At 42.9% G+C, this 71,203-nt stretch overlaps 4 protein-coding genes, 1 long non-coding RNA gene and 1 other non-coding gene across 9 annotated transcripts in view; 5 read left to right on the top strand and 1 right to left on the bottom strand.

Annotated features, from left to right (window-relative positions):
- Positions 1-589, top strand: part of foxn2a (forkhead box N2a) — a 16,006-nt gene extending 15,417 nt beyond the window's left edge. For both annotated transcript variants that reach the window (XM_028989575.1, XM_028989576.1), the window contains one exon: positions 78-589. In XM_028989575.1, coding sequence (XP_028845408.1) covers positions 78-514 — 437 coding nt within the window. In that variant the 3' untranslated portion in view covers positions 515-589. The remainder of the gene's footprint in view (positions 1-77) is intronic.
- A 16,408-nt stretch (positions 590-16,997) lies between these two features.
- Positions 16,998-39,764, top strand: psme4a (proteasome activator subunit 4a). 2 transcript variants are annotated; one of them, XM_028988799.1, is made up of 48 exons: positions 16,998-17,482; positions 19,190-19,330; positions 19,630-19,746; positions 20,314-20,370; positions 21,641-21,685; positions 22,663-22,812; positions 22,983-23,046; positions 23,136-23,210; positions 23,589-23,711; positions 23,809-23,901; positions 25,089-25,354; positions 25,462-25,648; positions 25,820-25,909; positions 25,995-26,059; positions 26,149-26,299; positions 26,415-26,513; positions 26,595-26,664; positions 26,747-26,814; positions 27,144-27,359; positions 29,560-29,717; positions 29,943-30,038; positions 30,132-30,187; positions 30,329-30,385; positions 30,859-30,914; positions 31,015-31,113; positions 31,192-31,254; positions 31,358-31,453; positions 31,649-31,780; positions 31,865-32,074; positions 32,283-32,419; positions 32,516-32,569; positions 32,964-33,093; positions 33,202-33,283; positions 33,855-34,008; positions 34,122-34,191; positions 34,304-34,429; positions 34,514-34,666; positions 35,249-35,353; positions 35,607-35,698; positions 35,796-35,927; positions 36,087-36,295; positions 36,384-36,469; positions 36,566-36,694; positions 36,976-37,131; positions 38,738-38,900; positions 38,982-39,115; positions 39,207-39,349; positions 39,443-39,764. In XM_028988799.1, exons 1-47 carry the CDS (start codon positions 17,286-17,288, stop codon positions 39,339-39,341), a joined length of 5,544 nt encoding a protein of 1,847 aa, XP_028844632.1. In that variant the 5' UTR covers positions 16,998-17,285; the 3' UTR covers positions 39,342-39,349; positions 39,443-39,764. The 2 variants fall into 2 exon arrangements, with proteins under 2 accessions (XP_028844632.1, XP_028844633.1); XM_028988800.1 differs by lacking the exons at positions 20,314-20,370; positions 39,443-39,764 and having other exon boundaries at positions 39,207-39,341.
- A 704-nt stretch (positions 39,765-40,468) lies between these two features.
- On the top strand, positions 40,469-45,407 carry gpr75 (G protein-coupled receptor 75). Of its 2 annotated transcripts, none has more exons than XM_028988803.1 (4): positions 40,469-41,177; positions 41,277-41,526; positions 42,689-42,803; positions 43,313-45,407. In XM_028988803.1, the coding sequence occupies exon 4, from the start codon at positions 43,420-43,422 to the stop codon at positions 45,055-45,057; it is 1,638 nt and encodes a 545-aa protein (XP_028844636.1). In that variant the 5' UTR covers positions 40,469-41,177; positions 41,277-41,526; positions 42,689-42,803; positions 43,313-43,419; the 3' UTR covers positions 45,058-45,407. The 2 variants fall into 2 exon arrangements, with proteins under 2 accessions (XP_028844636.1, XP_028844635.1); XM_028988802.1 differs by having other exon boundaries at positions 42,689-42,799.
- Positions 45,408-46,467: 1,060 nt separating this feature from the next.
- erlec1 (endoplasmic reticulum lectin 1) lies at positions 46,468-52,548 on the bottom strand. Its single transcript, XM_028989493.1, has 14 exons — positions 52,194-52,548; positions 51,690-51,791; positions 50,183-50,263; positions 49,777-49,854; positions 49,619-49,679; positions 49,485-49,537; positions 49,170-49,393; positions 48,904-49,042; positions 47,707-47,868; positions 47,569-47,628; positions 47,340-47,464; positions 47,068-47,145; positions 46,918-46,993; positions 46,468-46,833 (listed from the first exon to the last, which is right to left on the bottom strand). The coding sequence occupies exons 1-14, from the start codon at positions 52,338-52,340 to the stop codon at positions 46,762-46,764; spliced, it is 1,458 nt and encodes a 485-aa protein (XP_028845326.1). The 5' UTR covers positions 52,341-52,548; the 3' UTR covers positions 46,468-46,761.
- Positions 52,549-67,749: 15,201 nt separating this feature from the next.
- On the top strand, positions 67,750-68,961 carry LOC114796164 (uncharacterized). The gene is made up of 2 exons (XR_003750613.1): positions 67,750-67,813; positions 68,538-68,961. It is a non-coding gene; the product is annotated as an uncharacterized LOC114796164 (long non-coding RNA).
- A 1,641-nt stretch (positions 68,962-70,602) lies between these two features.
- Positions 70,603-70,721, top strand: LOC114796232 (5S ribosomal RNA). The gene has a single exon (XR_003750635.1). It is a non-coding gene; the product is annotated as a 5S ribosomal RNA (ribosomal RNA).
- The last annotated feature ends 482 nt before the right edge of the window (positions 70,722-71,203 follow it).

A 71,203-nucleotide genomic window follows, 5' to 3' on the forward strand; every position in this document is an offset into this window, starting at 1 on the left:
AGTGAAGCATGGAGAAGACTTCCTCCAGGGTTCTCTGGTGTGGATTGTGTACATGGTCTGTCTCTCTCACCTTGCAGGTGACTCAGAGAGTCCGCTGGACCTGTCCCGGCCAGATTCGGTCCTAGTGAGCAGTGACCCAAAGCAGGACCACAACTACAGCAGCGTCCCGTTGCAGCGCTGCTCCTCCCGGTCCTCCTCCTCCTCTTCTTCCTCCCTGTCTTCTCTGGACGAGGGCGGCTGCGCACCTGCCCAACCGCACCGCGCCGGGAGCGAGGGCTTCCACAGCGATGAGGACTCGGACCTCGGTGATGAGAGGAGTCCACGCCCACACCCCACGCGCTGTCCCGCACCTCTCAAGTGCCCTCCAGGCAAACGGGCCCGGTATGAGAACAAACCGGAGCTGGACGAGGAGCTGAAGGAGGCGGCCGGATCCCTCCTCCACCTGGCCGGCATCCGCACCTGCCTGGAGGTGTCCAAGCACACGGCCAAGAGCAAAAAACTCCCCAGGAAGTGAGAGACCCTTCTGATACCCCCTCTGTGCCCATGTGAACCCTGACCCCTGATTGTCTTGGTGTGCCTCCTCCCACTCTAGTCCTTTTTTTTTTTTTTTTTTTTTTTTTTTTTTTTCTTTTCTCCCCCCCCTTTTTTTTTTATATATACAATATACAGCGAGAGAGCAAGAAAGGAAGTAACCCAATTCAACAACGGCAATAGTACCATTCACACAGGAGAACAAAGCCATAATGGAGACAGTTGTGTGAGGACCAAGGGAGACGTTGATACCTTCACGAAAGGAACAGTCTGCTTCCAGCGCTCATGCAGAGTGTTGTCGTTTCAAGGAACTCCCCTCGCCACCCCCAACCCCTGAAGATGGGAGAAAATGGTCGTTGTTTGAACTTGAAATGTTGCATGCTTCCTCCTCAAATCAGTGTCCTCTTCCAATTGTGAACCTATTTATACGGAGAATGAGTGCATGCGTGTAATATAAAGGAAAAAAAAACCTCCTCTCGCCGCGTTCCCTTTCTCCTTTTCAGTAAAAAAAAAAAAAAAAAAGTCAAAATGTCACAAAAAAAATGTTTTTCATTATACCACCTCAGTCTAGGAGTACCATATGAAGAAAGATGCAATAATTATCACCGCCTTTAATCCCCGAGGATTCTCCCGGTTGAGAATGTTGGATTTGACTGGTGACAGGAGATGTTTTCTTTCTTTTCTTTTTTGTGTGTGTGTGTGTTAAACTGGGCCCCAGCTGGTTTTCAGCCGCTGCAGCAGCTTTTATATCGAAGACGTCTCAGGAGGTATGACAGCTGCAGCAGAACTGCCACTGCAAGCACTAGAGATGGGGTGAACCTCTCAGGCTGAGAAGGCCCTTCCCTTTCGGATGGGGGAATCCCGCTGCCCCTGCCCCGCTGTCTCTGACTACTGGTGTCGTCACTCTGCTCAAGATCCTTTCAGTGTTTTTTTTTTTTTTTTTTTTTTGTGCAAACTGAGACTGACATTTGCAGCAGACAACTTTATTTTGGTTTCTGTTCAAAACCTATGCAAAAAGGCAGGAGAGGTAGCTCTTTGTTGAAGTGCGTTAAAATTAGCCTTGTGGATGAGTGAGTGTGTGTGTGATTGCATCACATTTGTGTGAATTTGAGCTCAACCCCCTGCCAAATTGTGGAAAACAGAACTGAAGCTGAGTTGGTGGCGTTGGAAGTGTGTTGGCCACTGGGAAGGTGAAGGTGAGGTGTGTAAAGTTTTCGCAGCGTCACCGAGAGCTGAGGCCGCCCTAGACCGGGTTTGGAGGTCAGGAGACTGGCAAGTTGTTCCCCATGTACACAGTTCACTTTGTTTTGTGTTCCAAGAGACTTTTTTTTTTTTTTGGTTTTGTGTTCCAGACCACTGCCATGTAGACCCCTCAAGTTCTGCTGTTGCTTTGCCCTTTTTTTTCTGTTAAATGACTGGACACAACACAAAGCTGAAAATATTTCTTAATGACATTAGTGTGGATAAGCACTTGGTTTAATGTGCCATGTGAGGGAGAGAAATGTGGACAAAAAGTGAGTATTGAACTGGGAGGGGCCTAAGGTCTCAACCAATAACTATCCATGTAGTCAAGTTCAGGAAATAAATTATTGACTCTCGTGCCATACTGGCAGTTCCTGACCGCTGCCAAAATATTATGTTTCAATGCCTCAGAGGCATCTGTCAAATTAAAGGCCAATTTGTTATTCCCTAAAATAGTAGGATTATGTTTCTCACTGCGGCGCATCCTGCCATTTGTGCTCAATGGTGCATATGCATGTGTGCAAAACCCGATCGCCTCAGGTTGCCTTGTGGTTTTGATTGATTGGATGGAGATAATAATAAGACCAGGTTTGGTGTCCGCCTAGATGAAATTTTTCATAAATTGTGTTAAGTTAACAAATGCTCTAAATTTTGATTCTGCCTTTTCGATCAAGTTAATCAAAACCCACTTCCGTGTGTTTGGACTAGCATACTGGTGTAGTAGAGTACTGATGACCTCAAACTAATCATCATGGGATCGTCTCATATAGCAAATAGTTTCTATTTTTGCAGAATAATTCTATTTGTTGCCAAGGTAGCGTGACCACAAGCCAATTTAACTCGAACCCATGGAGGTGGTGACCCCATTTTTCCAAAGTATTGTTAGCGCTGATCGTAAATTGATCTTGAAAACCGTTGGCAGATTTGCATAGAAATAACAGTGGGATAGATGGATGGATGAATGTGTTCCTTTAAAACAATACTTGTTTTTTGTTAATGCCTTGACTGTGTTGCATTATGGGATGCTGAAGTCTGGAAAATGTTGCCAATGTTACATGCGACCAGTATACAAGTATACTATTTTAAACACGACTTCAAAATTTTTTAGGAATTCCAGGAATGTTCACATATGGAGCATGTTGACCTGCCAAATTTTGGTTCTAGGGAGTGTTCATATCCCTCAGTATTTCAGATAAAGCTGTTATTTGCCAACAAATTTATTGTGGAGAAAGAGCCTCATCGCAAAGAATATACTGCCAGAGATCAATACCTGTGCTTGTAAGGCTAGCTTTACTTTTTGTTTTTACTGCCAAGTCTCCTGGTTCGTGTTTTAATATGCAGATTAAATACTGTTAATTAATTACCAGAGGAGGAGAAATGAATGAATCGATTAAAAAAAAAAAAAAAACATAATAAAGATTATAGTAGTCTACACAAAGAATGTTCCAAAATCCAATGACCCCAGAATGGTTCTGAATGGTTTGTTTATAAGTAATTTATAACCTTTATAATGTTATTTAAATTGGGGGTATTCTGACACTCTGCAACGTGTTTGCTGCCTGATGCGAACATGTTTACTTTTTAACACTTTACTTTTCTCTATTAAATATAGTTTTTGTTTTTTGCTCTAAAAATCCTGTATGTGTGTACAGTACGTTAAGATGGCATCTCTCATTCAGCTGGGTCTCGAGGGGACTAGTCTGATCGGCGAGAGCCGGAGAACTTCATCCATGTTGGGATAAGGTTTCCTTGTATTGATTTAAATTATTTTGTACATTTTTGCTGGTCCGAGTGTCGGGTTTTCATTAAAGTTTTTGGGGTTAAGACCTGTTTTATTGTTTTCGGTCACATTTTACTAACTTAAGCTGCCAATCCAGTATCAGTTTGCGTCTGTCGTCTGAGATGTCTGTCAGACAGGCACAGCCCTTGAGTTTTGTATGCTAACCTCTGTTAATAAAAATGTTTATAAAGTTTATTTTCGCCAAAGATATGCAATTGCATTATATATGGTATTACTGAAATAAAAAAATGTTCTTGTTTAACCAGAGTCGTTTCCTTCTGTGCTGCGGGCATGTAGGTACCAAGAGTCAATGCAACATTAATTCCTTGTGCAGAACAACCCCACCTCAGGCTGGAAGCCCAATTCAGACGCACCATTGCAGTAACCAGTGAGGATACCCAACCAGTGCACCACTGTGTATATATGCATGGTGTGGCCCATGTGGTTTTTTTCTGGAAAGCAGACGGATTTATTTCTAATGAGAACCCTGGAGAAAGACCCTGCGCCGTATATATAACCCCTCCTATATCCTAACACCGTTGTGCTTTGTGGATGAAAATAACAAGGAGGGGTGTGGAATCTGCGAGAGCAGCGGCACCTGCTCGGAGTGTCCAAGTCACATGGGCCCACAATGCGCCCCTTTCAGTTCATTAGTTATTCAGGGGCCCGGCGTGAGCGTGAGCCGGTCTTGCACTGGCCCGAGGCTCTCTGAAGCTGCCTATTGTTCGTTAGCGGTGTGTGTCTGGCCTCCCCTCTCCCTCCTGTCTGCTTTAGCACATCTCGAAATCAGAGCAAAAACCCCACCCCCCACCCCGTCTCACTCCACCCTGGCAACCACACCACGCCAACAGTTACCAAGCAACCAGACTGGGCTGGACCCCGTGGCTGCGTTGCTGCTCTGAGGATGGGTGTGTACGTGTCTATAAGTTGATGCTGTGTGGGGCTCTCACAAAGGAAATGCCTTCTGTTTTTATCACACCAAATCCAGACACCCTAGATGTAGGCATTAATATTTTTTGACTTGTATGTATTTTGATGTATTAACGTTACCATTTGATGTATTGCCATTCATTAGAAATACTTGCAGCCCACCGTAAAATATCTGTCATGGCACCAGTTATCGCACTCGCAGACATCCCGAATAACCTTATTTAAAAAATAAATTAATGTGCAAAATGAGAGTTGAACGACTGCCCCCTGGCGTCAGGAAAAGAGCTTTGCTCCATTTGCGGTCCCATTTAAACAATGTCGATCTGCCGCTTTGTTGGCAGAACACGCTGAGCTCCGTTACAGCAAGGCGCCATCTAGTGTCAGAAGGCAACCATTACACCTTCTTAACACGAAACCGCACAGGAATTTTAAGACAGCAATACTAGTCGTTCTGCTGGTCCATATAACAGAATACAGCACAGGGAACAAAGCTAAAAAATATAAAGGTCCAATATAATAATACGGTTCAATATAATTACAGAAATCCACTCAGCAGACATTTTTGTTCTATGCTTCTCTTTTCGCACCATTCACTTTCCAGTTTCCATTGTCTTCCACCCCCTACTTGAGCAGCCTGGCTTTCGGGCATGTGGAGCTTCTCCTCTATTGGCAAATTCCAGGTGTGTGTGAGTGTGTGAGAGAGAGAGAGAGAAACCTGGATGGTCAGTGGCACCTGGCAGTGGGTGGGATACATTTTGTCCTTGAAGTTTAGGGCTTGGATGACACTTGTCCCTTTGTTCCTCATGTAAGATTTTCCACTCCCAAGTGGAAAATCACTTTTATTGTCATTGTACTAATTGTACCAATGCACATGTACAGTACATATGAAGAAAATTCTTGTGTGCAAAAGCTCTCCCACAGCAGAGATATAACAAAAAAAAAACGTAACAAAAAGGAAATATATGAATATAATATGCAGATAAACACCATCAGTAGCAATTTAATTAAAGGCTGGATTTGTCTGTGCTAACTGGAGGAGTTCAGCCTTTCATCAGCATGAGTTACAGCAACACTACTTATCATTTCTATAATTTCAGCTTCAGCATAATTTTGATGGTAATAGGGAGCACTGCATTATATATACATAACATGTACTTTCAGCCTGCATAATAATTTACTTGACTTTTACCAAAAAGATAACAGTCTCTCATTTCCTATGAACATCGGAGTACTTAGTTGCACTTAATGGAAAACCTACCTGTGCAAAAATGTGAGAACCCTTTTAAAAATGTGCTGATAAGAAAGCATATAATTGCTTAATATTGCTCAAAATGTGTTGGATTTCACGTTGTGCTTCTTTTTGACTCCTCTGAAGAGTGACAGCATGGGATCCTCAATGCAGCTCAAACAAATATCTGAAAACAAATATAGTTCAGTATCACGGTTTAGGGTTAGGCCCAGAGGTTTTAACTGTTAGTTTCAAAATTTGCAACAATCTGGTTTTGACTGATTAGACAAAAATTCCGTTGTTTGGTGATAACAAAAAGCGCTTTGCATAGCGTTCCAAGAATAACACCAGGGTCCGGGGCCCTTGTTAAACTCGAGGGTTGGATTAAATACATGCATTCATGCAGAGGGATGTTCTGTTCTAGAATGGCCGTCACAGTGCCCTGACTAGAATATCATATGTAATCTATGGGATGATTTGTAACAGCTCATTTGTCCCTGCTCAGCAGACATCAAATTGAACTGAACTGGAGAGAATTTTGCATGGAAAAATGGTCAAAAAGGCTCCATCCAGAATCCAGACACACGTCTAATGCTTTACGAGCCATTTAGACTCTAGAGGCTGTAATATTGGCAAAGGTAAGCTCAATAAAGTATTAATGTAATGCTTTTCCCATGATACCTTGCACATCTCACTGAACCAAGGACAGGCTCTTACACTCACCATATGACATGCCAGTCTTAACTTCCTTTGGCTAGTCAACAAATGTTCAGACATTATGAGTGGTGCTCAAACTGTGATTTTTATTTAAGAGCAAAACAAAATTCTTGAATATTCCTACTATCATCTGGCAACCCCACATCCTGTTCTTGGGTGCATTGCATTACCACATAATTACACAAAATATACAGCCTCGTAGCTGTCCTAGCAAGAGCATCATACATTTTACACTTTGGGATCTCTTCCACCCTTCTGAAAACCTACAAAGTGCATTTTGGGAGATGATCCAGAACAAATTTTGATGTTCCACATTTATCTTGAATGGCCAACCTCCTCTTATCTATTGCAGAATGATAACTAATTATGCGAATCAAACAGAGTTGAACTTTGAGTACTTTTGATTACTGTCAGACTGAAAAAGGGCAGCTATTTGATGTCTGATGTCATATCTGAGTAAGAACATCAGTCACGACATTAAAGAAATCTACTTTAGAAAAAGGAGCGAGGAAATGTGGAACTCACACGTCACTCACGCCACGTGAACTCGCACCCACACACTCTGCCTACCTCCAGAGTCCCACCGACTCTGACATGACATGCCACTCTGACGTAGACACATTCTCCTACAACTCAGTTAAATACCACGTGCACACACACACATTTGACGGACAGATGGCTAGACCGGACCCGGAACACTGTCGCAGACCTTTAAGGTGTTATCGGGAAGGGGCGCGGCCTCGATACAACATCCTTCCAGGGGTGCAGAAGAGGGTGGGTGTTGAAGAGGAGGGGAAGGAGCTGGCAATAAAACTTGTTGTCAGTTGTTGTCACACTGCTGTATAGTGGTTCTAGATCATCATCAAGGGTTCTATCTCATCATTCGGATCTGCAATCTCTGTTTTTTATTATATAATTATGCAGTATGGAACCACAGCATCGTGGCAACACATGCATGCATATGAAACTTCAGTTGGAATTATCTGTTTTATACACACACACACACACACACACACACACACACACATATACAATGTGGGGAAAAGTAGTCTAGACATTGAACATGTGCTGTTTGTTTAGGATTAAAGGTTTTAGATGTTATGTAGCGATCAATGTAGACCCCTACCAGACCCCTGTTTAACTACCAGAGCCCTGTCATCAACAGTAGCCCAGGAGAGAGAGTGGACACCGATACCACGGTGTTTACATCACGCAGGACCTGTCATGGTCCTGTCACATCAACACCCGACAGCATCTCTACCACCTCAGACACCTGAGAGACTTCAGACTGCCCTCCAAGGTGCTCAGGAACTCCTGCACCATAGAGAACACATCTCAACCTGGTTCGGGAACAGCACCATACAGGACAGGCGAGCCCTACAGAGGGTGGTTCGATCAGCTTAACACATCATCCGTACCAAGCTCCCTGACCTTCAATCTATCTACAGCAAACGGTGCTGGACCAGGGTCGAGAAGATAGTGAAGGACCTCACCCACCCCAACAATGGACCCTTCTCTCTGCTGCGATCAGGGAAACGCTTTTGCTCCCTGAAGTCCAACACAGAGAGAATGAGGAGGAGTTTCCTCCCGCAGGCTATCTGAGCTCTTAACCACGACACTACATAGGACAGAACTCTAATACACTCCAGCACTTTCAAACACTTCTGAACTCAATCCCCCCAGAATTTTGCACAGAATTTTCACTTTACTTTCACTTTACTTTACACATTTGCACACCTTCACCCCACCTGTTACACATATTTTATGTTTAAAAACATAAAATTGTAATATTTGGTTATGTTTGCAATATTTGCATATTGGTTCTACTTGAATACTTGCAATATTTGCATTATTGAGGTCAGTAGCAGTCGCAAAAGCATTTCACTGCATATCATACCGTGTATGACTGTGTACATGACAAATAAAACTTGAATTTGAATCAACCTATCGACCGAAGAAGGGATTTGAAGACACAAACCTTTCACATAAAATGCAGACTAACCAACTGCGCCGTCAGAATGTTGGAGTAGAAGCTCAAGTTATCCGGACGGGGGCCGAGACCACCACAGATCAAGCGCGCTGCACTATCTATATAATCTTTATTATTGACTTATTGGATATGTGTCAAACCAAATCTGTGGCCTTTTGTCATCAGTAAAATGAGGAACCATGGGCACACAGACAAAAAAAAACACAAACTGCCAGTAATCGCAAGCATAAAACTTGTTAATATGTGTGTGGTTCTCTGTTGTGGTAGTATTTCACGCTTGAAAGCACTGGGATGTTTTGCATCAGAAGAGCACCAGCCTGTCTTATGACAAATGTTTACATTTTTTCATCTGTGCTGGATAAATGCTTCCCTACAAACCACTTTGGTCCACTGTGGTCTCACCTGGAGTTCTGCCTCCTCACAGTTTCCGCAAGTAAAGATATATTTTCAATTTTCTTTGGTCATAATTCAGAAACTGATAACTGGGCTGCGAATCAGCTGCGGCATTGCCATCAAATCTTTTCTTCATGCTAGACACAAATCCCCACCCACACCACAGCCTTCAGGCCTGTCCCAAAACCTGGTGGTTTATTGATCATTGCTTTGTTCAGAAGGAGTAGGAGAGAGTAGGTTTGAAAATGCCTTTTTAAATAAGTGGTGTTATCAGCCTGTTCTTAGAAGTTTGGCCTGCAGTGGGCTGGGCACGTTGCTGCAGGTGGTGGTGGGCGTGTGCAGGAGGTGGGTGGCGGCCACCGATGACTCCGCTGTCCCGCCAGGTGCTGTTGGTGGGCGGAGCTGGTATTGGGTATGGTGGTGGACACTCCGGCTGGAGGATTGGTGAATCTGCGACCGGAGCCAGAGAGGTGGGTTCCTCGCAAGGCAGGACTGGCAGCGCAGCTGCTGGGGACAACCTGTCACCCTCTTCCACCAGCTGACCCCCACACAGCCATCTTCCTCCCCCTCGCACCTGTCTGGTCAGGATGTGGGTGGTGGGAGGCAGTAGCCGAGGCACGACCCCATCACACGGATGGCACCTCTCTCTCCGATCATGGATCATTTACTTCTGTGTTTGGGCAGCCACATTCTGAGGGATGAAGAGGAAAGGTTTTTTTTTATAACAACAAAAGAAGGGGAGAACAAAACCAAGCCCTAAGGCATGTGTCTGAGCAACAGGAACTAACAGTACCCAAACTCGAGTTTAAGAACTAGTGTCCACTTCAATGTTGCAGCAACGTATGGGTGACGACGCTGAAGTTAGCTCCTAATACCAATTGTCTGTTCCACCTTAAATGCAGAAATACCCATGAAATTACAGTGTAATTACATTGTTGGGCCAGGCAGGTAATAATTGATACGATTTCTACACATCCTGTTTGACCCTAAACAAGTGAGTTTTCAGTGGCTCAACTCTTTTAAACCCTATTTATCTTACCTGGAATTGTCCATTTTCATCATAAACCTATCTGCATAGTAATAAAGTTCCCTGGTGAATTTTACAGTAAAAACGATGATGGGCCAGGCAGATAACGAGTGGTAATATTTCTAATAATTTCTAATAGAATTTTGAGTGGATGCACAGATCATTAACATATACAGTTTTATATTCATTTCTGAAACAGATTTCCTGAATATTTGTTTCGCTGAAGTATGAGTATTGCAGCTGTCACGTGGGGGCTGGACATGGCGAGGAAGGAGGACACATACGCACGACGTCACAGGACAGGGGTTTAATACAGAATGCACACGACAAGGGAACATCACCAAACACAATGACCTGACGACGAAAGGACACGAACAGGATAGCTTTATTCAATGACATAAATATACAACAGGTGAACACAATCAGGGAACATTACACAAGACTAACATGAGACTTCGGTCCGAACTCCGGATCCGGAGTAACCCTGCCGGACTGGATCATGACAGCAGCATATCCTGATTGGTGCCAGCTGGGATGGATCAGGACTCCATATTCAGTCCCCAGGGCCATTTCCCAAACGAAATGGGAAAATTATTGTTTTTTTTTTTTTTTTTTAGTCACGTAATAGTTATGCACATTAATAGTTGCACACTAAGATTTGTGCACACACATGTGTTTCCTTTGCAAAAAATTCAGTTTCAGGTTTATTAACATTTTGAATTGACTGATAGCACTGCATTTGCTTGATTTTTACATTAATCCTTAAAATACTCACTTGCTTAACAATTGTGCACAGCGTACGAGACACCAAGCTCTGCAATAGCATCCTAGCACCATTTCTGAATTTGATATTTTAAATCTGGTTGATTAACTAGATTATTTTAATTTCATAAAATGGTTTATAACTATTTTGGATAATAACTATTCTCTATGAGATTTGGGCTCACCGAATAAATGTTGAGAGGGTCAGGAACAAGTCTTAAAAAAATGTATGTCTGTATTTGGACAAAGCAAAAATTCAAGCATTGTCATTTAATCCAAAAAGACGTAAATATACATATTTACAGAAAATTATGTATATAAATATACATCTGAATCTAAATATAGATATAAACAGAAGGGTGGGAGATGTCTTCCACAAATGCTGGTGGTCAAGCCCTCCAGACACAGCCCTCGTGGAAAAGGTCCTGGATTCTGAGACACATAGAGAGGGGGTGTTAGTACAGTTCATGGTAAAAATCATATTCATTCATAAAGGTATTAACTTCAAAAGATCAGTTACAGTTATTCCCATCACATGCTGCAGGAACAGAATAAATGAAGCTCCGCCTCCTTTTGTTTCCATCTCAGGGTCAGGTCCATCTCTGGATTCAACTCAGACTACAGCTTCTGCACAGACTCCAGTCTCCACCTGAGAAGAAAAAGTCTGGTTTTAGTTCTTGTGTAATATAAACATGTAATGAAGGAACTGGTGGGATCACTGGTGGGATCAGGTGGTTTCCTCCCGCCACAGTACCTGAAGGTGACCTCAGGAAAGATGAGGAGCTCTGAGGGAGAAGCATCTTGCTGGTGGGGTAGCTGATTGTCCTAGAGTGGAGTATACCCATGCCGAAGAGGTCTTTAGTGTCGTGTCTTAATAGCTACAGTCCTGTTGCACTTACACCCAAGATGTTTCATGAAGTGCTGGTCATGAAACATATGAAGAACATGCTGCCCTCCCACTGCAAATTGCAAAAAATTTATCCAAACTGCCAAATTGTCCTAATCGTCCGATTCCATCGCCACCACCCTGCATCTGACCTGGACAATAAAGACACATACGTACAAATGGTGTTCATAAACTTGAGTTCAGTATTCAACACCATCATTCCTCAGCACCTGGTCGAGAAGCTAAGCCTGCTGGGCCTGATCACCTCCCTCTGCAACTGGATCTTGGACTTCCTGACTGAGAGACCTCAGTCTGTTCGGATCGGGAACAGCATCTCCAGCACCACCACACTGACCACTGGAGCTCCTCAGGTCTACAACCACATCATCGAGTTCGCCGATGACATGACCGTGGAGGGTGTCATCAGCAAGAATGATGAGTCAGCCAACAGAAAGGAGGGGCAATGACTGACGAACTGGTGTAAGGTCATCAATCTATTTCTGAACATGGACAAAATGAAATAGATGATTGTTGACTTCAGAAGTGAACGGAGGGTCTAAACAGAACGGACTGGGACAACAGGCTGCTCAGTACCTCTCCATTTTGACTCATCACACTCATCCTACAGACTCATCTTCGAAAAATGGCAGGAGACGTAGAAGACATAAGGATTGACATGGCCGAGAGACATATTAACACGAATTACAAATGAAAAAAACTGAATTACGGTCAAATTATGAAAACAACAAGTGTATATTCTTACTCTAATTGTCTGACAATTCCCACCGACCCCCTTCCCACCCCCATCTGTAAACAAATGCAGAGCTTCGTAGTGTTAGTTGCCTGGTACATGAAAGATGTGTAAATGTTATGAACTAATCGGCCCGTTTTTTTCCACGTCTCCACATCTAATTGTGAGGTATGGAGAGGTACTGTTGTCCTTGTCCCCTCTCCCAAGCAGGATGATCTTGAGCACATCTCTGGGTTGGACTCGTGTTTTGGATGAAGTTTGGTTGTAGAACCAGGTACTGGCTTCAGCTCCAGCTCAGGTTCTGGCTTCACCTTCATCATGAATTCCGCCTCAAGCTGCATCAACACCTCCAGCTCAGGCTCTGGTTTTGTCACATTATTTTGGTTGTGTCACTCTCAAGCTCCAGCTTCAGCTCTGGCTCCGCCTCTGACTTTAGCTTCAGCTCCTTCTCCAGCTTCTGTGTTGGCTCATGCTCTGCATGACAACCTTCTGATGCGCTTAGCCAAGTTTCTGGGATCCTTCGTGAGAACTTACGGACACGCTGATTGTGGTGGAGAGGTACCACAGGCTCATACTCCTCCTCGAGGTCAAGCTCTGGCTCTGGTACTGGTCAGAGCTGCACAGCTCCTGCTCAGGCTTCAGCTCTGACTCCAGCTCAGAGTCCAACTCCAGCACTGGCAACGGCTCCAGCCAAGATCTATCTGGTAACTTCAGGTTAGAATTAATATTCTTCCAGATGAAGGAGGAAGTTCTATTCATCACAGTAGAAATATTGAAACTATTTAGAAACACTAGAAGGATTTTGAAGTTCAAGTTCAGGGTTGATGTAGGATGTAAAATGGATTTTATGGAGTAAGGTAGTGGAGGAGAAAGATATTTACCTTTGCATCCAGTCTTCTAGAAAACACAGATCCAGTCAGATCAGGCCGGTCCACAAATGGATGCTATATGGACAAACACAGACACAGAATGTTAGTCCAGTACATGGTAGCAGGAGTACAAATACCAGGTTATGTTCATTCTAAATATGAATATAATACATGGTCAGAGGTGCTTGTGGTGTGTGTTTGAATTTGTGCACGACACGACTTCTTACCAAAAGCAACCTCTCAGCCGAGGGTCGTTCGCTAGGATGGATGTTAACAGCCTCCGAGATGAAATATTGGAAGTCACTGGACCTGAGAAAAGAAGAATCTAGATTAGATACCAGCAGTGTGTGTGTGTGTTTGTGTAATTTAAGTGAAACTTTAAGTGAAACTAAAGACATTCAATTCAATTTCTCACTAGAAAAAAAGTATACATGTTTTTCTAAACTCCCAGTAAGACGATAATGTCGTGCTTTAGATCCCTGTTACACTTAGAGAAAGATCAGCCTCAGTGTTTCAAAGTGCCAGAAAGAAAACTCGCCCGCTTTGATTCTATTGGTTGCGCAACATCACGGCACGCAGTGGTCATAAAGCCCATGAAGTTATCATTAGTCCCTCCCACTTACTCTCATGGGCCAGACTGACAGATAGATTAAATTCATTAAAATTAAATAAAAACATCTAAGTAAAACATTTACTTCTATCTTGCAAGTTTTTTTTAATTCCTGTGATACTGATTACTGATTATTTTATTTCCCATTTTAAATAATTATGGAGACATTCTACAGGATGGGCCATTTAAATGGATACACCTTGACAATCCAACAGCACATTGAACACATTTTATAACTGGTCAAAAACTTGTAAATAACTCATGAAAGAATAAAGTTACGTTAAAACCAAGCACACCATTGTTTTTCTTGTGAAATTACCAATAAATTTGGTATGACCCTCTTCCTACTGAAAAAACAAAAGTTGGATCCAAGATGACCGACTTCAAAATGGCCACTATGGTCACCACCCATCTTGAAAAGTTTGCCCCCTCACATATACTATTTTATTAAGGCCCACCCTGTATTATTTATTTATTCATCTATTTAATTTTGCCACTGTTATTGCACTCCATATTACTACAGACACTTCATTATTTTATTGTCATTTTGCAACGCTCTCCGAAGGTGGCACCAGTTCTTTTTCTGATCCAGAGGGGACAGATGTGGTGAGCAACAGGAAGGGATGGGAATTACATGATGTGGATATGAGAGAAATACAGAGCATCTGAGTTGAATTTTTTATTTTTTTTTGAGTTGCATCCACCGCTCCAGAACTGACCAACCAGACCCACCTCTAGACAACCCAGCATTGATCTTTATAAAGCTGCTTTCTGCCTCTTTAAGGGTCTGCGCACCTGACGCAGGGCTGATCAACCGGCACTCGACTGCGTTCTTTTTTTCTTTTTTTTTGTGGTTACATGCAGATTACGTGATTAGTTATATTGCACAGGGTCATGAATGAATTTTGGGACTTTGTCCTGAGGAGGAGAAAAGTGGTCAGGGTTTGTCCTAAGTGAAGTGATGTGAAGTGATTGTCATTGTGAAACACTGTGATGCAACAAAATGTGTGCTCTGCTTTTAACCATCACCCTTGGTGAGCAGTGAGCGCCTGGGGAGCAGCGTGTGGGGACGGCACTTTGCTCAATGGCACCTTGGCGGTTTGGGATTCTCCTGCTCTCCCCAAGAGAACCAGCGAGTTCTGCAGGGTGGTGAGATAGTCAGACTATTGAAATGTTTTTCTTAGCCAGAGTGTACATTTGTGTGTGTGTGTTTTAACCAGTCATGTTAATACAGATGCGAGATGAAAAGATGTGTTTTAAACTAAAATACTGGCAGAAGTATTAATACTGGCACAGTCATTAATGAAAAGAGTTGTTTTATTGTAATGAAGCACCATTTCTTCACTTCTAACACATCTGTGGCATGGTTCTGTTGAAGTCGAGGGTTCTCTCTATGTTGAGTCAGAAAAGAAAAGTAGATTAAATTAAGTAGTAAAGTAAATCTCCGATTATTATATCCGATTATTCATAATGTCTCCTATCTGATTCAGAAGCAATATCCACAAAGAATTGTGTCATGCAGAAAGGAACCTTGTTCTTTCCAGGTGACATCTGAATTATGTCAGTGATGAGCAGTTTGGTAAAATCTATGGTGTTAGGGCTCTATAATGTGTAGGAAATGGAATCCAACTCCGCAGCGAATGGGTGGACATCTCAGGTCGCGTTGACACATCTGATGTTGCCTGGACATAAAGAGGCATGGCACAGCAGAAGTTACAGTAATCAATAGTAAATTTCCATGTAACAAACAAAATAAATAAAAGGAAACGAGAAAGAGGTGGGGGGAAGCAGAGAGAGAAAACAGAGAGCCAAGCTCTAAAAAGGGAGCAAACCCGTAGTCGTGTGGTTGGGTTCAAATTCTGAACTGCCACAGTGCCACTGAGCACAATTTGTCCCCACGCGCTGCACCGAAGGGCTCCCCCCTACTCTCCATGGTGATGCGTTAAATGCAGAGTTGTGTGCATTGTGTGCTGTGCTGCACAATGACAATCACTTTCACTTTCAAACAGAACATTGTGGGAAACCTGCTTGATTTCTCTGTCTTGATCATTTCATCACGGGGGCAGTGGTGGCCTATAGCGGTTAAGGAAGCGGCCCCGTAATCAGAAGGTTCAAATCCCGATCCACTGAGGTGCCACTGAGCAAAGCACTGAGCAAAGCACACACTGCTCCCAGGGCGCCTGTCATGGCTGCCCACTGCTCACTCAGGGTGATGGGTTAAATGCAGAGGACAAATGTCACTGTGTGCACAATGTGCTGTGCTGCTGTGTATCACAAGTGACAATCACTTCACTTTCTTCTTCTTTCTTTTCTTATTTTTCTGCCTTGTCGCAAAGAGGTACTGAAAAGGTACTGAATGGACCATTCTTTTTAAAGTGTCATACACACATGTATAACGTGTACAAAATGCATATTTAAAATTATAATATAAATCAATATATAATAATAATATTTAATTATACATAATAATATTATTTGAATATCTATTCCATATTAATGTAATTAAAGTAAATAGCAATAACCCTAACCCAAAATTAATCTACATTTGTAACATTATATTTTTTGTATAAAAACATTCCAAAAAGAAAAAAAAATACAGTCTTATGTTCAAAAGCAAAGCTCAATCATAACATTCCAAAACAAGTTCACTTCCAACTTTCATATTCCCTGTTTATGAAGCAGTGGCTGTATGGCACCTGAACAGAGTATATATATATATATGAGAGACATGTATGAAAAAACGAACAGATCCTTATGGCATCCTTATTTCTGCCAGACTGTTATATCAACCACCAACGAACGGAAAACTTGTTTTAAAAACTTTTAATTTGACTACTTGCACCAGAACAAGAGAACGTCAAACAAAAAGACTTTTAATATGAAGGATGACGAAAAAGTATTCGTGGTGACGTAGCCAATGTAGTGTTAAAGACTTTATAGCAAAAAGATCGGCGAGTTTGTACAACGTAGTATCAGACGTAACAGCAATCGGATTTCATCAGGGAGTGTCCCCAACGCAGAGGTGCATGACCTTACCTGTGGACGGGCAAAATGTAAAATTGAAATTAAAGAAGCTTATATTAATCAACTAAATAATTACCCAATCTAATCCACGGGGGCAAATATCAATAAATGTGCCATTTGCGCTTAATTGATCAAAATAATTTGCTCTGTTAGCCTTTGTTTTTTTGTCTTTAGTAGAGTCGTTGATCTCGTTGGAGATTGAGTCTTTGTGTGAACCCGTCAGCACGCAGAACGAGCGTCAGCTAAATAGGGGAGGCGCCCGGCCAGAGGCGTCAGAGAAGCAGCTCGTCAGAGGTCAGGAGCCCATTCACCGAACAACCAACTAGTATTTTATTTAGCAGAGCTTTACAACTTATTATTATTATATATACTTTTTTTTTGTACAGTGGAGGGTTTTATAACAACTACCATTCGTAGCTTCCCCCCCTTTTCGTTGTGTGCCGGATTATTTGCGCCCAGGACATTTTTAAAAGTGGATTCTTCACCGGCGCTGGCTCATCCTCTCTTACCGACAAAGACGCAGGCTCGCCGGGGGTGGCTGTAATATGAAAAAAGACGCATCCGAGACACGAGGATTTGTCCCCCAGAAAGACATCGTTTACAACAAACTCCTGCCTTATGCGGACAATTTAGACGCGGAGTCCAATGAGATTTTGTCCAAAATTAAAGGGAACCTGGGACGGGCTGTCGAGCTCAGGGAACTATGGCCGGGAGTTTTGTTCTGGACGAGGAAACTTTCCACGTAAGTTTTAAAAAAATAAAAATAACATAATAACAACCATGTTTCATTCATACATGTAGGAATTTGCCGTGTGTTTATCCGCCCTAAGGCCACACACACATGCGCGTCCCTGCCCTGCGCCTTCAGCTCAGTTTTCCAGTATTACTATTTATCAGCATTGAACACTGGGCAACATCTGTATACTGTTCTGTATACTAGCCTAGTGGGTAACACACTCGCCCATGAACCAGAAGACCCAGGTTACTACCCCCACTTACTACCATTGTGTCCCTGAGCAAGACTATTAACCCTGAGTGTCTCCAGAAGGGGACTGTCCCTGTAACTACTGATTGTAAGTCGCTCTGGATAAGGGTGTCTGATAAATGCAGTAAATGTAAATTCTCATTATTCTGTCCAGCAATTACTGCCCCTTATTGTATTGTGTTTATTTGTATATTTGTACTATTTTTCTACATATCTGTCTGCACTGAAGGAGCTGCTTTTAGTCTCATTGTATGTGCGTACAGGGACAACAAAAGGCATCCTATTCTAATCATGGTTTTGTAAAAAAGCCGGCCTTGCGTTAACGACCGCAATATTACACTGGAACTGGAGGCTAGTTGTTGCAGATGACGTTCCTCTCTACATGCATGCAGATGTTCTACCATTAACAGACATTTCCAGCCAGCAGAGGCATTTTCAACTCTTGACATCCAGTAAAAAAGGGTTTATTTTATTATTAAACAATTGGTCACCTCCAAATGACCCTAAACCTTTGAACACCGGTGTATACAGACGAAAGTGAAGTGACGGTCATTGTGAAACACTACAGCACAGCACACGGTGACTCAATGAAATGTGTCCTCTGCTTTTAACCATCAGCCTTGGTGAGCAGTGGGCAGCCATGACAGGTGCCCGGGGAGCAGCGTGTGGGGACGGTGCCTTGATCAAGGGGACCTCACCGGTTCGACAGTTTTATGTGTTTACAGAGTCGGTCGGACTTCACCGGCCGTAAACTAACCAGCCATGCCATGACACTAGTGATGAGCAGTAGGTGTTCTGTTAATCCTGTTATCTAGAGATGACCCTCAAGGGAACGTGATGTGACTGCGGTTTGCACACATGGTGCTGGTCTTCGTAACCCCATCCCCTGCTGCTCCGATTCACATGGTCCTACGCTTATTTCCCAACTGCTGTCACCTTGCTGGGCGTACTGTAAACATCACAAGGTCACATGACACAACTTGAATGCGGCCATGGCTGTGACTGATGGCATTTGAGGCTTGGATGTCACGTGACTGGAACCGAATGTCCGCTGTTGTCTTGTGATTGTTTATCGTGTTCTTCCAGGTCTTCTGTATGGAAAATGTCTCTGTGACAGTTTAGTCTTCGCACATGTCTATCCAGGCGTTATTAGGCTCCATTAATGTTTATGATCTGTCTGGGTCTGCTTATGTGAGCTTCCTAATCCTCATTGGCACAGTTGACTCACCGCCGGCTCAGAGATGGAAACTGTGCACTTGAAGCTACTGACCTAGTTTCTATCTGGTAGAGGTGCCTGATGAAGACTTGTGATTTCACGAAATACCAGTAAATAACCGTCTTTGACTGCTTTGGCGTGGTGATTCTGATAGTCCTACGTCACTGTTTCCCCTACTGATAATGGCCGATCTGTGGTTGGTTTAAAGACCTAAGTGAAGATGATTTAAATGTTACTCTGCCATGCAGGTACCTCCGGTTATATGGCAGGAAGTTCAGCAAGGAGGACCATGTGCTGTTTGTCAGGCTGCTGTACGAGCTGGTCACCATCCCCAAGCTGGAGATCAGCATGATGCAGGGCTTCGCCCGGCTTCTCGTCAATCTTCTCAAGTAAGTGTGCGCTGCTGCTGGTATGAAGCACTCAAATGCAGAATCATTTTTTGGTATAAAAATACAGAAAAGCTGAGTGTGTGTGTGTGTGTTTTATATTTTTTTATTACACACTTGTATACAGTGTCCGTTCGCCACTGTTTAATCAATCTGAGAAGAGGATTTAAAATTTTGGCAAAATTGACATTACTAAATGTATATTCAGTAATATTAATTTTGTTTGCTCAGAGCCAGCTTATATTGCTGAGTGTTCTGTGCAGCTGGCATTTGAGTCCATCTTCTGCTTGTGATTCATACAGGAAGAAAGATCTGCTCTCCAGGGATGATTTGGAGTTGCCTTGGCGACCCCTGTACGAGCTTTACGATCGGATCCTCTATTCTAAGACTGAGCATCTAGGCCTCAACTGGTTCCCCAGGTATGTCTATGACCCTACCCACACATCTACAAAAAGGCTTTAATATGTAGGCCAAGCCGTCATTGAGAAGATGAGTATGCAGTACGCAGAGATAAAACACATTTTCAGTCACTATGCTACTATTCTTCTCTTACTGTGTTACTGGTTTCGTTTTATTAATTTTGTGCTGTGATAAACTTTTATCACTTTAAATACTTTTGTAGAATTTTATGTGTTATCTTTAGTTCAGTAATTGCAGGGTCTGTTGCCCTCGGAGCATCATGAACATTAGTGGGTTATTACAATAGACCCATTGCGATTTATTAGGAAACATTTAGTTGAATCAAGAGCTATTATATTAATCAATTTATATGCATATGGTAAGCAGTACCAGCCTGATCCTATCAGAGCTAGAGAAAACCTGTGTGCACTGGCGTGGAGGACATTTATACGCTTTAAAAAAAAAAAAAAAGTGCCGCTCCAGTCTAGTAGTAAAGCAGGTTGAGGGGCAGGCAGGGCAGACGTATGAAGTACTTTTTTTCTTCTGACCTGAGTGTGTTTATCCCCCTTTTCTCCTCTGACCTTCAGTTCACTCCGGCCTCACTCTACCTCTAAACATATAATGGTTAAACTTGCTCAGAGGTGGTAAGGATGAGCCTTCTCTATGTTTTGGTCTGATTTCCCCACCCTCATCCCCTCGTGTTTTCCAATGCATGCAAGAATGGGAAGAGCACTCCAACCAACACCCTCCTACACCCACTTTTTTGAGACAGAATATCAAGCCACTTGTACAGACTCACATGGTTGAATATTGCACTGCTGCTAACAGCTTTCCTGCCCTCACCTGCCCCGTTTTTAATGCATCCGGTCTGTTGCCAGGTGGTGGTAGTAGACGTGCTGCTTTGGAGGGCCATGATGCTTGTGGGTGTCGCCCGTTTGCCGTATAGCCATTATAAAAGAAAGGCCTTTTGGGTTCAGTAACCTTTTGATGTTTTCCTATTTTAAAAAACATCTCTCTGTTAAAATGGTTCAGTGACAACCCATCCTCAAATATTACAGACTGTGTGGCCATTTCTGCTGTACAGTTCATTTTTAATGCTTTTCGTTTGGGGGGGGGGGGGGGGGGGGGGGGCATTGCATTTTTCCTGATGGACAATTCTCTGTTTACACCCACTCTACAGCGTTTCAGTTTTGAGGTTAAAGAAGTACAAACTGAGGGGATTGAAATAATTACAAATGTGCAACATATTTCAAAACAATAATATTTAAAGGAATATAAGGGCATTTTCAAACTCGTACTTCTGATCCACTGATAATAGCATAAATCTAATATTTTATGTCTCACTGTCTCATTGATTTTTCTAGTCAGTTTTTTTTACACATTTTTCTTGTGTAAGCAGAACAATTAAAAACACTAACATGCAACATATCATTAAAACATGTATAATAACAATAACAAATACAATACAACAAGTAACATGATTATTACTTATTATTATAGCCTTACCATGTAGCACACAAGTTAAAATCACACAAAATCCTAGGATAGTAATAGATAGATAATTATTAATTATTTGAAGTCCTCTTCCATTTTAACACATCTAAAAAAAATAAGAATTAGTTCATTTCAAACTGTTTTGAGCTATAAAACGTTTAATTAAGGTTACACAGTAAAGCTAGTGTGAAACCTTTCAGCTTCCATTATGTAACTGTCTACCATCATTTTAAAGCTTTTTAAAGTTTTATGTTTTCTGAGATTCAGTTTTTGTCACGTGTGCCATTAATTGTACAGGAATATTGTTTTGCATGTGTTTCACCAGATTCAGTGTGGGTGTCCTCCTGTTTTATTCTGCCCAAGAGGCGTTTTTCAGACTTTTTCACTCCATCCTCTCTCTCTTTCTCCCCGCTTTTCCAGCTCTGTGGAGGGAGTGCTGAAAGCGCTGGTGAAAACCTGCAGACCGTAAGTATAGACCAACCAGCAGCTTTCAGGTTAATTTGAAACTGCCAGTGACTCATTTTGACCTCCACAGGGTGGTTGCTAGATCCCATTTTAAAACGTTTCATTGAACTCTCGCACTCAATAAGGTCACTAGCTGTGAGTTCTAGAAAGGTTCTGAGAAGCTCACCCCTTAGGGACCCTCTCTGTGGCGATGGCTTTGTGCTGGTAAAGAATGGGATGTGTGCACCAGGCTGGATGTCAATAGATGAGCTGGTGCTGTTGTCCGACTCTGTGTTGTTTAGCAGAAACGTCTCCGCATGAAGCAGGTATTTTATAGTTCAAGTGACACTGAGTACTATGGTTGGCGATCTGAGATTACAGACAGTAGACAGTGGCTGAGTTATAAATAAACTCAACATTTGGGGATGAAAAAAAAAAAATTGTAGTGGCTGGATACGAATGACGTGCCACTTTGAGCAAACCAAGAGGATTATAGATAATCTTTGTATGATGCAACACTGTAGCACAGCCTACTTGTCTGGACCGCAGGCCTGATGTGGTCAGTTTATTATATTTTCATTGGAATCGTGAACTCCGCGTAAATGCTGAGGTCGCTCCTCGGCTGGTAACTGGTATTTTAAAGCAAGACACTGATGTTTCGCAGTCTGTTACTCCTAAGGCTTTTAATCCCATTAAATGCTCATCTAATTTTGGCCGGGGTTCAGGTTTCTTTTTACTCCTGAAGGAGGCGCGAGGTGGGGTCAGAAACTGCACGGGACTCATGGATTCTTGATTTGATTTCTCCTTTGGTGTCATGAGAATTTGATGGACAGTAAATTATGAGATCGGAACGGGTAACTCAATTTCTATGTATGTGTTAAGTGTAAATATGACTGTTGTCGGAGTAAATATGGAGCTTGTAAGGGTTCTTGTGTTTTAGACCTTGTTTGAAACACACGTACTGTATGTTATTTGTTTGACTTTCCCCTGTTACTCAGCTATTTCCCCGAGTCGGCCACCCAGGAGATGCTGGACGAGTGGCGGCCATTGCTGTGCCCGTTTGACGTCACCATGCAGAGAGCCATCAGCTACTTCGAGCTCTTCCTGCCCACCACCCTTCCTCCAGAACTTCAACACAAGGGTTTCAAGTGAGCACTGTCACCAACACCCGACTCAGCCAACCGCTCCATCGACACCTCACCTCTCTTGACCGTGGCCGTGCTATTATTACACCATGAATTGATGGCGGAAGCCTGTGTGTGTGTCTGTGTCTGCATTTAACTCTATGTTGTACTGAATTCAATTTTTTTTATATTAGGCTCTGGTTTGATGAACTGATCAGTCTGTGGGTTTCAGTGCAGAACCTTCCGGTCTGGGAAGTGGTGAGTCTTCTGAACAGTCCTACGGTTATTAAACATTACCATCAATGTCTGCTTTCACTGGTTACTTTTTTTTTTTTTTTTTTTTAAAGCATCTCGTCAACCTCTTTGCCCGCCTGGCTAATGACAATATTGGCTACATAGACTGGGATCCGTATATACCCAAGGTGAGAAGGGGTGTAATAATTCTCTCCCCCGCTTTGTGCAGCAACATGTGTTGCAATTCGCGGTGGTATTTGATCCAGGCCGCCTGCTTTCTCAGAGGCCGTGTGAGGGGTGTTTGTCAACAGCGCTCTCATGTTCCCTGATGACCCACTGCTCACCGAACTGTCCTCGCATCACAGCAGTTGTGCATCAACAGAATTAGTGTAACGTTAGGGTCAAATGAAATTATTTGTATGATTGAGAATGCCCTGTAATGTAGGCACGCTTTCATGGACACTAATATTTGTAATGCTGGGCAAGTAATATATTTGTCCTTATGCAGATATTATTATATAGATGAAGAGAATATTTGCATGTGACCTTTTTTTTTTTTATTTTAGATATTTACCAGAATCCTTCGAAGTCTGAACCTTCCTGTAGGAACCAGTCAGATGCTGGTATCCAGATACCTGACAAATGCGTATGACATCAACCACATAGTCATCTGGGTTGCTGCTCTACTGGTCAGTACTGTTAATGGGAAACCTAATCGTCATGTAACGTTGAAAATTCCTGCATTTTCAGTGTGAAACATGTTGTTTTTGTGGGTTGCTGTGTCAGGGAGGGCCCAGCAAGCAGGCCCAAGCCCAGCTGAGTGGCCTTTTTAACAGCATCACCTCCTTCTTCCACCCCTCCAATCATGGCCGCTGGCTGGTGAGTCACCCACTGCCTGATCTCTGTGTTAGCAGAGCCTGCTGACACCTCCTTTTGCAACCAGGGGAGAAGAAAAGGCCAGAAATCAAATCTAAACCTGTAGGACTCTCTTATGAATCATGCTAAGTGCTGTTGTTTGCTTGTTGTCTGTTTGTTTGATTAGACTGATCTGGAGCAAGATACACTTTATGGTCAGGCTCCAGTCCCCTCGAGTCTCACGTGGACCCTGAGAGCAATGTGGTGTGGGGATGCAGTGCTTCCGAAATACCCCAGTGACACATGTCAGAGGCAGCGTTACATATAACAGAGGCACATGACCCCCACCCCCCAAAAACATTCCTGCGCTTGTTTTGCTCCTCAGCTGTGTCTGTCGACTTGGTTCTGTTGGGGAAGTACAGAGGGGTCGTGTATCTTGTGCTGACCTCAAGGCTGGATTGCAAACACACATATTTATTCGAAAGTGTTTTATATGGACACTGGTTGCAGCAATTAGTGTAATGAAGATCAGTGGGAGTAGAACACAAACATGCAAGGTAGCACAGCCATCCTTATGACAAATCATTGCCTGGCCAAAGCAACCATTTTACATAGTGACTTGTTGCAGGCAAGCTTAATTTCTTCACTGAAATGTTCAATAACTTTGTCTAATTTGGCATTATGCATTTTTATACATTACCCTCTAGAAAAAATATATACTGTGTATAGACACACATGCAAGTTATAATTTAATTATAATTTAATTTTGCAATGATAAAATTCCAGCACAAATTCACCTTTTTAAGACACATTGTGGAATGTGCAAAATAGCATTGCAAAACATACATAATCAAATAGTTCCAATAATTTCCATTTTACAGTTTTTTTTTCTCCCTGTGATAGATATCATTTAATTACAATTAGGCCATGGCATCTTTGTTTGTGGGGTTTGCCTTGTCTAGCCGTGTTGGCATGGGTTTATCGTCCAAAATCATGTACACTAGGTGTGAGTGAAAGGTATATGTGCTCTATGGTAACCTGAGTTCTGGCAACCGCCTCCTCACTGAGGATGAAGTGGTTATTGAAAGTGAGAGAAGTGTGTAGACATGACAACACTCACCTTCCTGAAGATTTTGCACTTTGTAGTGATATGTATGCCTCATGTGAGTGACTAGAGCTGAAAGCGCATGCTGTGTGCTTTTCCCGTCCAGATGAAACTGATGAAGCTGCTGCAGAGACTGCCTATGAGTGTGGTGAAGCGGCTTCACAGGGAACGCTACAGGCAGCCGACATGGCTGACGCCCATTCCCGAGAGCCACCGCTTCACTGAGCAGGACATCACAGATTTTGTGGAGAGCATGAAGCAGCCAGTGTTGCTGGCAATGTTTAGCAAGACGGGCAGCCTGGATGCTGCACAGGCCCTGCAGAACCTTGCACTCATGAGGCCAGAACTCGTCATTCCACCAGTGCTGGAAAAGTGAGTGAGAAATGAGGAATTAAAAGATGCTCCTGTTTTGTCCCTTAAAAAGCATGCTGTAACATAATTAGCCTTTCCTGTATGGCATGACCTGTCACTTTCTGTAGGACGTACCCAGCAATGGAGACGCTTACAGAGCCACACCAGCTTACCGCCACACTCAGCTGTATGATTGGCGTGGCACGGAGTCTGGTGGCAGGAGGCGAGCGCTTCCCAGAGGGCCCTACTCACATGCTGCCCCTCCTCATGAGAGCACTGCCTGGTGTTGACCCCAATGACTTCAGCAAGTGCATGGTGGGTCGTAATTGCTCTGTAATAATCCTTTCAAATAGATTTATATCTATTTGAAAGGTAGATTTATATTGTAGATTTATATTGCTTTACCCTAGTGACACACACTTAGATTCCTCTTTTTCTCCTTGGTCAATGTAAGGAGATTCACTGTGTGTTATTTTTCTGGTGCAGATAACATTCCAGTTCATAGCTACATTTGCTACTCTTGTGCCTTTGGTGGACTGTTCTTCTGCTGTTCATGACCGGAATGACCTGACACAGGTAAGAGGCCTCAGAGCAGTTATATTATCCACCATTGTGTCTCCACCTCCTCCTCCAGACACCTTTTTCCTTTCCTTTTGTGAAGGTGGAGCGAGAGATGTGCTCAGCATCTGCCGAGTTTGAGGACTTTGTTCTCCAGTTCATGGACCGGTACTTGAAATTGGTTGTGCAGAGATGAATGAGCGCGATTGTTGTGTGGTATGTGTTAATAGAATGTATATGTGCTTGTGTACATGCAGGTGTTTTGCCCTGATTGACAGCAGCACCCCAGAGCAGACTCGAGAGGAGATTGAGAACGAGAAGATGACTCACTTGGAGAGTCTGGTGGAGCTGGGCCTCTCCTCCACCTTCAGCACCATCCTCACACAGTGCTCTAGGGAGATCTTTCAGGTCTCATGTGTACTTCCATTCTCTTATTTTTTTATTCGAATTATGGAGGAGAGATTGTTCTGGAAATGCTTCCAACTTTGATGCCCATTTGTCTTCTTCTGCACTGCAATTACAGATAGCTCTACAGAAGGTCTTCAACTTTGCCACAACCAACATCTTTGAGACTCGTGTGGCTGGGAGAATGGTAGCAGACATGTGCAGAGCTGCTACTAAGGTGAGTGAGAGTCTTATGGCGGTTTTAATTTATGACCTTCAACCTTTCAGTCATCACTGTGTTCTCGAATTCTGTCCACAGTGTCATCCCGAAGAGTCTCTGAAGCTCTTTGTGCCACACTGCTGCACCACCATAACCATGATCACAGCCAGTAAGCACCACTGTGTGTCATTGTGTACAAAATGTGGGTGCTGGTAAGGGATAGTGTCACTATAATGATTTGTGCTCAGCAGATGAGGATGTTCAGGATGAGGAAGAGCTGGATAAGGAGCTGCTGTGGAACCTACAGCTACTCTCTGAGGTACAGGGGAACCTAGGCCACACTTACCCCTTTATAAACAAAATCAGCCCTGATCACGCACCAAAAATAAGAATATGTGATATGTCATGAGGTGGGCAGAGTAAGTGAGTGAAGAAAATGTGACCCACCGTTGTGTTGGAGTACTGGCACCAACACCAGAGCAGGGTAAAAGCTGAGAAGAGCTTTTGTCAACTATAGCTCTATGAGTGATATCAGTAGTTGAGTTTGTATTTCTGATAATTTATATTATTACCATATTACCGGCATTCATGATGTTAGTCTGGAAAGAATATTCGAGAAAATCCCTCATTCTTTCCTTATGTTCTCAGGTGACCCGTGTGGATGGAGACAAGCTTCTGCCGTACAGCACTCAGCTGGTGCAGATCCTTCAGCTCACGCTGCACCTCAAGTGCAAACAAGGCTACAGCCTGGCTTGCAACCTCCTCTACCACGTGCAGCGCTCCAGCTCCCTCATCTACCCCATCGAGTACTACAGCGTGCCAGGGGGCTTTCACAAAGCCGACAAGGACTACCTCCCAATCAAGGTAGGATGCAACCCCTCTATGTAATGCAGTGTGTTTCCCACAGGTGGGTTATTCACCCTGATATGGTGAAACAATTCTAGGCTGCAAACGTGATCATGCCTGCCTGTCTGTAACTTTGCCATCCCGTTACACCAACAATGTGTGTTACACTTTACAGGAACAAATTATGGTGTAAAGAAACGTTAACAAGCAACTAGGCAGTGGCTACCCACTCTAACAAGTCAATCGGATTAGCAGCAAAAATATGGTGCTAAGTAACCAGAAGCACAGAAAGAAGCTCGACTGTAACACAATATAAATCCTTTTTTTTTGAATGTGGATAAACCTGTTGCCGCATTGCCTAACTTGGTGGTCTTCATCTGTTGACATTATTAGTAACAGTTCTGTATTGCTGGTCAGTATTCGTTTTATGGGGATTTTATGCACTAGCTCAGACAACCTAAAAATATAGTTAAATGTTCAAATCCCACTTATTACCATTGTGTCACTGAGAGTCTCCGGGGGGAGTGTTCCTGTAACCACTGATTGTAAGTCACTCTGCATCTGATGAATGCCGTAAACGTAAAAGTTTGGATCTGGCCTGGCCCCCTACTGGTGTAGCTCAGTAGCCGGAAGTCTCATTCATCATCACAATATTTGGTGTGTGTTTTATTATTATATCCCTGGCCTCTAGGAAACGTCATTCTGATTCTCCAGTGTTATGTAGTCTCCCTCTTCCCGAAAGTGTGTCAGTGTGAGATGGCTGCAGTAGGCATTTGCCGCCTTAAGCATTTCACCGCCTCAGACGATTACAAATCGTTGCCCTGTTACTGACCGCTCGCTAGACGTCTTAACCTAGCTGTGCCCTAGCCGGGTCACGTCTTTATTCCTGGAGGTGGGGCACTGTGCACTCAGATAAGATGGTCATACAGAGGTTCTTAGAAGTGGCTTCAGCAGCAACAGCCTGCAGCCAGCATGACATTCCAAGTGCAGTGTGACGCTGCTGAAAATAGCCTCGGCCCGAGAAGGTGTTGCATCAATGATTGCTGACATTTAATAAACATGGGTTATGAAATAGGTATTTGGGAAAGGTGAGGAGTAGTTAGATCAACCATAACTTTTGCTTCTGTAGTCATTCAAAAGTAGATTTGCCTATGAACCAGAAGAGCACAGAGTCCCAGGTTGTGTCCCTGAGCAAGACTCTTACTACTGATTGTAAGTCGCTCTGGATAAGGGCGTCTGATAAACGTTTTTTTCTTAAGAACAAGTCGATCGCCGAGTGGTTAAGTCGTTGGACTCAAGCTCCAGTGGAGCGGCATAAATAGCAACTGCGTTTTGTGGGGTAATGGTGGCCTTGCGGCTAAGTAAGTGGACTCGTAATCGAAAGGTTGCAGGTTTACATTTTTTTTAAAATATGGCTGTGTGCCAGGATGACACATGGGTGAGAAGAAACTTACTTGAGGTGAGATTTCACCCCTTTAACAGCTGTAATACATTAATAACATGTCCTATATTACATTGGAACCTGTTTGGCTATTGTTTGGATAATGTTGTGATGTTGAGGACATGATGAATTGTATGGTTTTTTTATGCCCAAACCACTTCCTTAATACCATCATTTGCATCTGAGTAATAATGCTTACCAGACTGATGAGGGCTGCTTTGATGTTAGACTATAGACATCTTCCTGATGTCACGACGGCGAGCTGACGGGGGAGGGAAACGCAGAGATGGGACATATTGGGAACAATAATAAATAAACACAAATAAACACGGCTCGGTGACCAAAAACAGTGGAACCTAACAGGGTAAAAACACAAACGAGCCCGCAGGCGTGTGGCGATTGCCAGAACTCAAAACACAAGTACACCGTCGCAAGGTCAAGTTCACACCAGAGTCCACAAAAATGCAGTCCCTCCAGAAGGGGCGGAGTTACAGACTTTTAAACACTGTCAGAATTGACCCCAGCTGGCAACCTCATCTGGAGCCAATCCTGACACCTGATGAGAACTAACATTGTAAGTTCCATGTTAGTGTGGCACAGCTGGGTTTGAATCATTATCAAAACTGTGGTTTTGTCCCATAATATTGCATATCATCTGAGGATGATATGTAGGAACTAACACTCCTCAGAAATCACTTCTCTTTAATGAAGAAATTGCAGATCTTTGCAGTGTAGTGAACTTCAGATGCTCTGTCTGTGTTGTGTGGTTTTGTGCAGGACTGGGGTCGGCCAGGTGACCTCTGGAACCTGGACATCTGTTGGCATGTTCCCAATACAGAAGAGCGGGCATTTGTCTTCTACACGCTGGACCTTCTGTTGCAGCCCGAGCTGCAGAAACTAAAGAGCTATGCAGAGGGAGAGCAAGACATGAGCAGGTCAGAAGGTCTGGAGAGTACAGTCATCAAAGGGACATCATATTGCTTAGAGCAGTGATGCAGAATGTCTGGGTTCTGCAAGAGCCCAGAGTGATATTTTATTTTCTAATAAACGTGCGAAGTCTGCAGTTAAATAAAAGTATTATTGTTCGCTCTGTTCAACTGATGAGTCTCTGTACTACCCGGTCCTGTAGCTGGTACTTATTAGCTGATGACTCTTCACAGGGATGATGTTCTACAGAGCCTGTCCATCGTGCAGCACTGCCTTCTGGGAGCTGGGAGCCTAATGCCACCCCTGAGTGGTGAACCAGTGCCTGAACTGTAGGTGTTGGAAAAAAAAAACATTTTAAACTCTTTATAGTAGTGCACAGCAATGGGGACTATGTGATTTTTTTTTTTACCCCCTTCTTGTAGAATACACAGTATGGTACATCTTGATGAGACAAGATTGTACACTGGAGTGGATTATGGTGAGTACAGCGTTTATCTGAGAACAGACAAATGGCACCTCATGTTATTGTTGTCTGTTCATCCTTTCTTTCTTTCTTTTTCTTTCTTTCTTTCTTTCTTTCTTTATTTATTTCTCTCTTTCTTTCTCTCTCTCCTGGCAGACCTGTCGAGAGAGAACTATAGAGAAGTCATCTGCAGAGTGATGCGGAAGTTACTGCGTGAGTACATTAATAGTACTGCTCTCATGTACTGCGTTGTCATGACAACTCATTGGGAGATTGCAACAGTCCTTCTCTTCCCCCCCCCTGCTGAACTACCATTATATAGTTCAGTTCAGCTGTTACTCATCCACCTACATAAATGTCATGCATTCACAATGAAGCATTAGTGTGTATATATAATAAGACTGGTAAAATATATTTGGAATCTCCCTCAGATTCAATATTGTAATTGTGCATAACCTATATTAATTCTAAATACAGTAATACTTGCTGTTTACCTGGGTAATATTTTTAAAAATCCTGTCATCAGCATGTTATTGGATCTGACCAGTGATGTGATTTTTGCATTTATTTGAATACAAATGTAAAAATTCATAGGTCCAAACTATGTTAAATAACAGATGCAACGATATTTGAAAAGTCTCCTTAAGTTTACATGGAATTAATGACTTTTTTTTTTTCCTTTATAGAACACATCCTTGAACACTCGGAAGATGACACCAAATCACTGTTCTCCATCATTAAGGTAGGCTCTGCTGTTATTATCTTGGGATGCTAAACTATTTGAATAATCACACTCATGATGTGCGCCTGCTTCATGATTTTAATGAGTCTGCTTTTTGTAGATCATCAGTGACCTCCTGCACTTTAAAGGATCCCACAAACACGAGTTTGACTCCCGCTGGAAGAGCTTTAGCCTGGTGAAGAAGTCCATGGAGAACCGGGTATATTTCACTATTTTGAGTTACTTGGACTTGGTGCTGGCGATTAAAAAATGCTGATCATGCTTTCTCTCCCTGCAGCTGCATGGCAGCAAGCAGCACATCCGAGCCCTTCTAGTCGATAGGGTGATGCTGCAGCATGAGGTAGGACAAACTGTTCTGTTTCATTCATTATTCTTTAAAATACTGAGTGCTAAGCGCTTTTTTTGTGTTTACCTGGACATTTTGGGCATTTGGTGTGTTCTAGCTCAGGAATTTGACTGTGGAAGGTTGTGAGTACCGGCAAGTTCATCAGGAACTTCTAACTGATCTTCTGAGACTGTCCACTAGCACATACAGCCAGGTGAGTTCTGCAGAGGTTTGTGCTATGGCTTATGTCGTAGATAATTTAAAACAGTAATACACAATTAGTTAATAGATACGATAACCCATGAACATCAGAAACATGGTGACTGATGAAATGAAGCAGCATGGATTGTCTTCAATAAAGTGTCCATGAGTGTAATTGCAGACTTGTGTCTGCACTGCCTGAATACAGGTGCGCAGCAGAGCTCAGGATGTGCTGTTTACTGCACTTGGGACCTACAATTTCTGCTGCAGGGACCTCATCCCTCGAGTCCTGGAGTTCTTAGAGCCCAGCCGCACCGATGTGACACAGCAGCAGTTCAAAGTACGACAGTCCATCCCACCATTTCTCCTGTCATCTGATTCTATAAAACAGTTGGTCAGTTGAACTTCTTGTACATCTGATAAGGGTGCCATGTACTGTCTGCTGGGGAACCACAGTGGTCTCTGCCTGGCAAACCTGCAGTACTGGGACTGCATTGCCCTGACGTGGCCAGCAATTGTACGCTCAGGATTCAGCTCTGCCATGTCCCTGGAAAAGCCTTCCATTGTGCGACTGTTTGATGACCTTGCTGACAAGGTCCACCGACAGTATGAGACCATTGGCATCGACTTCTCGGTAAGACACTTACCAGAGTGTCTGATATTTGCATATTTGGATAGTTTTTTTATATTTTAATAGCTAGAGAAAATGTAAAAAGATGTTACATCCAATTATTTATTTAGTTTATTGTGGCCATTTTAATATATTTTCCTGAACATATAGAGCATTTTAAAATCTTTTTTTATATAATAATTAAAAATCATTCTTGGTTGTTGGACTTCAGATCCCAGAGAGCTGCCGTGCTGTGGCGCTGCAGCTAATGAACTCTGGGGGTCCACAAGCAAGTGAGTCCGTCGCCTCAGAGCAGGAGGAGCCTCGGGGGATGCAGCGGCAGGAGCAGAAGAACGCTGACTCAGTGCGGTAAGAAGCAGTGCTTGTCCTGCTACTTACCGCTCTAGCGTTCATCAATCGTGCACTGATCTCACACACATTCCTAACACTCTCACCCGTCTACAGGTTATATGGGAAGCTGGTCCAAGATCTCCTTGACTGCTTGAATGACAGAAATTTGTAGGTTCATTTCCAGATTTTCTTTTTTATTTTAAATGAAAGAATGGAAACTGTCATTTTTGCAATCTAGAAATATACTGTAAATAATGATAATAATATTAATAATGTAAGTGTCATGTTTACACTTATTTTGCCATTCATATTTAGAAATACAGAATACATAATATGCTCTCTAAAATCATTAGCAGTCATACAGAGGTCAAGTATTGCATATCGTTTTGATTTGATGTATTGCCATCATGCACCATATTTTTTTCAAAATTGATTAACTAATCAGTTTATAATAAAAAAAAATCTATCAACTTAATCACAAAATGATTGAATAAATGCAGTTTATAAGTTTATAGTACCTTATAGTACCTATATCTCTTTGTCTGTTACAACTATGTTGCAGGCCCTGGAAGTTTGAACACATATCAACTGGCTTCCTCTCGCTGATGCTCAGGGATGACCACCCTCTGCCATCTTCTGCTGTGCTGTTCTTTGTGGAGAGCCTCAACCATGATTCCCTCCTTGTGCGAAAAGTATGTCCATGTGCCCTATTCCCACTGCAGCATATATGTGGTCAACAAAATTATTATGAAATACTCTGATGTGTTTTCTGTACACACCTGAGCGGAGTTTGTTCCCAGGTGGCGATAGCGGCCGTGGCTGGGATCATGAAGCAGCTGAAGAGGCCTCACAAGAAAGTGCCCGTCAGTCCTTATGACCTCTGTGAGTTTGTCTGTCTCACTGTGTAACCACTTAATTGAAACACACAAAATGGACTAGATGGCCAATTAGTAGTTTATTTGATGAAAATGGCTATAGCATCTGTCTGCTGCCGTACAACTGTGGTGGAAAATTCATCAGATCATCAGTCTCATCGGGCTGGCCACCAATGTTCTTAAGGCGTATCCGATGGTATGAAATCTGACCTAAAAGAAGAAATACATGGTCAATACATAATACACTTCAATAGTGAAAGTGAAGTGATTGTCATTGTGAAACACAGCACACAGAAACAAGCCTTGGTTGGCCTTCGACCCCTATGTCCCGCAGGTGTGTGTTTGTGGGTATGATTTCATTGAAAGTGCACATGAAGTTCAGACTGTAACTGTGTGAAGGGTCATACGCAAAGGCCCTTAAGCATACAATGTGGTTCATAAATATACCATACAACCTGTTCATGGCAACAGCTGGGTTATAGACTACAATAGACAGACAAAGTGTACTTATAGGGTGTTTGGTGTTTCTAATAAAGTGTCCTCTGAACTCATATTTCCAATGTCTTTGTTTTTGGTAGGTAGTATTCCCGAGCCTGATGAGGTCTGTGTCGGTGATAGGCCCGATAACCAGTGGCTTCTGTATGACAGCACTCGTCTGCCACACTCCCAGCAGGACTGGGAGGATTGCCACTTTGTGGAGAAAACCCACTGGGGTTATTACAGCTGGCCACAGTATGCCAACAGACTGTTTATTAACCCCCCTTTCTCTTATAGGGCTTTCATTCTTCCAGTCATTAAGTTTTTCCCCATTAAACCTGGTAATTGGCAAATATTCTTTCTTATAGGAAGCTGATGGTATATGCTCCTCCAAAGGATCAACCTAAACAAGGCCTTACAAGAGACGAGATGAATGAGGTACAGAAAAATGCAGAACTAATTAGCACAAGCATATACTGGTATAATTTCTGAATGTGAAACTACCACTTCACAACTTTCTCAAACATGTGGTACATGCTGTCTACTTTAGAGAGAGCAGATCGTCTATGACCATTTCTCAGATCCCGCCTTCATCGACAAGCTAATCAAGTTCCTCTCCCTGGAGGACCGTAAGGGGAAAGACAAGTTCAGCCCACGCCGTTTCTGTTTGTTCAAAGTGAGAATCGCACCTCTCAGCTGGTTTTGAAGATCTTCTCTGATCTATTTTCATCAACTGCCATTCGTTCTGCATTGTCGTCAGGGACTGTTCCGGAACTTTGGTGATGCCTTCCTGCCCTTGCTGTGGCCACATATGGAGCGCCTAGTAGTGGATACCCATGAGAGTGCCCAGCGCTGTGTGGCTGAGATCATCTCGGGCCTCATCAGGGGCAGTAAACACTGGAGCTACAGCAAGGTCCACATTATCACAGTAGCATGAACCAGTATCATAAAATCTCATATAATACCTAATACCAGTACAGTAATTTATGCACTACAGACCAGAACTTTGGGCCACTTCTTGAATAAAAAAAAATGGTTCTACTAGAAAACATTAGAAATACTTTAAACACATTGAAGTGACTGGCTGGTTGTGTGTACTGTAAACTGTAAGTGAAAACTGAACACACCTGATATGTCTAATTCAACATCCAATAGTTTGAGCCTTTGTGGCTAAATGGTGTTATTATCGACTGGAAATATTTACCAAACAGTATTTTGGAGAAGTTGTGATGTTTTCTTAGAAAAATGATTAATCCAAGGGTGGACCAAACAAAGTGACATATTCAAACCCCACTTACTACCATTGTGTCCCTGAGATAAGGGTGTCTGATAATGTGTTGTATTGTATCTAGAAATGTATTTTAGTTAATGTGTAGTGTTTCCAATATGTTCACCCACAGAATAGGTTTTGATTGATGATTAAGAATACATTTACATATAAGAATCTAAGATTCTGAGGATCTGTCTGAGCTGTTCATCATTGCTGATGTTTCAGGTGGAGAAACTCTGGGCCATGCTTTGCCCACTCCTTCGTAGAGCTTTGTCCAACATCACAGTGGAAACCTATGCTGACTGGGGCACGTGCATTGCCACTGCATGTGTAAGTGTACATAAGATTTCTGTTCATGTTCAAATAGGGGATGTTTATATAAGGGAGCATCCCTGGCAGTAACATATGCCATTATTGCAGGGGGTAAAGTCTTGAAAAGAGTGGCAAAATGTGTACCCATTGCTCCCCAGAGCGTTTCTGGTGGCCCGTTGAAGGCTAAATGACATGTTACTGAACAGGAAAACCTTTAATCCCTGTTGTGTCTGCTGATGTTTCTGTTCTCCTGCCTTGTCACCATCCACAGGAGAGCAGAGACCCGCGGAAGCTCCACTGGCTGTTTGAAATGCTGATGGAGTCACCGGTCAATGGAGAGGGAGGCTCATTTGTGGATGCCTGGTAAAACCACCTTGAGTAATTTGTACACTTCTGTGAAAGCACTCTGTAATGAAAGCAGACAGAGTTACGAGACCAGAACCTCTGTTGTCCCCCCCAGCCGTCTGTACGTGCTGCAGGGAGGACTGGCCCAGCAGGAGTGGAGGGTTCCTGAGCTCCTGCACAGACTGCTGCAGTACTTGGAGCCCAAACTCACACAGGTCTACAAGAACGTGCGGGAGCGGATTGGCAGGTGAAGATGCACACACACATTGTGTGTAAGACGTTTGATGAACACAATGTGCTGTTTTTGCAAACATAGCGGTTAATAGATTTTTTTTTTTACAGAAAATGAAAATACATGATCAACGAATTCATTAAATGCTTCACACACTTCCTGTCTCTCTCAAAGTGTTCTCACCTACATCTTCATGATCGATGTGAACCTGCCAAACACCCAGCCCACGCTGTCACCACGCATCTCAGAGTTCACCGAGCGCATCCTGGTCCGCCTCAAACCCCTACTTGATGGAGACGAGGAGATTCAGAACCACGTGATTGAGGAGAACGGGGCGGGGGAGCAGGATGAGCGCACACAGGCCATCAAACTCCTCAAGACCGGTGAGTCTGAGTCTGACTGACTGTGACTGTATTAGATTTTTCCTTTTGAACCCAGCATATCTGGTTTCATATGTAACTCCTGTTGCAGTGCTGAAGTGGCTGATGACCAGTGCGGGGCGCTCTTTCTCCTCGGCTGTGCCTCAGCAGCTGCAGCTGCTACCTCTGCTTTTTAAAGTGAGCTTCATCGTACAGTCATCAGCGAAGACCTCCCACCAGTGTCACCCCTCATTACTCACACACTTGCACTCTTTTCCTGTTTTCCCTCCTCAGATTGCGCCGGTGGAGAATGACGACAGCTATGATGAGTTAAAGCGGGATGCTAAGACCTGCCTGTCTCTCATGTCCCAGGGGTTGCTGTACCCAGAACAGATCTCTGAAGTACTCAGGACTCTGAAGAAGGTGAGTCCCCACAGCCAACACACCTCCCCTCAGCCAGGCATCTTGTGGGGTACAGTGTGTTGGTGTGTGTTCTTTTATGGAGAAATGCTCAATATTTTTGTGATATTTATCTTGCATTATAGTGCAAAAGTAAAGAAATAACATACAGTGTATAAATCAAGTATTTGTTCATTAAAATATTATTAAAAAAACACATTATGATAAATAATGACATCAGTATCGTTACCTTTTGTGGACACTTCAGTAATGAGAATGACAGCAGGTGGTTCTGTGTGTTGCAGATCGCAGGTAGCAACTCATGGCACGCTCGTCACAGTGTACTCACCTACCTCCAGATCATGGTGTTCTACAACCTCTTCACCTTCATGAGCAACCAGAAATCCGTCAGTGACGTGAGAGGACTGGTCATGAGCCTGCTGGAGGACGAGCAGTTGGAGGTAAATTAGACAAAATGGCTGATGTGGGGGAAAGTCTGTAGTAAAAACATCAGAGAGAGACAAAAAGTTAACAGAGAGAAGCATGACATTGTAAAAAGAAACATGAAGCATTCAGAGCGGTGTGACATATCAGGAGGACTAAAATAAAAGGCGGATCTGGTGAGCTCCATCTTTGTGCTTTTCTTTACTAATTTCAGCTCAACTGAAATTTTATGGTGTCCTTTAGCAGTAGAAAGAGATTATGCCGCCATTTTAAAGGAAAAAATAAATATGTAATTGGGGTGAAGGTACCGTTTGGGCTGGTCCTTTCACGTTTGTGTGTTGTAAGATTAAAAATCGGACATCTGTAAAATGATTCAAGGGCTTAAAACAGGTGCATTTGTGGGTGTGTAGTCTTTTTTTTTTTTTTTTTAGTGATTCAGCACTTCCTTCCTCTCCAGCTCTTGCTTTCCCCACTCTACTACTCTTTGCTATTGCCACAGCAACCTCTGGCTGCAGGGGTATTCAGTTGCCATGGCGATAAATGTTCAGATTCAAAAGACATGAGGGGAGGAGAGCACAGAGAATAGTAAGGGGAAGCGGGGATGGTGAAGGTGGTGGTTTTTTCCTTCCTGTTTAAAATGAAACGTGTGGCGCATTGCCCGGAGTCCTTCCATACGTCCCTGCATTGGAACACAGTCGACTCATTGTCCGCAGCCACGTCCATCAATCTACATGACTTTCTGAGCGTGTCTTTTAGCGGCTCGGTGGCTTTAACCGTGTCACCTCTGAAGGGATTGGGGTTAATGCTGTTGTGTAAATGTCTTGCAGCGCCAGTGGAATCCAGCCTTATGCCCTTGGTGATGCTATTATTTGCTGTAGCTCACCTTTGACCTTGTATCTGTCTGTATAGGCTTCAAATATTATGTATGAATACGGCCTAAACGTGTTCTCAATATTTATTGATCAATTTATTTATTTATTTATTTTTAACAACAGAAACACACATTTTTACCTAGGGTGCCAGTCTCTCTGTTAACCATCCTGCATCGTTGCTGCCAGTGTGTGTAATAAGATACGTGTTTGCAGACTCACTGTCTAGCATTGATGGAGCACTAATGTGGAACATTGTGTTCCTCCATCACAATTCATCAGCATCTGCTATGATGATGATTTTATTTTCGTAGCTCTTGAATGGTCCTGCCTTTCTTTCAGCTCTGTTGTGATCTCAAGGTTGAGACATTGTCATTCACCGAGGCGTATTTTCTTCCCCCCTTCATCCAAAATAAAAATCTGTCCTTTCCCTTGTATCTTTTCTGAGGCTCCAGAGATTGTGGCGCTGGATGCACAGCATCAATAATGCATGGTCTGGAGCGGTGGGACATTATGACAGAAAATCTGGGCAGATGGGGTGGAAAATGGAATATCAGGAAACATCCTCAGTTTGGGTAGCTGATCTGCCGGGTTTGTCCAGTATAACACACAGTTTACCACCCTGTTTACCACCCTGACCTAATGCCATGTGCCCGATTTATAACATCATTGTGCACAGCGGTGTGATTCGGTGTGACACTTTATTCTTAACCTTCCTTTTCCTTTTCTTTTCCTGCATCAACTTTGACCTCAGGTCAGGGAGATGGCAGCCACCACTCTGAGTGGCTTCCTGCAGTGTAATTTCCTGATGATGGACACAGCCATGCAGGCCCACTTTGAAGCTCTCTGTAAAACCCGGCTGCCCAAGAGGAGGAGAAGAGAGCTGGGCTCGGTGGTGGACACCATCCCCTCTGCAGGTAAACCTGTCTAAACTGCTTCCTGTCTGGTGACGAACTAGAACTTTTGTTCTTTTTTTAATTTACTTCGTTCCTCTCCAGACCTGGTGCGTAGACATGCGGGTGTTTTGGGTCTGAGTGCCTGCATTCTCTCCAGCCCGTATGACGTACCCGCCTGGATGCCCCAGCTCCTCATGAACCTCAGCGTTCATCTCAATGACACACAGCCCATAGAGGTGAGGCTCTTCTCTGGGCTTCAGTCTAAGTGGCTTGATGCTTTGTAAGGGCTGATTCCACTGACTTTTTTTGTTTGTGTGTGTGTGTTAGATGACTGTGAAGAAGACCCTATCCAACTTCCGACGTACTCACCACGACAACTGGCAGGAGCACAAACAGCAGTTCACGGACGATCAGCTCCTGGTGCTGACCGATCTCTTGGTCTCTCCTTGTTACTATGCTTGATTACCAAAGTATGTCTGCTCTGTGGCTACTCAAATGTTCCCTGCACATCAGTGTATGAGATAAATAGGACCACTCACACCTTGTTTTCTCTGTTCTTACAGTGTGATGCTGAAATCAAGTTTTTCCTTCTCCCCCGAAGAGGAGCCTGGGGTTCCTCATAATTTATTTAAATCTGTGTAGTCTGGATTGCTCTGACATAAACTGATCACACCAGCTGAAGGCAACAGTTCTGTAGCCTAAAAACCTTGAAAACTTACCTTGAAAACAGAATGATCATGTATATTTGTGCAAATTAGCAATAAATTATTATTTTGGTATACTTAATATTTAAGGATCGTGCATAGCAGGGTTGAGAGACCTGCGATTTGTAAAAAAAAAAAAAAAAGGTTTTCTTCTGCTCCAATGTGTGTGTTGTGTGGGGGGTCAACAGAACTTGACTGAAAATGTGGACCGTTTCGCACGGCAAATTTGAATAGAAAGAATGGTTGGAGGTGGAAAAAGCTCTACCAAAAACACAACCCTGGATCAAATTTGGATGAGCACTTTCTAAATGCAACTTTCCACCTCTGGACGTAATCAAGCATCAAAAAAGACGTGAGATTAATGCTAATCTAATGTTATTTACTGTAATGTATAAAGTATAAATGCAAACTTTCAGTATTTATTTATTTTATTTATCTGAAGTGCAATATTAGGGGGGTGGGGCTGCTGGTTAGATTTTTGCATATTTATTATTTGGTTGTTATTTTAATAGACACGTTTGGTCATGGCAGCCGATTTTATTTTTTATTTGCTGCTGCATGTGCGTTGCGGGGAGCATGATGTGACTGATCGCAACACTGTGGTGGGTGAGAGTGTGCCATGTATTTGAGTTTGTTAGTTTTGATCATGGATGCAGTGTGGGTTTTTTTTTTAATGCTTCAATCAAGCAATCCAATTGAGAAAGTTTTCTTTTACTTTTTTTTAAGACTATTTTTTTTTCCTGTTTGTGACCTGGAGATTGTCTTTAACACTTTATTCAGTTTTAGTACTTCACAGCCCTAGCGTAGTGCCAAAACTGCTTTTTCTCCTCAGAAGTCCTGTTTGCTTATGTTGAAAACAGCCAATACATGCGTTTGTAATAAAGAATTGTATGGGAGCTTTTATTTGTTTGTGCATGTTTCATTTGCAGCTTTTTACTCTGATTTCGACGTCAGATATATTCCCACTGACACACTCCAAAATCCTGAGGAAATCCTTCCAAGGAGAGTGGGTGGAACCTGTTGTAGCTGCGAGGGGAGACCAAGTCCATGTATTTACACACATGCCCTGACACTTTTATTTAGATATTAATAGGAAGGAAAAACCGTGAGGCAAAATATAGTTTATAATTTAATTTTAATACACTTTAGTAAATTTATTTTTCTTTAAAATAACCCCTTTCTTTTTGGTACAGCTAATGCCCATATTGCATTTTTGTTAACCCGAAAGTTCTTTCTATGCAAACAGTTTGAGTAAATATCACTATGAAAAATTTGTTTTGTTGCATTACTTAAACAGTATGAGTATATGAAGAGTGTTTGAGACAGTCATTGGGTGCACTCAAATTTTATAAGTTTAACTAACTTAAACTATCAAGTTTTACCGCAGGCCACAGTGCTGCCATGTTGTGATTGGCTGAAAACTCTAGACAAGTCTTTGCTTGTCTGTTGGAGGATACAGAGAAAGTTGGCCCATTTTCTTATCATTACAAAGCAATTTATTTTCTGTCTACATTTGTCTGTTTTTCTCAAGTTTGGAACCATTCAAAGGAATTTTGCTTGCTGTAACGAGGAAACCATTTTGTGGATGAACAAGGTGAGTTGTTTTCTCTATTCAAATACTACTAATTAGAAACTGCTGGAACATTTGTAGTTTGAAACGTGCATTTGAATGTTTCATTCTTGCTCTATGTAGAGTCTTACTGAGGGAGACTCCATGGACATCCCAGTGGGAATCCTCTGCTATGAGGACATTGTCACAAGGCATTGTCACAACATTGTCACAACTCAACCCCTCAAGAGTGGGCATCATCCTAGAGGGCAACCTGGCAATGGAAGCACTCACCAACCTACCTCAAGCAATGTGCCACTTGTTTGGCTTTACCTACGCACTTCAGCTGCAGTACCCGAAGTGCTTGAAAAACACTTTTACCTTCATTCAACAGGTAATGCTAAATTTAGGTCGAAGTGAGCTACCTCACTGTTATTTTGAAGTGATTGTCACAAATGATACACAGCAGCACAGCACACAGTGCACACAGTGAAATTTGTCCTCTGCATTTAACCCATCACCCTGAGTGAGCAGTGGGACAGTGCTTTGCTCAGTGGCACCTCAGTGGCACCTTGGCAGATCAGGATTCGAACCGGCAACCTTCTGATTACGGGGCTGCTTCCTTAACCGCTAGGCCACCACTGCCCCTGGATTTTCATCTGGTCTTTTATACAGAGCATCATTGTTAACGCATTTGTTGGTTTGTTCTGTGTTTCAATAAAATAAATTAAAAGTGCTGCATTGTGTGGTCATTGACAAAAGATTTTAATTGGGATTCTCTTATCCCAAATATTTTAATTTGTATTTTAAAAAGACTAGGATTTTAAGTGTATTTGACTTATTATATTAAGTTCTGACTTGTACTTTTAAGTAGCCTTCAATTTTCTTTTCTATTGCTGATTATTTAAGTGCATATAACAAATATTTTTAATTCTGACCCTTGTATATTTAAATTGACCATACTTGAAATGTATTTTTCTACTGTCAATACCTTAAACCATTTGTTTAAGTACAACCAACTTATCCGGGTTTACAGTGTAGTACAATTACTGATAAGTATATTAATTTCATACATGAAATGTGTGTTTAGTGTATTCTTTTAGCAGCGAAAACATACACAGTGAGAACTTAAATTTATAAATGTAACAATTTCGGATTTTGGATTATAGAAACACTGTTAATGATGCACATAATGACATATTTGTTGTTTATTAAATCTGTGTCAGAAGAAGATGAAAGGACACCGAATGTGCTTTTAATTAATGATGTCACTGCTTAAATATATGTTACAAATATGTTGAAAAAAAGAGTCTTTCTCGAACCTTCTTGACCCAACGAGGCGAGCTGGAGGAGCATTTTGAAGAAAGCATGTAAGGGGAGCGCGCGTCCGCCTGTGACGTCAGCGCGCGGGCGCGCGGAGGTTGAATTGCGTCGTGGAGCCGGGGGCGCGCCCGGGCGCGCGCACGTCGCCTGTGACTTCACTCTCTCCCTCTCCCTCACTCACTCTCTCTCTCTCTCTCTCTCTCTCTCTCTCTCTCACTCTCTCTCCCCTCCAGTGTCGGAAACCGAAGATGGATGGATTTGTTCAAAATGGAATAAAGAGCGTGTGGCGCGGCGGGTCAGGTCGACGGACCGGTCGAGAACCGACACGGGCAGGGATGCAAACGGTGGGTGCGTCCCCCCCCCCTTTTTTTTTTCTTTTACTAGAACTGCAAATAGCGACAATTACTTGCCAAAAAAAAACACTGTTACGTAATTCATATGTAGATCCATCCCACCCATTTCACATAATACATCTGCAAAATGCATCGTTGTTGGGTTTTTTTTATTCATTCTGCGTGCTCCGGTTTTGTCTGATGGAGAACGCAGGCGTGCGATTTTACTGTTGGGGGTGGGGGTGGGGAGAGAGAGAGAGAGAGAGAGAGAGAGGGGCTGCATGTTGCACGTTCGCCAGACGCTAATGTCTCTCGTTAAATTTCAATTTGGCATTATATAGTTAATAAACTGCCCCTGCTGTCAGTAGATTGTTGCATTATTCAGCTCTTTTTATTTATTTAGCCGCCCAGGTTATCTTTTTTTTTTTACAACCTGAGCAGGAGAATAATCACATGGATAATATGGTCACGCATTAATAATGATGCTCATAATTAACATCCAACCTGTTTCTTGGTTTCCCTCAGAGATTTAGAACTGCCCACATGCAACAGCAGTAGCAAAAGGGACAAAGGACACCGTCCTGCTCTCCGATGACTGGCGTAGGGAGGAAGCCGTAACCTTCGCCATCCTCATGTGCACCATGAACAGCACGGCGTGGCCTTTGGACCTGGCTGACATCGCAAGGCATCAGGCCTTCAACAGCAGCTCCACCTCCAGCTGGGCCTTGATCCACACCGCCACTCTGACTTCCTGTTCCCTCCTCCTCATCCTCATCTTCTCGCTGGGCTCCTACGGGAACCTGGTGGTGTTCCTGTCCTTTTTCGACCCGGCCTTTCGAAAATTCCGCACCAACTTTGACTTCATGATCCTCAACCTGTCCTTCTGCGACCTGTTCATCTGCTGTGTCACCGCCCCCATGTTCGCGCTGGTGCTCTACCTGGACGCCGGCGACGGCGGCGGGGGCGTTTCCAAGGGCTTCTGCTTCACCTTCCATCTCACCAGCTCGGGCTTCATCATCATGTCCCTGGAGACGGTGGCTGTGATCGCCCTCCACCGCCTGCGCATGGTGCTGGGCCAGCAGCCCAACCGCACCGCGTCCTTCCCGTGCACCCTGGCCCTGACCACGCTGCTGTGGACTTCCAGCTTCACCCTGGCGGCCCTGGTCACGGTACGAGCCTACCCACGCGCCCCGGGGCCCTGCCTGCCTCACTTCGGCCTGGCGGGGCCCCGGGCCCAGGTGGTGTTGTACGTCTATCTTGCGGACTTTGCCTTCTGTGTGGGCGTGGTGTCCGTCTCCTACGTGATGATCGCCCAGACGCTGCGAAAGAACGCGCAGGTCCGAAAGTGCCCCGTCATCACCGTAGACGCCACTCGGCCGCCACCGCCCTTTATCGCGGCGGGCTTCGAGGGCATGCAGTGCGCCGTCCCCGTCCCATCCCTTCGCCGCAATCAGAGCTACAACAAGCTGCAGCACGTACAGACTCACCCGTTCGCCAGCAGGACCCCTCAGGCCATGGTGCCGGGGGCGGCCCAGGGCGCCACCTGCTGCCAGCTGGTCTCCACGGTCAACCTGGCCACCGCGAAGGACTCCAGGGCGGTGGTGACGTGCGTGGTGATCGTGATCTCCGTGCTGCTGTGCTGTCTGCCGATGGGCGTGTCCCTGGCCCAGGACGTCCTGTCGCCCGAGAGCAACTTCATCCACTACCAGTTCGAGTTGTGCGGCTTCGCCCTCATCTTCCTGAAGTCCGGCATCAACCCGTTCGTGTATTCGCGCAACAGCGCGGGCCTCCGCCGCCGAGTGCTCTGCTGCCTGCAGTTCGTGGCGCTGCGCTTCCTCTGCTGCAAGCACAAGACCCGCCTGCACGCCATGGGCAAGGGGAGCCTGGAGGTCAACCGCAACAAGTCCTCCCATCACGAGACCAATTCGGCCTACGTGCTGTCCCCCAAGCCCCAGCGCAGGCTGGTGGACCAGGCCTGCGGGCCCAGCCACTCCCGAGACAGCGGGCCCAGCCCGAAGGCCACCGGCGGGCGCAGGCACCGCCCGCCCAGCACCTCCACGCCCATCAACACCCGCATCGAGCCCTACTACAGCATCTACAACAGCAGCCCGTCGGCCGGGCCCAGCTCGCCCAACGGCCTCCAGCCCGTCACCTCCCAGACCACGGGCTTCGCCAAGTCTTACATTGCCATGCACTACCACACCCACCAGGAGGTGCTGCAGGACTTCGAGAGCACCTCAGTCCACCAGATCCCCATACCTTCAGTCTGAGGGTCACGGGCGGGCTGCTTTCCTCTAACGAACTGGGCGGAGTCCGTTCCGTTATAAATGTACCTCTTTAGTATTTTTATGTGCAGATCAGTGGTTGGTGGAGGACAAGCTGACGTGAAAACGCCGTTGTTTTTGGCATCCTCGACTTTGCCATCTACGTGGAAAGTGAGCGAGTCGGTATCAGCACAGGCACCATTAATAAAATGTGTTACAGGAGCGAGTAAGATTTATTTTTACTTCGACATGGCATTTTTCATATTGTAACAATTAGATGGTCCTTCTCTTCATGAAGATGTTGTGTTTGTGGGTGTCTATATTTTCTATAACTTATTAAATGTTTTGCAAGTTCAGTGTTCATAGTACCGGCACAGGTACTGAAACTACTGTGTTTTTTGGCATTAAATTCACGTGTTTCAAGATCCACGATAAAACCAGGTGGCAGACCAGCGCCATCTGGTGGTACAGAACGGATCGTTTTAACAGCGCCCTCTGCTGGTCACTACAAAAATATTCAGGTTTCTTTTCATGACCATATCTTCTCTGAAACTCTTGTGCAAATCACAAAAAGTCAAATTTACCCAAATATTGTGAAACCAAATTTATGACAACCCAGAACAGCTCAAGTTAAATGACAGTGTTTCTTCTACGGTGGCCTAGCAGTTAAGGAAGCGGACCCATAAGGTTCCAATCCCGAGCTGCCAAGGGCCCACTGAGCAAGGTACGGTCCCCACACACAGTCCCCAAGGTGATGGTTAAAGGCAGAGGACACATTTCGATGTGTGCTTCACAATGACAATCACTTCACTTGCAGCACAATGTAACGTGGTCGCAGAGATACTACAGACCGATACATTCATGTGTCAGTCAGATTTCAATTACTTTTTCAATTTCGTATTCCAAAATTTTCCGGAAAATTCTTTCTTTTTTTTTTTTTATTCCAAGACTGTTGCAGGTTTTTAATGAGCGTAATAACCCTGAATATTAGGCAAACAACATGCACCAGTCTTCATTAGTCAAGGTCCATTAAACCACAACATTTTATTCAGTTCATCTGTGCAGATCTATCGCAACCCCAGGGTGTTTTCCCACTGCATGTGAAACCAGTGGTCACTTCCAGTGTAAGATATTTATTTGCAGAGAGAAAAGAAATGCCAGTCTGTCTGTAGAACATCCTGTCACCGACGACACTACCTTGTAAGTGCAGCTTAAAAAGTTCAAACCCAGATCCAGGTCTACCATTAACATCAAGATAAAATACCCGCAAAGGCGAAAGCCCAACACCACACAATAACTCTTCAAAATAAATAAATCAGTAAAATAACAAAAAGCCACGATAAAAATCTCAATGTGACTTCACAGTTATGCCAAGGGCTAAATGAACAATGTGCTGATTTAAAAAAAAAAAAAAAAAAAAAAAAAAAAAAAAAAAGCACTTGGAGCTGTCTGACGCCTATCGACATTCAGCATATAAGGCGTCCATTTGATTTGGAGTCCAGCACGAATAAAAGTTTCAGTGTCACCATCTATGCCAACAGAGTTAGGGTTGGATTTGCAGTGTTTCCAAAAGGGTGTGGTCCCAGATTCCATTAAGGCTTCCATTTGCATTCCATTCCATCTTGATCTGAAGCTGTGCTGCGTCTCCATTTAGGCATTCACTCTTCAGTTTCTCTCTAACAGTCCTTTCTGTCCTCAGCTTCACATTTGCTAGCTTGGTACAGACAGAAGACCATTTTCATCAGCTGTATCCAGGATCTTGCAAATGACCGGGGACTCGACCTAAAGTGGAGATAAAAACCAGGCAGTTTCATTAGAACCGAATAGGCGTGAGGTCCACTTAACATCTCCATCTCCAAAACTCACCCCAAGAACATACTGGCAGGTGTTGGGCTCCAGCATGTAGACGGTGACTGCATGAGGAGACTCTGAATCCTTGCACCTGCGGACAAGAGACACGTCGGTGGGGACAGAAGTCACACGCACACAACACACATTAAAAGCCCTCTCACTCACTTCAGCTTGACGATGACCTGCCTTGACCTCCCAGTCAGGTCACATACATCCCCGTGTCCATAGAAGTGGGACACCACCCTGATTTAGTAGCAGTAACCAACACAGGGAAAGAACTCATTAGAAAAACACGTCTAGTACGTCTAATTGTTTTTTTGTGATTGTCATTGTGATACACAGCAGCACAGCACATGGTGCACACAGTGAAATGTGTCCTCTGCATTTAACCAATCACCCTTGGTGAGCAGTGGGCAGCCATGGTACGAGTGACTTACTTAACTTTCTGAACCACATCATCTTTGAGCTGATAGGAACGGGCGATATTCTTCTTTGCCCACTCCATATGCTCCTCTTCATTCCAGTTCCCCACGACCACTATATTTTTCCCCTGTTCTCGGTCCTGCAGTCATACAATGATCCATACAAAACGTCATACAAACGATTGTTGCCATCTCCAAGAACTAACTTGGCACTTAAAAGGTTTCTAAACCTAAAAACACATACCTCATGATACTGGTGCACATGTCTGCCGTAACAGAATTCATACTTCCACCATCCCACCCCCTGGAAAAGACATCCGGTTAGTATCAGTTTTCTTTTCGGAGACGGGACTGGAGGAACGGGTAAGGGTTAAGGTCTCACCCCATGAAGGCAGTAGGAACCGCTCAGGAATTCCTTGATCAACTGCTCGTCTGTAAGGCGCGAGATGTGAGTGGTGCCTACAGTGACCTGGGCCTGTCCGCCAACTGCCATTGGCTTATGGGTGGCAGAGTAGGCCTCCTCCCTTACCGGGGACACATCCTCCTGTAAAATACCACAATCAGCAAGCAGAATAAAAAAACCAAAAACAAATGCATTTTGAATTACAGACACTACCCTCAAATGCTGCGTAAAAAATGTGAGTGGGACTGCTATACCATGAGATACTGGTCTGCTGCGTGTGCTTGACCTTGCTTAAATTATTACATAAACGGTGGTTTATATAACATTGGATTTATCTTCCACGCTGAAATAGCTCCATATTTTATAAAGCTGCTCTCCAGGTGAAAAAAATTCAATATCATTCTTATCATTTACTTCATAAATATTAAATAGTCAAGGTCATACTATCAAACATCGGACCGGCATATAAATTTTAAAGAATATCGTGCCCATGTATCAGGAAAGTCTTTGACGTAAATCCCTAATGGACGGACTCTGAAGCACAAAATAAAAATCCATAATAATCACACGAGACTGAAAACTCGTAGTTAGTAACACTGGAGCCTCTTAGAAATTATAACCACACTGGTGAGATCTGGTGCATCCTGATAAGAGAACTTGATAAAGTTGAGTGTAAAGCAGATGTATAGAATTTTTATGTTTTTTTTTCTTTTCTTTTAGATCAATTCCTCAGAGGGATTCTGTGGGGGTTTCTGTAAGAGTCTTGGATGCCTGGATCACTGCACACTCAGCAGAAAGTGAAGTCCATTCAAAGAGTACAGAGGCATTTATCACTGCCAAGGGAAGGAGAAATAGCAACCTCCCCAACTGGAGCTCTTTAACTGACTAAGTATCTTCAAGGTTGGTCCAGTTAGCCCTGGAACATTTGATTTCTGTCTTTCTTTTGGGCTTAATGCTTCATTTTTGTTTTTATGCTAAAATAACTAACCACAGGGGACAAATGGAATAAGATGGTGAAAAGGAATTTATTTGCAGCTCTTTACCAACCACACCAAGATAATCTAATAACAAAGCTCCTGGAGTAAGAGCCAGGTCGTGCCGGTACGGTCACCAGGAGGCACGTTAATAAACAGGCGATTCAAGAAAACCACCAGACTGTATACCCCTGTTTCTCACCTCTCGATCACTGCTTGAGCCGAAGGGTGGCTTGAGCAGCTCCTCCTGCTCTTTGTCCAGCTGGGAGAGACGCTGAGGTCTCAGGGGTGAGCCAGCCATCGCCTGGCAGAATATGGCGTTGACTGGGGAAGACTGGAACCTGTGAGAACAGACCCATCTATTACTGCCGTAGCAGCACGCTATGCAGGGAAGCTTTAGGAATGTATCTCGCCAAATAGAATAAGGTGAGAGGGCAGCCTTGGTCAACAGGTGACAGAAGCGGGTACCTGTATTTAGGGTGTGCACAGAGCAGCGGTGTAAGGACCACAACCTCGTACTCGCAGGTGGCTACCTCTGCGATGGAGAGGATCTCATGCTTGGCCTCAGGGTGGCAGACGTAGAGAACGGAGGAGGAGCGAGGTTCGTTCTGTTTCAGAGTGCAGGGGGTCCCATTGCCCATCTCCACTGGGAAGTAAGGAGTTAACTGGCCTTCCACATTCTTAGTGGGTACCTGTATGGGAACAGTAACAGACACCTGAAAAATGCGCGAAAGACTAAAATACAATTGGGGAAAAAAAAACGTAAATAAAATGTTTAATAACCTCTTTATCGCCATCAGACTTCTCAGTATCTTGTCCGTTTTCAGATTCATACTCTAACAGCAAAAAAAAAAAAAAAAAGGATAACATAAGGCACATAAGAAGCCATCTTTAATAATAAAGTTGAATAATTCTACCTGTTGAAGGATCATCATTCCTCCTTATTTTTCCAAGGAAATACTCTTGAACATTCATTTTCTGAAATTTACAATGAATCGCGTTATATTAAAATAATTTTTTACCCACAGAGCCTTATTGAAATGATTTTTCAGATATGGAAAACTGCTGTACTGACCTGCCCAGTCTCCTTCTCTTCATGGTACTGTTTCACGTGTTTCCCATGACACACCTCATATGTCCAATACGACTCTATCTAAAATGCAAAAGTTGTCCATTTTCAAGTTGTCTATAGAATCTAAAAGATTTAATGGCTTTAAAAACATCTTAAAGACAACCCTACACCATGGATGATGACACTTCACACCTCTAGTATATCAATAAAGACATGGAGGTTTAATTTTTTTGTGCAAAATTATCTTATGGGTTGCCCTAGTAACATAGATTGGTTGCTCCTAACGTGTTAAAGAGGAACAGAAAAAAAGTATAAAATAAATATAGATATTTTTTTCATATATAAATAACAGAACCCACAGAAACAGGAACTTCACTGTTGCAGGAAGTAAAATAATGACGAGACACACCCTGTATGAACAGCTGCTCTGTTTGAATAACGGATTTAGAAGATCAGCTGGGCTTGGACCGCTGTACACCTTCCTTTCATCCTGTGTGAGGGGAGGTGCAAAAAAAAAAAAAAAAAAAAAAAAAAAAAAAAAAGGACAGACAATGAACTGTGCACAAAAACAATTACAACCAAGAATGAAGATTTTCATTGTGAAGGAATACTAATGGTGTTAAAGTATTCTGTGAATTTACAGATCAGTGTAAATCACGTGCTGCCTTTAGAGGAACAGTACACATTCAAAGCCCCACGCATTCAAACAATAACCACAGACACAGTAACCTACAGTTTTCTCCTCATTATATTTGTCAATACACTTTACAGAAGCTTCTGCGTTGTGAATGCTTCTGATGTGATTTCAGATCACAAATCTTATTAGCCATGAATCAAGCCTGGCGTAAGCAGATTAAGGTGCATTAAATGAAGCAGCACATTTGTAAATGTGTAAAAATAAATTTGTTAAAGAAATCACAGAAGCACTACTGAACTGCCTGGGTTTACAGATAATCTCATATTCTGAACATAATAGGACACAATATGTGCAGTCCTCACTGGTACCAAGCCAACTTGGGAACACTTTTACCTTAATCTGGTTGTCACATTTTTACAAAAGGACTTCCATGACTTGAAGCCAAATTTTCATGACCATTTGTTCTCTAAAAAAAAAAACTTCACAAAGAGTCAAATTTACCAGAAGATCGTTAAACTAAACTGAAAGCAGTAATTAAAAGGAGACACACGGCTGCGGAGGTGCTGGAATATGGAAGCAACGTGTGCAGCACAACGTGACGTGGTTCACTACGTAAAGCCAGCAGAGATACTATAGAACCCGCACTAGTTTAAACGTTAAAAGTTCCCGTAAGACTGCGCGAGAAACGATGTAATTCATGATATACATTCATGTGTCCGATTTCAATCACTTTTCATGTTTATTTCATATTCCAAAACTTCTCATGGCCTGGAAAATTATTATTATTATTTTTTTTTTTCAAATTCCATGACTTTTCCAGGTTATAAATGACCGCAGGACCACTGTCTGTATCTCCAATGAAATCCTACAAGTGCCTCCATGCTGCAGCCCCTCAGTATTCACCCGACCTGTTGATCCCCAACACTCATCGGTGCAGACAGAGGACGGCATTCCATACCTCACACCAGCCTCACATTTACACCATTTATCAGACGGCCTTATCCAGAGCGACTTACAGTCAGTAGTGACAGGGACGGTCCCCCTGGAGACTTAAGGGTCTTGCTCAGGGACAGAATGGTAGTAAGTGGGATTTGAACCCGGGTCTTCTGGTTCACAGGCGAGTGTGTTACCCACTAAGCTCCTGCTATCTGGAGCTCTAAGATCATTTAGACAAAGTGAACTGTGCTGTCTTGAAAGGCTCGATATAAAATGTAATTATTATTGTTATTGAAGGATGGCCGCATGGTTAGTTTCGCCACATAAACAGCGACGCACTCACCTCCTCTGCGCCTGCCAAGGAAGGCAGCAGACACTTGTACTTCTCCTCCTCTGCTGTTGTCATGATAAGAAAATCATCTTCTCTGTAGAGAGCTGACGTCGGCTGCCAAAACAACCACAACACACGTTTAATTCAAATCTGGTCTGTTTTACCTGCGAGACAACACGGGCGTGACGTGAATAAATATCCTGCTGATACGTTGCCAGATCCTGGTGTAAAAAGCACAGCAATGTTTTTATTATACTGTACATACAGTAGACACACACACACACATACCGTACAGGACAAAAGTTTGGACACACCTTCTCATTCGATGTGTTTTCTTTATTTTCATGACAATTTACATTGGTAGATTCTCACCGAAGGCATCAAAACTATGAATGTGTCCAAACTGTTGGCCTGTACTGTATACACACACACACACACACACACACACACACACACACACACATTTGCCTGTTAAACGTGTTAGCAAGCCAGCTACGCTGCCCAGTGTCGGCTTACCAGCGTGAACTCGTTACCGGGCCAGGTAATTTTGAAGGGGATTTCATCGGTGAACACGGGAGAGCCGCCTCTGTTCGCCGAAACGCCGACGCACAGCCCCGGCAGACCGAAGAAGAAGACGGCTAACAGCAGCTCGGCTGAGTGCATTGCCCCGGCTTGGCAGCCTTCGCTTCGCGCTGCTACTCCGGCATGGACGCGGCGGTGCCGGAAGAGTAAAAGCTCGGCTGCGGTGCAGCGTTTCCCGGCCAGCCGTCCCCCGCTTACTTGACAACGCCAGCAGCAGCTGCAGCAGGAACCGAGCGGAGCGGCTGCCACGTCCCTTTCCGGACAAGTTCCAAGTTGCCTGAAGTCGGCGACGGACGGCGCCCAGAAAAAAAATCAATGTAGCCGAAACGTCGTGACGTCACTTCCGCATCCGCCTTGGCACTTTTGAGGGTGGCCCAGTGTGAACAACTTCACTTCATAGAACGTAAATATGAATCCCCCCAGTAAAACAGGTGCATATAACACTTTGCAACATCACTCTTTATTAACATTCAATACTATGTTATGAGGTTGCAGAATAGGTGTGGTGGGGTCATACACCAGGTAAAATATTACAAGTTCACCCTTTTGTTTTCTACAAAAAGTTTATACTGAGTTTATACTGATGTCTTTTTAATTTTACCAGTAATAGAAGACAAGCAGAGCCATCATCCCAAGGTTGCCAGTTCGGGGTTCCTCCTTACACATGGTGCCACTGAGCATAGCACTGTCCCCACACACTGCTCCCCGGGCACTTGTCATGGCTGCCCACTAACGGTGAAAGGGTAAAAGCAGAGGACACATTTTGTTATGTCCTGTGCTACAGTGTTTCACAGCCACAATCACTTCACTTTCACAAACTATAGGCACTTACATTAGTGGATAGTTGACAACTAATTGATCTGTTGAGGTGGTATAATATAATGGATTTGTGGCACTATCTGAAGTTTGGTAAATATAAAGAGTGTACGCACCCCTGTTGAAATACCATGATGTCACAATTCATGACACCACAATAGTTCATATCAAAACTTTTGCCTTGTCTTTCTCGTCATGACACCTTAAGCCATTTTCTGGCTTTTGACACCTCTTGTTTGGGGGTGTCGCAGCTTGACAAAGATGCAGGCGGGGACCTTCACGAAAGACAAAACCACAAAGTGCCATGGACCTGGGACCATCTTTCAGATGGCCGCTTGATCCCCTGCGACACTCAATCCAGGGTCCATGGGGATCACAATTTGTCCATGATTGGGCATCTGCTTTTTCGTCCTGTTCCTTAATGGTCAGTTGGGAATTCAAATGGAGCTGATGGTGGTGGTTCTGTGTCCTTTACGATCTTCAGGCATCTGAAATCACACTTGCTGGGAAACCTGCCTTCCTGACAGAGATCAAACACAACAGCATACAGAAGTCCAGTTGCCTTCAATTAAACCCTTTTTGGATTACCGTGACCTGGATGACTGCGAACCTTCACCAACGTATAATAATCATCAACAGAATCCCGTTACAGCGTTGGCAGAGAGGTGGCTGGAGAGAAAGATCCCAATCAGAGCTGATTTAATAGAACAGAGCTGACCATTAGAGCATTTTGTGCTGTGCCTAGAAGATATTCTAAATTCTGAAAGGCTGCATTAAAATGCGGAATATGAGCTTATTTATCAGCTGATTTCACTTCCAAAACAAGGTGCTCTACACTGTCTACCAAGGGCACCGTGCCTGGGCTCTTCATAATTCATCAGCGGCTGCGAATGGTCTTGCCCTTGCAGCGGAGCAAACAAACGTTGCATTTTAGTAGCGGTGCAGATACGGCTTCACCCTGTGGACACTTGTGGAAAAGCGGCACGCTTTAAGTAAACAGATAAACATTCGGAAAGGTCACTTCAGCCATGCACACATATTTTATCCTGCTCATTAATAAACTGTTCACAGAGTTCACAGACAAAGAAAAACCAGTTTAAAATAAAGATGGATTACGGAAAGAGAAGGCAACACAAGCTTTTACAGAATGTGTTCCACTGTAGCGGCAATTACCCTGGTTATAAAATTATACTTGTAAAAGATGAAAGAAACTGGATATGGCTCACATTTTCTGGTACAAAAGGATGAGCGGGTGGGTTGAAGCAGAGGCGAGGGTCTCAGCAGCCACTTGGAGGAGCTGTTGACATGTCAGGATGTGAGCTCCTGCCGTTTAAAATGCGAAGAGAGGAGGTATGAAGGTGGTAAAGGGAGGGGAATGGAAGAAGTTGAAGAGGAGATGGTGAAGAAGGTGACGATAAATGATGAAAGGCAAGCAAAGGATCTTCTGGCAGTTTTAAACCATTCAGAAATACGAAGCTAATTTCTTATTTTGGTTAGGTAGGACATGATTTTAAGGATGGGAGCACCTGCATTTTTCAGTGGAACCCACATGAGTGTTGAGGAAATGTAGCAGCCAATTTCGTCGCCCCAAAAATGATCCTAAGCATAAATTCATAATGGTAAAGTTTAGCTGAACTGGAAGAACAAATGTCTCCCATCTCGGCTGCCATATTCCGCTCAGTGGATGCATGCTTTAAGCATTAATGTACAGTAATAATATTAACCTTTATACAGTGTTTCTATGGTAACCGCACCACAAATCCAGCACTGGGAAGCGAGGTGATTCTGTTTCTCCTTCTCCCTTGATTTCGTTTGCAAGTCTTCTTGCTTCACTCATTTATTTTGAGAGGACAGAGTGGGCGGACGGGGATAATGTGGTCTCTGTTTTTCTCATGCTGCTCTGGAAGATATTTTGATTGCATCTAACAGAGACTGAAAGAAATTGCATGTGCACACACAAACAGACATTACATTCACACACCGCAGCAGGAGCAGGCCTCATGCAATCCTTCCTCAAGTTAAAATGTTATTTTTTTTAATGATATCATTGTTTATATTATTTCTGACAGTTACACAATGAACCGCTGGGAAGCGGTTGCTGCAGTACATTTACTAATGTAAATTTGCTGTAATTAAATTAAAGCACAGGTACAATGAGAAATGGGCAATGACAACAACCTCCACAATAATAAATCACAATTAGTAAAATAAATTTCATGATTTTAATTAATGTATTGCCTAACAGAATTGATTATTTTAAATTGATCAAAGCACACTGCCAGCTATGGAAAACTGAAGATGCATCAAGATGAGTTCTGCAGTCTCCTCTTGCACTGACTGATTCTCAGACATTAAAAACATCCGTGCAAGTCAAAATGCCACAACACCATCTGTTGGTTTACTTAACAGTGTGACAGCAACTAAATGTTAAAACCATTGAACATTGTCAACAGAGGAAAGAGAAAGGGAGCACATACTTTAGTTGTGCAGCTTTTTTTATTGATGCCTTTGTTTCACAAATTGTGGATCAGCTCCAGCAGTAGAGAGAGGAAGTCCAGCATCACCAGAGTGACATCATTGCAGAAGCGATGGCAGAGCTGAGGAACGGGTGTCCAATCATGGTCCAGATTCATTGATATGACTATAGAGAACCGATCCTCTGTTATCTGTGCAGCCAGCAAAAACAATCCAATTACACAGCCTACTGTTTAAAACACGCAATACAGGAACTGACACCATGATGAACGGCACATTTAAAACCAGCATTTACATGACATTCACGTCCATGTGATATTCAGCTACATCAGATTACATCAGATAGAGTTTTCCACTGTGTGATTGATAACTTGATGCACACAAAATGCATCTACTGAAGTCACACAGAGGTTACATACAAACATTGAATGGCAGATTGATTCCGGCTATGGCATGAACATTTATTTTAAACAAATGTGTTCTACTAATGAACAACTTTCAGCAGGAGTAAATACTGTGTATTTAATCAGCAGGCAAAGTATGCTAATGGACTTTTTTGTCATGTGCATTTTAAACTTAAATCAGATTTGGGTTAATAGTTAATGGGACTAAAGGAAACTCAGGGAATGTTTTCATTTCAGGATTTCACACTGGTCATATCAGGTATGGCCAGCTTTGACCAGTAAGTTTGACCAGGTTACATTGAGCTTTCATGCTGGAGCAACTAAAACCAGCAACCCAGCATCTTACCATTTCTACTAGTAGGTCACAGTAAACTGGCAAACTGCAAATCCATCTGTGGTCTTCAGATCTTGTCTAGAACCATTTTGGATCAGCATTTTGAACATATATGAAAGTTTAATTGCTGGCAGGTCAGATTTTTCTCCATGCTCCCTCACCGAGGGATTAGTTAAAAAAAGTGGAAACAGATGGAAAATCAAGACAAAACCAATAGCTAAATCAATAAGTAAGTAAGTAAGTAAGAAAGTAACTAAGGCCTCACTGTGTTGAATAAGCTGAGACACGAGTCTTGGGATTTAGAGAAAGGTCCAAATGGTTCACATTAATGATGCTGCATGTTTCTGCCGTACAAATACTCTGCACATGCTGGTGGCTTGTCTCTTTGGCTTTCATTAGAGCCACTGGTAACCTTAATTGGTCGACTCGCACGCAGGAGAATGTACCCGAGCCACTTCATGTTCATTTGAGTCGTCAGCCAATTACCTGCCTGCAAATCAGGGATGCCGTGGCGGTGTTGAACACTGCCATGTTCAACACGGAGAGTGAAAACAGGCGTGCAATGGAAAGATCGGTTTCTTCTTAAATATAAGGCCTCAAACTTTCAAAGACACAGGCGGTGGACCTCTACGCAACACAAAAGCACTGAATGCGATGGACCTGGGACTATAGCAGCCAAAACATCAAAAAAGAATTATAATGCCACTTGAACCTTTGTGACAAAATATAAATAGTTATGACTCCATTTATTTATATAAAAAACATCTAAATCAAATATATCATGAGACAATGTACACTATTTTCAATCTCATCCTATGAGCAGCATTACACTGCTTGGGGCTTGTTTGGGGATTTATCATAAATGAATAGGTAAAACATTTGTAGTTGTCTATGTGTTGAAGTAACTGCACTTTTTGTTAGTGTATAATTATTTCTGTCACCTGAACACAGCACAAAACGGGAGGAGTCTGATGATTGACAGCTAAGCAAGTTCCTCATTCTGTATGACTTAAACCATCAATTAAACATGCAAACATCATCTAAGACTGTGTTTGTTTCTGCTTTTATCTATTTATTTATGGAAATCCTTCAGATGCATCAAATAAATAAGCCCCACACTTTAGCAGCAGTTCCAAAGTAGTCCCCTGTATAATAATTATATGTAAAATATATTAAACAGAGCCAACGCAAGTTAATATTACTGCACATATGCAATTGTGAATTTTGCAGAAATTAATAGACATTCGTGTGTACCAATGGGATGAAGGATATACAGTAAATTTCCTTCTTACACGGTTGGTGTCTCCTGCTGGAGGGTTTACCTAACACTCTCACTTGATGGTCTGGTCAACATCCTCCTCTTACCCTCCTCCTCACTGGAGTTCAAATGTTAGCCCAGTACAGAATCAGCACTTCTTGTCTCCCATATCCACAGAAGACCACTGTGAAGAAAATTGCAGATGCTGCCACTGTGTGATAGAAGGTTGTCCTGCACCTAGTCAAACCCACACTGCTTACAACCTACCACCCTCATTATTAGGCAATTAAGAAATGCCTGAGGCTAATTAAGGTCAGGCTGGAATGAACCTATTCTGGCAGGGCCTTCTGCAGGAGCCGGATTGAGAAACAGGAGGAATGCATTTCCATTAACCCTCAAATTGTGCAAATAGACACTGTAATGATTGGAAACAGGTCAATTTTGTCACATAACATCAAAAAAGCAGTAATTTTTCCATTGTGTTCTACTGAAATGAAAATCTTTTTCTTATTTAACCATGCCTTTAACCCACTTCGCTAACAAAGATGTATCTTTACATATTTCCTCTTGAAATGAAACAAACTTATTTAATTAAAACTGCACACTTGCATGCCCATCTTCTCTTTCCTCCTTGGACCATGCATAGCTGCTAATTACAATTTGCCAAGCTTGACAAATATATATATGGAAGGCATGAATATGTACTAGAAGAAGGGTGAAATCAAACCTCACTCACAATTCATAACATAAAACTAACTAGGGAAAACAGTAGAACTTGTAGAGGGGGAGGGGGGGCAAGCAAACTCACACAAAGCCAGAGCCTGGCTTCGAACTCAAAGCCTTGGACGTTTGAGGGCATAATGATCCAACTGCTGCGGCCCTCAAATCAATCCTGACCAAAATACATAGATATGCTCTTTTGTTCTTTTATGTTGTGTGCAAAATGTGAGAATTTGGAGGATTGGGATTTTAACTTTTCTATGATTATTATCAAGGTTTTCCTAGGAACAGATGTTGCAGAAGCAGTGCCACATCCAATCTACCAATGAAAAATGCATGCCAGATGGAGGAAGCTGGTTTTATAGGGAATAAACACACAAGAGGATGAAATATATTACCTCCTTATTAGATGTGTTGCGAAGGTATAGAATAATTAGCACTGGATATATAGGCACACTATTCAGGCATTGGCTAGGCAGTGGTGGCCTAGTTTGGCAGTGGTGGCCTAGTGGTTAAGGAAGCAGCCCCGTAATCAGAAGGTTGCTGATTCGAATCCCAATTCGCCAAGGTGCAAGGTACTGAAGTAGCGTGCATACACACTTCCCCCCCGGGCGCCTGCCATGTGACACTGTGTGCTGTGCTGTGTATCACAATCACGTCACTTTCACTATTCATTATTTAATTTCCCCCAATGCAGGGGAAATAGATCTTTAATGTTTCTTTAATTTTGAATCAGGCAACACAAAGCATTGCTGAATGTCTCACTTGGCACATCCACACACATGAGTGTGTGTGTCAACCCACAAGTACATGTACACACCACACACACACGCAAGCAGGCACTGAGATGATTTTAGAGCAGCCTTGGTTGAATATAATTCAGTGCAGAAAGCCCCTCAGTGACTGCCTTGTCCTTGCCTGATGGCCACATCCAGACACTTTTTAACGCAAGGTCCCAACTTTGTGCTCGGCCTCCTGACAACCCAACAGCTGTACCCCTCTCGCCCCCCTCCCCACTCCGTCATCCACGTAAACCAACTGGGATTGATAACCCAGATTCAGTTTTCCCCCACAGTCTCTCCATTCTCCTTATCCACACAACTCCCTGCTCATATGGTCTCTGTGCCTAGCCCTCTACACTTCCACCAGATAACCCTGAATATTATTATTTTTTAATTACTCTTTCTCAGGCTTGGCCTCAAGGGTGAAGTTGTAGCTGCCACACTTGAGTAGACTGTGGCATTGGCAAAAGTATTCCCTGATGGCAGGATTAGGCACCCAGACACTTTGCAAGCAGGAGTGGTTTGAGGCACAATGTGATGACCTGACCTTCAAATTCCACATACCCCAATTTAACCTATATACATCTATAAACTGCCTTTTGTGGATATTATCTCCAATGCTATCGTTCATCTGAAAATGACCCTCAAATTCTTCTTTAACTTCTTTAGTTTCCCAGTCTTAAATGCTAGATTTAATAAAAAAAAATTATAAGTTTTTTAAAGTGAAGTGATTGTCACATGTGATACACAGCAGCACAGCACACGGTTCACACAGTGAAATGTGTCCTCTGCATTTATCCCATCACCCTTGGTGAGCAGTGGGCAGCCATGACAGGCACCCGGGGAGCAGTGTGTGGGGACGGTGCTTTGCTCAGTGGCACCTCAGTGGCACCTTGACAGATCGGGATTCGATTCGGCAACCTTCTGATTACGGGGCCGCTTCCTTAACCGCTAGGCCACCACTGCCCCATTTCAAATTTCAATCAAAATTCAGCTCTGTAGAACATTCGGAGCCACTAAACAACCTCAGATTGTAAGTGAATACTCAGTGGTCTAAATGCCATCCATTCAGACTAGTTTATGCCAGGCAAAAACCAAAGCTCTTTTGATTAAAAAAATAAATATTGCATAAAATTTTGTCTCTGCAAACATTGCATATGATTTCTGATTTCTGATTAGCTGATGCAAAGGTGTTAAGTGCAAGACAGGCCCCTGGATTGCCCAGGTAGATTTGTAAGTATGACCGCCAGTTGGCTCTGCAGATGTCTCATGGTCATTATCCTGAAGCAGCCGTCTGCCAGTTGGTCCTGGCGGGCTTCGCCGCTTTGCCTACTGGGCTCTGCTTGAGTGACAGGATCCATGCTGCTCTTTGTTCCTGCGCAGACCCTCTCCTAAACTTGGCTCAGGACTGTGGATGTGGAGACATCTATGGGATGGGAAAGGAGAAAAAAGAAATGTCATTAACGATGCATCTGCGACATGCTGCTTGTCCTCTTGGCCTTGGAGAACAGGCTGTGCCAAAATGACCTTTCATCATCGTAATGACAGAGCTGTGATGCCTAGAGAACAGCTGCTGCAGTCTCTTTTCAACCCAGAACCACAGTAATATAATCCACCAAATATTCATGACGTTCAAGAGATCTTATGTATCACATTAACTTTAAATGTTCTGTAGTGTAATTGTAATAGTAATGTTTACATATTAAAAAACTGACTATTTTCAGTATGCTGGGCTGTTTTTCAGCTGCAACTCTAAAAAGCTTTTGGGTCAAATGAACTTGGCGTGGTAAAAAGGGACAAAAATTAGTGGCCATGTTGGATGTAACACAGTGGGGGCAGCAGCGCGCAGACACAAATGACTGCACTATCAAACCGCTCCTCCCGTCCTCCTGTCCCATGGGCCTGAGGCTGATGCAGCCAGACCGGCTGTGACTCGTTCCCTGAGCCTGGAGTATGGACGCGGGAGCTAAAGCAGAGTTCTCCAACCACCCTCCTGTGCTGGCACCCCATAACCCGACAGCTGGCCTTTCTGTCCTGGCCAAAGGACCTGCTGACTGGACTGTTTCATTAGTGACCCCAACCTCAGGCACTCTCTCTCTCTTGTGTACTAATGGTGGTCCAATGATTTGGTTGCAAGTTAACATTTGCAATCAAAAGCAAACTGAACAAATGATGTTAGAAATGATGAATGTGAGCGGTGTTCAGTCTTGTGACTGTGAGCAGTGATCATATTTTATATATATAAATATATATATTTTATATATGATCACTTTTTTTTTTTTTAAAAAGGGACACACATTTGGATTGTGCCTCCAATAAAAACACCATAGCTAATTGTGAATGATGTCAATAACATTATAATATAATTGGAAGTTTAATTTAACACAGGCCCTGATCTGCATTGTCCTTAATGTAGCATTATTCCAAATGTTGCCAAACTTTTGTCAAAAGCATAAAAAGAATTACACAGCATCTATTAATTCACAGAATAGAAAGATTCACAATTTCCTTAAGTGATCTGAAATTGATACTGACCGATGGAAAACCTGCAAAAAAAAAAAAAAAGAGAGAGACAATGGAAGCGAAGGGAGAGAGGAAGAGCTTATCGCATTTTTACCCACTTTATCACACTTTCCTTTTATCTCCTGCAGTGTGATAGAGTGTGGGTTACTGAGCAGTCCCCAAATTAGAAAAGAAAAATAAGAAAGTGCTTGGTCAGAATGAATTAACTTTGAAGGAAAGCACATGCATTTTAAACTTGCAAATTAGAAATGACTGATTTTCATATATTAAAGAGTTAATCAGCATCAAGTTTTTGCAGAGAGATAATTGCAGGAAGAATATGTCACGAGATGCAAATTACTTCACTCTGGCCTCTTGACAAACACTCTCTTTAAAACTATCCTCTGAACCAGCACTAATGCTTCCCCCAATTTGTGGGAAATGTAAAATGATCGAAGCGTGTCCATTTATAATTGTATAAACTGAACGCACATGCTGTTTGCCCAGATTTCACTAATGTGCAGCTCTGTTAAAATTCCTACCAACAGTGTAAAAGTCCATGCATTACTACTGTCACTTCTTCCCAACAACCATTTTTATTCAATGCACAGACTGGTTATCGCAATCATATCATTAAGTCATAGTAAATTCTGCCATTTTGATTGGATTAGAACCATTTTTTAAAATATCACTATGCCTAATTAACAGAAGAAAATGTTCGATGAATCACATATTTCTTTAACATGACTGCTCTACACAATGTCATCATCATAAGTAACTTCATTAATTAACATGTGTTTAATTAACAATTTTTTTACATTGTATACAAAATCGATCATCTCTCAAAATCCACCTATGGTGGCCATGGCTGACTTGCCTAAGCTGCTTGTCTTTAGACAGTGCTGTCATGTGACGAAAAATCAGTCATAACAATGAAGGTATTACTGGTGAAGACACAGTCATGATGGTTTTGCAACAGGATGATCCAGGATGGATCTGATTATCTTAAAATTAATTAAGCAACAATTCACAAGAGAGAGTTTGCCATTCTGTGGAATATCTCTCACAAGGCAGCACATCATCTCATGCGTTGTTGCAGTTTATCTTTTAATAACTGTTTGTGAGCATTGCAACTACAGTTACAAAGAACAACTGTTATGCCTAGGTGAAGTGAAAGTGAAGTGATTGTCCTTGTGAAACACTGTAGCACACGGTGACACAACGAAACGTGTCCTCTGCTTTTAACCATCACCCTTGGTGAGCAGTGGGCAGCCATGACAGGCGCCCGGGGAGCAGTGTGAGGGGACGGTGCTTTGTTCAGTGGCACCTTGGTGGTTCGGAACCGGCAACCTTCTGATTACTTCCCACTGCCCACTGCCCAGCAGCCACTGCTCCCAGCACCATATCACCCTCATGCATGGGTTGTAATCATCCACAGCTTCTGCTTGTTCAGCGTGGATGATTAGAACTCTTTATATGTGAGAGACAGGGTCGGGCATTGTGGAAGTGTGATGGTGTTTTGTGGCCCCCTGTTATGCTGTATGTTTTCAGTTCAGTTTAGTTTGTGTTCTGGCCATAGAACACAAACTCATTCCTCCTTCACCCACGTGGCAAGACAACAATGAATAAGGTATATAAAAATTACTTTTAATATTGCTTACATGAATTCAGCAAATCTTTCAGCAAACTGTTCATAAGAGTTAGTTTGTCACATGACATTGTAAGTGTAAACAATCTAATGAGGCAGAATGGGACTGTGACTGAAGTAACTTTTATAATAAGCAGCTGAATCAATTGAAGTGTATAAAGATTAAGGATACACATTTGCGTGCAAGCAACTGTTTTGAAGTTAAAATATAAAGCGGCTTATCCCCCGTAATATTGTCTTACTGGCCTGTTGTATAAGCCTCTGTCCATCATGTGACAAAAGCGACTCGGTTAAGGGTCTCCTAGTATTCTGCAGCTTTCCATTACAGCATATGAAGTAGCACATTACAATTTAGTTTGGGATGGGGATAAAGAAATACTCTGGCACACGGTGGAACCTTTATCTGCCTAAAAATGTAAGAGGTTGTCGAGGTGATTTTAAAAGGAAGAAAGCACCACCCAGCCAAAAGGAGCCACAATGGAAAGATGAGAACGATTGGAGTCCACCAAAGGTGACCTTTTGATGGATGTTGACTGTCAGAAACGTATCTCTGCATATCGAGCCATGCAAATGTTTTTGTATTCCATTTTTAAAGCATAGATGAAGCTTAGCCAGACCGCTCACTGCGTAACCCAATTTTATTTGTTATTTAAAGGGAATCATAAGAAGTCATTGCTGCTCAATCAAGTCGACGCAACACAGACAAGTTAGTGGTAGCTACGACAATGGCACCCCGCCCTGTAGCTTTGTAGACCCTTGTATTGAGGACGTGCATCTTGTCAAGACATGACAATGTTCCTGTTTTCTGATGAGACCATTAATGTGGCTGTATGGACTACCCGGGGAATTAAATGTCCTTTTGTCTGCTCATAACTCCTGGTTATCCTATGACAGTGGCTTCAGAACTTTGCATGAAATCTGCTTTACTAAAACATTGTGACTGTCCATGGCTGACTTTGTAATGCTTAGTTACGAGGGACATGGTACTATTTTTATTTTTGGAAAAAGATGATGAAATATTATTAATACAGTTTATGGCATATTAGAAGATTACAATCTGTTACACCAGGCAAGGCCAGAATCCCAGAATTCAGTCTCTCAGGTCTTGTCATGATCTCAGTACCCTCGTTCACAGAACCCAACTTTCTGGTCACTAGGCACATCCTCCATCGACCCCACAAACATGGACTCCTTCACTTCGCCCCATAAGAGCACATGCTATTGACAGGACTCCAAGACTACCAAGCATATGTTTACTTAAATCTTGGATTGTAGTTCCTTTAGATTGGGGGGTAATTGCCTATGGACCAGACAGCCACAAAGTCGCAGGTTTAAACCCCACTTCCTACCACATTTCCTGCCTCTCCGGTTTAGTGTTTCCTGGCCTGGAGTTTGGTATCTGCTTTGTCTTTTGTAATTAGTATAAATGCAACCTTGCTGTCCTTGTCCTGTCAGTCATTATTTTGAATGTTATGTGTGTGCATGTTTAGTGTCTGTGTAAGGGCTGCCACACCCTGTAAAATTTCTTAGATCCCTGTGTCCCAAAGTCATGCATTTGTGTCCTCCTTTCTCCCCGCCACCTGATCCAGACAATTAGAGTTAATGCTGTAAATGTTTTTTGTGATCGTATTTTTTATTTCTTGATTTTGTGAATTAAATTCTGGACATGCTTCATTGCACTCCTCAGCTAAACTTGACTGAATGAATAGAAGTTGCATCCTACACTTGACATTCATAAGAGAAGCATGAATAATGTTACAATATTTATTAAGTCAACCAGGCAACACAAATATCATTTAAATCCTGAGCATGAGCACGGTTACGGTGCATCTCACATCTCCTGTCTTAAACGCCAACAAAGCGTTTTTCTCAACAGCACATTAATCTAAGCATTAAAACTGAGTAATTAAGCTTGCCTCTGGTTTGTGTCCTTTAGCTAAAAATTGAAAAAATTATTTTATATTTTATGTATGAAAGTGTTTCATTTGAATAATTTATGAAACACATTAGTATCTTTTGCTGCTTAAGAAGCAGTTTAGATCAGATAATCAATGATTATGCAATAATCAGATAGACTTCTTGTGACCTACTGCCATGTTAGTCACGCCCACTTACTTTGATGGTTCGACTGATCTAAGTAAATCATGATGCGCTGAATGTGGCCATATTAAATAAATTGTGAAAAATATGATACATTTAATTAAGGATGTTTTAGTTTCCAGTTTTTATAATTCATGTTATATCGAATTAATTAATGACATTTTAACTTCAATAATTCATGACATTTTATTATTGATTTATTGAGTTTCATTTTGGCTATCACAATGACAATCACTTCACTTTCACTAAAATCTTTTTACAAATTTGAAAACAGGGATCTTTTTCAGCAATAGAGGCTTTAGTGATGTACAGATGAGGATGAATGTCATTCCTTCACATCATATTGAAAGACTTGATTATCAGTACATTTGGTGATCAGCGTGATTACCACTGTGCTTGAGTGACCTCTTTTCATGCTCAGTTTGTGTGGGTTACAAAGACATGTAATTCCTTGCAATCCTGACTTATGTAGTAGGACATGCACCTTTAATTAAAGTCAGACCTACAGATGGAGGCATTCAGCTTGCTGTTGCCACTGTTATTTTTGTTAAATAAATATACCTTCTTCTAATTACCCAACCATTTAGAGCAATGAGACTCAACAGGGAACAAAGGCCTCCCTGCATCTTATCACTAAGCGTCTGTACCTGCCACTACAGACACAGTCAACATCTGCCAATGTCCTAGAGCCACAGAGCGCAGCCATCATTTCCTAAAAATGTGCATGATTAGTATGCAGCATTTAATACTTCCAATGCAAGACAGGAGAAGCCTCACACTAAATGCTGCCTTGAGATGGGATTTCTCTTTATGCTTAATTACACTGTTAAAATGGTCGAATCAGTTTCATTGTTTTCCTCTTTCTTCGGCATGAAAAACCAGTCTGGTTGTGAGCAGAATGGGATCTCCTTACACTCTGAAGTCCTCAGTAATGCAGACAAATGTCAAAGCCAAGCTATCATGACAACACCATAGTGTCAGATTAAAGTAGGGCATGTGCGTGGATGCTGATGTCTGAAGGGCCCTCAAAGCCTGTGAAGAAGGGGAGAAATGCAGACAAGCGTAGGTCACAGCGACAAAGTCAAGTGTCATTGGTGGTGAACATACAAGAGTCGAGTTCCCCAGAACGTGTTAAGCGATAGCTGACACCAACTGTTGGCATGGTTCTCATATCTGTGAACCCTTCAGGCTAATGTGAGAAGGAGCACTGAAGGAAAGAACTAAGTTCAGTGCAAACACTTGATACATGAGGAGCGAGGTCTTGAAAAATGATTTGCCGCTGATTATATAAATTAAATAAACATGAGCCATTCATCCAAAAAACCCTTCAGCACCTGACCCAACCAAGACAAACAGATAAACAGATTGTCTATTGTAGAACATTCTTGTGAAACCGATTTTCTCAAGAATGCTTTGAAAGAGCTAATTCAGATTTGCTACAGATTTCACTTGGTACAAAGATCATTGGTCATTGCACAAAGATCACACAACCAATCAGGGTAAAGGACCTAGAGGAAATGACCTTCTTCAAACTTGGACTCAAAGTTCGATTTATAGACGAAATGATTTTACTGAAGTGTGAGTCAATGTTTACCTGGATCTGAACTGGAAGCTTATTTGACTTGTTTTGCACCTCTTGTACAGATTGGTATTTATTATGTATTTATTTTGCATTATGTGTATTAATAATCTTTACATTTTTGTAATATATTTTAATTTTCTATTTTGCAATCGTGGCATTTTGCACAGAGGGGTGATGGGCAGGACCACAATCTTATTGCACTCATTTCATTTAATCTAGTCACACTTATTTCTCAATGTTTTATTTACGTTTAGGCAAAACAGACATTAACATGAAACCTGTGGTATAACCTCAAAAAACACACCGAACGTTATGATTTACCACGAAGGGTTGCAGTTACAAGATTTTACAAATTTCTGATGATTTAATGCAACTGTTACGGGGCAGGCAACGTGGCAGAGATGGAGGACGCATGCGTTTGCAAGACAGGGTTTACTAAAACATGGCACAAGGACAATACACAGCAATGACGTATACAGGGAAATATATTCAAGGAAAAGGAAATTAGGAAATCAAAGGCACACATACACGCAATACAAAACTCTGGTCTGGAATACGGGACCGGAGCATCTCCTGCACCTCCCAAAGTCCGGGTCCTGACACCAACAAATGTGTTGTTGTGCATATTATATATCCTTGTCACAGGGGGAATTCGATGACGTACTTGCAGACATACTTTGGGCGTGGGGATAAGCCGTCATACCGGTAGAGGACACTGGGCGAGCGGGGCAGGAGGACCGGGGGCGCCTGACCGGCGAGGAATGAGGAAGCAATGGACGCGCTGCAACGCAGCGGGGAGTCAGTTCGGGATCTTTGGGAAGGACCGGGGCAGAGGAGAACCGGAAGACGGCGGGTTTCGGGATGGTCCGGGATCTTGGACTGGACGGGAGTAGGTCTTGGGCGGCAGGAATCCCGTCTTAACCGATGGGTCAGGTAGGTTCAAGGTCAGGGGCAGGTAGAGGTTGTAGCCAGGAAGTTCCGGTCTGGGTTCCTTTCGTGGTTTCCAGGGGATCAGGCAATTCTCGAAGTCGTGGGCAGGCGAAGGTCGTATTACAGGAATTACAATTATCTTAGGTCGGGGTGAGAGAGCTAGCGTCTCTGGCGAGTAAACTCATACAAAGAGCGGGCGTGTCTCCTTGGGGTTACCTCACTTTTATACTTGCCACCGCCCGCTTCCATTTCCTCTTCCGGGTCGTCGTCTCCCAGGCTGGTGAGGTGCCCTCTAGCGGGCTGGAGGCGCGTTGGCCATGACAATCCTACTTCTATGACTTCAATTAATATTAGTGCTGATTTTAATGATAGAATATATAATATTGCGTTAGCAACACTATGTCTAACCTAATGGTAAAAAATTATTTAATCTTTGATTTCTTTGCTTCCCCCAGTGTAGTGCACTCTCCTGCTGAATGACCACTTATTATCATGCAATTTGTATACACCAAGCAACGATTTTGGCCATTCAGGGCACTTTGTGTGCCAGTGGTGTACTCATCTCCATTTCCACATTGTCTGAACACCTACTCCTGAATAAACTCTGCTCTGCAAAAGAGCCAGTCGACCGTGATGCAAATATCCCCTGTTTTCACAGAGGTAATTCATGCTTTGTGAAACACAGACATAAATCGTTAATAATTTCTCTCTGATTTTGTGTTTTCAGGCCTTACATGGTCCATGGGAATAGCACTGATGATCCTTCAAGAACTGAGCTGGAAAACACTGGCATCAAGTCATTATAACCTGGTACCTATGAAGCCTATGAGAGAGTCATAACCTTACAACACCTGGACTTTTTATCCTTTATCCTACACTGAATCTCATCACAGAGTCTTACACATTGTTACACAAGTTACCCATTGTTGCCTGAAAATGTTTCCTAAAATAAAATAAATTATTTACAAGTGCCTCTTTTAACAGTAGATTAACATAAACCATACATCTGAGCAGAATGTAAGCTAATTGTGATGCAATGTATTATTCTATGTATTTAGAGGACATTCCATTACCATATTCTGTCAAATCCATAGCAGATCACCATCAGAATGTGTTGCTGTGAATAAATAAAAACACACACAAAACATAAAGAGATGCACAATTCTCTGCGCTGCAGTATGGGCTGTGTGCTGATATTTGTGTTTTTTTTTTTTATGTGGCCTAGCAGGTAAGGAAGCGGATCTGTAATCAGAAGGTTGTTGGTTCAAATCCTGAACCGCCAATGTGTCACTGAGGTCCCCTTGAGCAAACTACTGTCCCCACACAATGCTCCTCCTCGTCTGTCCACTGCTCACTAAGGGTGATCGTTAAAAGCAGAGGACACATTTTGTCGTGTCATTGTGTGCTGTGCTGCAGTGTTTCACAATGACAATCACTTCAGTTCAACAATTTATGTCAACATTCTTTATTCTGTAAAGTTTCAGTAATTTTAATATAAAAAATCTTTCTGAACTCAAAACATTTCTTTTTTCTAAAAGGAAACATAACACATCTTACAAGTAGAAAACACACATTTGAGGCTTTCATCTCCAAAGACCCAGTTATTTAAATTTGCATGTCTAATTAAGCAGTAACACAGGAGGCAATAAACAAAGTCCCAGAGAGAATATAAAATGAACATTTACTGAATTGTTATTTACGTCATTGCTCAACAAACTTTACTGAAGGACAGGTGAGTGTATCATTCAACTTTGTCTTATTTCCTTAGACATATTTTCACAACAGATGCAGGGTGGCCTTTGCAGATCAAGCTTTTTTAGAATTAATTTTAACTAAAGCAGCGTAATATTAAAAGCGTGCAATAAAGTTCAATCAGCCTAATGGTCTTTGTCCCCTGCACCAATCAATGGTAAACTACATTGGTGTAAAACATGGTGTATATGGTTATTGAGCCCTAGATGGATATAATTCAGCGATCTGAAAACTAGTAGCAGTTCATGCAATTTTATTCTAGAATGTTCTTTGGAGAAAGCTGAGCTATGTGCCACTTTGTGGAGATAGAAAGGCCACCTAGTTGTTCTATTTGACCTTTAGCAAAGCAAGGATACACTGCAATTCTTGGTCTTACTTCGTTGTGCATCATAGATCTGACCTTTTCTTAGGATTACTGTACTGCCAATTATGCTTGACCACAGTAAGAGCTGTTGCACCCAAGTGAAAGCCCAGTTCACATATTGCCACAGACAACCAAAATCATGTTACACGATTGCTGAATCATAATTGTAAAAATGTCCTAATACATAAAGTAACACAATTATAGAATAACTGTATAACACTAAATGTGTGAACCAAGTGCCTTGCAAACTAGAACCAAAAATTCAGCTGGGGTTCAAGCCACACTTACTACCATTGTGCCCCTGAGCTATATACTTAACTCTGAGTTGATCCAATAACTACTGATTGTAAGACACTCTGGACAATGGCTTAAAGGCTGTAATTGTAAGGAGATGGGTTGATCTCACTGCTGTTCCTACCATCCCTTTCCCAGGCCAGGGTAGTGAATTGGAGTTGCTAGGCTCTGTAAGAATGGACATCATGGGAGCCTGCTTTTTGCCTTGCATAACAGATGTCTGCAGGGGGAGGTGTGACATTCCTGTGTCGACGGTTATGGGTGAGGATTCGACACCCCTGTTTTACATGCCTTTTGTCATCGACGGTTGTGGGTGAAGATTCTGCACCCCTGTTTTACATGCCTTTTGTCTGACGGCAACGTGTGAAGTATCAGCCGTATGGCTTACGGCCATACCAGCCCAAGAACGCCCGGTCTCGTCTGATCTCGGAAGCTAAGAAGGCTTGGGCCTGGTTAGTACTTGGATGGGAGACCTCCTGGGAATACCAGGTGCTGTAAGCTTTAACTGTTGGGGCAGTGGTGGCCTAGCGGTTAAGGAAGCGGCCCCGTAATCAGAAGGTTGCCGTTTCGAATCCCGATCCGCAAAGGTGCCACTGAGGTGCCACTGAGCAAAGCACCGTCTCCACACACTGCTCCCCGGGCGCTTGTCATGGCTGCCCACTGCTCACTCAGGGTGATGGGTTAAATGCAGAGGACAAATTTCACTGTGTGCATCGTGTGCTGTGCTGCTGTGTATCACATGTGACAATCACTTCACTTTAAAGGACTGCCCACCCTCTTTGTCTTCCCCAAATGGGAGGCACCGGGGGCGTGACATCAGAAACAACAGGTTCTGATTGGTCAGTGACAACTTCCTGTAGGCCCGTGACAACTTCCTGTAGGCCAGTGACAACTTCCTGTAGGACAGGGGTATAAAGGTCTGCTCACATGTGGAAAAAGGGAACTCTGAGCTTTCTTGCTCAGGGGGTTTTCTATCGGAAGCC

Source organism: Denticeps clupeoides, chromosome 8, assembly GCF_900700375.1.
Source record: "Denticeps clupeoides chromosome 8, fDenClu1.1, whole genome shotgun sequence".
Lineage (NCBI taxonomy): Eukaryota > Metazoa > Chordata > Actinopteri > Clupeiformes > Denticipitidae > Denticeps > Denticeps clupeoides.

Excerpts from the sequence above, each read along its gene's own strand:
- psme4a (XM_028988799.1), top strand. The coding sequence starts at position 17,286 with ATGAAAAAAGACGCATCCGAGACACGAGGATTTGTCCCCCAGAAAGAC. Across the intron at positions 30,386-30,858 it reads AGTGATGCGGAAGTTACTGC|AACACATCCTTGAACACTCG; the intron begins GTGAGTACATTA and ends TTTCCTTTATAG. Across the intron at positions 34,192-34,303 it reads CAAGAGACGAGATGAATGAG|AGAGAGCAGATCGTCTATGA; the intron begins GTACAGAAAAAT and ends TGTCTACTTTAG.
- gpr75 (XM_028988803.1), top strand. The coding sequence starts at position 43,420 with ATGTGCACCATGAACAGCACGGCGTGGCCTTTGGACCTGGCTGACATC.
- erlec1 (XM_028989493.1), bottom strand. The coding sequence starts at position 52,340 with ATGCACTCAGCCGAGCTGCTGTTAGCCGTCTTCTTCTTCGGTCTGCCG. Across the intron at positions 49,855-50,182 it reads AGAGCAGCTGTTCATACAGG|ATAGAGTCGTATTGGACATA; the intron begins GTGTGTCTCGTC and ends TTTGCATTTTAG. Across the intron at positions 47,465-47,568 it reads ATGTGCACCAGTATCATGAG|GACCGAGAACAGGGGAAAAA; the intron begins GTATGTGTTTTT and ends GTATGACTGCAG.